Genomic DNA, 72,089 nt, shown 5'->3' with positions numbered 1-72,089 from the left:
CTCCGGCGCTGAATCCCACCACAAACGTCAGCAGCACTGATGCCACTACAGCTCCTGCAAACAACCCGTCTGAGACACCGGCCTGCTTCTCCTCTGGAGATCCAGCGCTCCTTCTGAACCTGGCCGAAGCACAGCTGCTGCCTTGCTCATATTTATCATCATTGTGGTGGTTTTGATTGTTGGAATCAACGTGGAGTTCATACTGCCACAGTGTTATCCCAGCCTTGTCCTGCAGCAGGCAGTAGTACAGTCCACTGTGGAGGATGCTGGCGTTGGGGATCACCAGGCTCCCGTCAGGCTGCATCCACACAGGGTCCAGTCTAGCATGGAAACCGGAACTCTGGAGGTCTCCAAAGGGACTGTGCCAGTACTGGACCACTCCTAAACGTGAGGAGGTACAGATGAGTAAATTCAACAACTGAATGATGCAAAATGGCATCAATATGTTTTCTGTATGTTAATATATAAGATGCATAATAAAGCATCAATGAGCTCAACTTTTATTTGTTGCTATTATTTCTCATATCTCAATCTGCTCCACAAAAATTGTACATTTAATGTTTTGGGTTTTAGTTTCCTTTTATTTTACAATATCACAATAAACATACTTTCAGATTGTCTGGAGGATACATGCAACTGGTTCAACATTGATAATGAAACTGATTTCTTTTTGCTAATAAACTAATTTTTTATTTGGTTGAGTTGCTTGTTGGAGTTTTGTTTTATTGGTTTTCATTTCTAGAAAGTTTCTGGGGAAATCATAAATGATTTAAACTGCTATTTAACATCAAAGAGAGTGAATTTTGATTTTTAAGTTCAACAATAGCTGATATTTTCCTTGAAAATTAATCTTAAGTTGAAAAACATTTTATAATAAATGAAACGGAGAGTTTTTCCAGCGTTCCCGCTGAGATATTCAGTCTCACCTGCGCTCTTTCTGTCTCCACAGTTTAAAGTTAGTTCTACCTCTGGATGTGCTTTTACTCTGCAGGCGGGGGCAAAAGTCACAGCTCCCCGGCCGGAAGCTGCCCATCCTGTAATCACTGAGCCAGCCAGAAAAGCTGTTAAAGTTAACCACCAGGTTAGCATTTTAAACCTGTAGAAGAAATAAAGTCTGCTGTGTTTTTCTGGCTCAGGTGCACTGAATGGAAAAAACTGATTACAGCAAAGAAAGAAGATCCCAAAGTGTTTTTATTGGAAGTCAATCTTTGAGCATAAATATTAGCCTCGATAACAGCATACACATAAAAAGCCAGTTGTCTGCTCAAGATGTGAGTTGCAGAGGAAATAAAAGCAAAGTGCAGCTAAATCTGACTGAAAAAACTTGGATTAATCAGGAAGTCATGCATACAACTCTGAATGTCATGAGAATTTATTTACCAACCTTTTGCTGTTTGGCTTTTCCATAAGAAAAGTAGAGATTTCTGTGTTCCGCTGAAAGGAAAATGTCAAGCTTTAAAATCTGATAAATGTGGAAAAATATCCTGTTCAAAATGACAAGAGTGTGAGAATTTCCTCTGCTGGATTTCTACTCATTGGAAACACAAACAAAAGATACTGGAAGATATCAGGAACAGAAAACAGATGAATGTGTTCAACTCGCAACAGATCACAAGGCTTCTGAAACTACAGGCCAGTATTTTAGTGCTTCTACTGCAAATTGCAAAGTTTACTGGCTCAAACTGGAGCTGATAGACAAAAAGGAGTTTAACATTTAAACATTTAATAGTACATTTTAAGTCTATGGTTTCTGTGGTAAAATAACACATGAATGTGATCTACATCTAGAATATATTGAACAAAAGAAACATATTTGATTACCTGCTTTACAGTCGGTCCTGTATACTCTGTTCTTCCAAATGCAGCTGTTTAATCCTTTTCTTCATAAACTAAAGTGATGGTTGTGTTGCTGTTGTAGTCTCCTCCAGGAAAGTGTAAAGTACATTTTCTCACATGACACTGTAGATGTCTTCCTTTCTGATGATGTTAAAGATTAATAGCAGAAATAGCAGTGTGTATAGCACGACAGATCGTGCTATACACACACACACACACACACACACATATATATATATATATATATATATATATATATATATATATATATATATATATATATATATATATATACAATCTCATATATATATATATATATAAGATATATATATACAATATATATATATATATATAAGATCTCGTATACAGGCGGCTGAAATGAGTTTCCTCCACAGGGTGGCCGGGCTCTCCCTTAGAGATAGGGTGAGGAGCTCGGTCATCCGGGAGCGGCTCAGAGTAGAGCCGCTGCTCCTCCGCATCGAGAGGAACCAGTTGAGGTGGCTCGGGCATCTGGTCAGGATGCCTCCTGGACCTCCCTGGTGAGGTGTTCCAGGCACGTCCCTTTGGGAGGAGACCCCGGGGAAGACCCAGGACACGCTGGAGGGATTATATCTCTCGGCTGGCCTGGGAACGCCTCGGGATCCCCCCCGCAGAGTTGGCAAATGTGGCTGGGGAGAGGGAAGTCTGGGATTCCCTGCTTAGGCTGCTGCCCCCGCGACCCAACCCCGGATAAGCAGCACGAAGACGAGATGAGATATATCTATCTATCTATCTATCTATCTATCTATCTATCTATCTATCTATCTATGTATCTATCTATCTATCTATCTATATATATATATATATATATATATATATATATATATATATATATATATATATATATATATATATATATACACACACACACACACACATATATATATATATATATATATATATATATATATATATATATATAGTGTGTAGTTTCTACGTCTTTTGTACTGATGCAATTACAGCTTACCATCACTAGAGAGCAGTAGCTTTTTAAATATGCTGTATTGGTTTAGTGACGTTTTCAGCTGAAAATGTTTTTAATTCTGCAGATGATTTTCTAACATATGGAAGTCGTTGTTGTGCTGTGTTAAATACTAAATATTAAATTAAAAATGCCGCTTATGTATGTTGTTAAATAGAATTTAAAAGCATGGGGCGCCTAAAATACCAAAAAGCTGACTATTCTTTCTTGTACCTCCAAATTCTTGTATGTTCCACACAACATTGATATTTTATTCCACGTTTAATTTTTCAACAGTATTTTTTTACTATCATTCATGATTTCCTCATAAAAGATAAATAAAATCCCACCCAGTCATATTTAAAATCATCATATTTTAAGATTGTATTTTAATACTTATATTCAGTGTGAACGAACGATTGTGACTGTTGTGCTGTTCGAGGTAAACATAAGAGGTAATATGAGGTAAACACAGACTAGTTTTAAAAGAAGAATAACTTTTTTAAACGTTTTACGGTCCATTGTTAATTTTTTTAATTGTACATTCATTCATTCATTTCTCTAACAGCTTTATCCAATTCAGGGTCGCGTGTTAATAAGAATGAGAATAAGAAATTTAATTTACACGGTTGTTTGGATGCTACTGTTCATATTGTACATATCTGCATGTCTACAAACGAAATTACTTTTACCTTTACTTTTATTATATATATATATATTTTTTAAAAATGTATGTATATATGTTAATTTCTCTGCATGCCCTTACCTTATTTGTAAAATAGCTGTATTTCTACTTTTATATTATTATTCAGAGTTTTTATTTATTTATTTTTATTATTCAACACTTTATCACCGAAACAAGTTCCTAGTCTGTGAATTGTTCAAAGACATTGGCAATAAAAGTCTTTCTGATTCTGAGAAACAAACTTGAGAAATTTCCGTTTATCCAAGCGGAACCTGAAGGCATCACGCCTACTGTCTCCAACCATCATGTGAAGGAGGTCTGGTTGAGCTCTCCAGTCTCACCAGTGCGGTGTTGTTAAGGCTCCGCCTGGCTGTGTCGTTTTATTTTGAGGGTCGTAAAGTAACTTAACTCCTGCAGAAGAGTTGCTTATTGGGAAAACTCCAGTTAAACGTGGTGGCATCGCAGAAACAGACGTGAAAGTCTCCAGGTAACTCAGTAAAGTTGATCTAATTCAGTCGCTCAGCTATTTTCTGTGAAAGACTCATTAATAACTTTCATCACCGCCAAGTGGAAAACAGTAAATAAGTACAGTTATAAATCTCCAGACATCTTCCTTGTCTGGTTTCGTTTCTGTCGCCTTCAACAAAGAGGAAAAACAAAGTAGGTTCTTCATAGTCTGTGTACAGTCAGCCATCACCAACAATAAGAAAGATTTCAGATTAGTTTATCAAAATGTTTCCATAAAACTGACAGGGAAATTATACCCCAGGGACTTTTGGCGTAAATGCCTCCTGAGGAAATCTATTAGTTTTGCATTTTGAGGAGTAATTTTCTCCATTTCCGCATTTATCTTTGTGGCTTCATGCTGCTGGAAATCGCTGCAAACTTTTACAAATGTTTTGGCACAGTGATAAAGGTTAGAAAAGCGTGGTGAATGATGATTTATCCCTGTTTTACCAGCTAAACTTTGCCAACATCTTTGGCCTGTTTGTTGGTGCCCACATGAAACCACACCCATAGCTGGCTTGAGTCGCTCTAAATGGTTCCTCCCCAGTCTGATCTCCCTGTTTGTTGCTGAAAACTCATTTTCCTTCAGTCATATTTCTAATGTCGTCATATCAACAAACGGTTTGACCTGGACCGAGATCATTTAGAAACACAGCTGAAGTAAATGTGGAAATCTTGCAGAGAGCGAAGATGGAGGAAAACCTGGATGGTGACTTCAGGTCCTCATGTTAGGGAGGTTGTTAAACACACAGCTGGTGAAAACCAGAAAATCCACACCTGGATTTAACTAAGCAGACAGGTAGCAGCCTCCTGTTGGATAATTACTGCATGTATAAATATCTCTCAGTTGTCAACAAGTTATTTAACCACAAGTGATGCAATGAATAGTTTCTCTGGTTTAAAGATCCGTGCTGAAAGACGTTGTCGTGGAAAGATGTTGGTCTGTTTCAGATCATTGGCATCAAGCAGAGAAAACATGAAGCAGCTTTCAGAAACTATTATAACTGTGTTCAGAAATGTCCAATGCATTATTAAAAACCAGAAGGATAGTGGGGAACCATCATCTTCCTGGAAGAAATGTGGTCGTAAAAATCCTGAACGATGGTGATCGACGATCACTTCAACGTTTGAATGCAAAGAAAAAAAACAAACAGCAGAAATCCGGACATGTTTAATAGTAAAACGTTGTTTCCATGTGAACAATGTTAAGAGAACTTGACATCTGTGTACCCGAAAGAGAACTACTAATCAGTAGGGCTGTGACGATACGCTTTTGTTCCGATCCGATTCGATTACGATTTTTTTTTTTGGTGCCGATTTGATTTAAATTGCGATTCTCACAATTCTTTGATATTGCTGATTTTTGTAGATTAAAAACAAAATAAATGTATAAAACTTATTGACTCATCATTTTTCTTGATTTCAATTAGAAAAAAACAGGACAGTAGTCAGACCACCATTCTGCTGCTATAATTCCCAAGAAGACGACTAAAAAGATAAATAAAACAATAAAAATGACAAAAATTTTACAATGGATTATTTTTTAATTGTCTGAAAAAACATGGATTTTTATTTATTTATTTATTTTTTTTTTTTACAAAAAATCAATTTTAAAATTGTGAAGCAAAAAAATCCCGATTTTTTATTTTATTTTTATTTTTCGATTCGATTGTCCTGCCCCGACTAATCAGTAACGCTAACTGGAGAAAAAGGCTTCAGTTTGCCAGGAAGCCTGAAGAATGAACTCTGGAGCTGGATGATACAGACCAGACCAGATGATGACAACACCAGGGTTCATGGGGCTCAGATTGTGAAAGATCTGTCCAGGGAACCGGACAGATCATTTTCTCTCATGGATTAAGAGTCCAGACCTGAACCCCATGGAGAATGCTTGGCTAATGTTGGAGAAGCCTTTCCACATCGGTCGGACTCTCCCACTATTAATACGCGACCTTGGCGAAAAATTAACGCAACGCTGCGCGGTAATAAATGTTGTGACATTTCAGAAGCTTATCGAAACACAGCGAATGCGTCTGTAATCGCAGCAGAAGGCAGTCAGTATCAGTGTGTGACCTTTGTTTTGGCCAGGCAGTGTGTGTTTTCAGTTCCTTCATCCACCTGTCAGAACTTCTGCTGCTGCCTGAAGTAGCATATAACAGTAAACCTGAGAAAGTGTGTGTTACTGCAGCACTAAAGTCAGGAAAATGAACATTAAAGCAGGGATTTACTTTCTCTGAAGTACCACAGCGTGATACTTCATTAAGATTTGTGAGCTTTGCTGTGCTTCTATAAAGAGAAATAAACATTGGTTTTGGCTTAAAGATGGTTTTAATAACTGCTTTCATCAGAGGAACATGTTCATAAATGTTATAAAGATAATGAAATTTACTTCATTTGAAATATTTTATGACTTTGTCATTTTTTTATGTAAAAGTAAAATCTAATCTTGCTAAATTTGTTTCTTTTATTTATTTTTTCTGTTAAGAAGCTTGAAAAATGCTAAACTTGTGATGTGATCTCCTGAACAGGGAGGCTGTAAATGTGCTCTTTACTGTGGAAGTCCAGCTTTCAGTCACAACAGATAGATCTGTGGTCACGGCATTTAGCACTGCTGTTAAAGCTTTAGGACGACTTCCTCACACACTTCTCTTGCTGTTGTTGCCTGCGGTGCTTCAGCTTTAAACAGATTCAGCAGACTGAGGATGTTTATATGTTGTTGTTTTTTCATGATGATAAAATATAAATCCAGTGGGACTCTCCTAGAAAAGATGTTCCAGCCACAGAATTAATCCCAGAAACACAAACTAATGTGATCATTTTTAAGCGCCAGGTTAAGGAACAGTTGGAGTACAAAGAAACCAACCAGCTCGACCAGGACAGGGTTTCTGGTTGTTTGTTATGAAGATTATCAAAGTTTTCAGAGTCAACTTGTTTCCTTCAGAAATGTTTTTCACAGAGGATTTTTACTCAGTCCCCATTTCTCGGTTTGCAAACCCTCCCTTTAATCTAACTTCTGTCCAAATAACACCAAGAAGCTTTTTATCATCCCTGATGCATGAACATTAACCGCTGACAGACAAAAGAAGCCAGTTAAAACACAAGTATTACCCTGCGGTTTCACGTTTTCTGTAAGATGGAGTTCAGAGACTTTCATGCTGATGGGGAAGAAGTCTGAGAACACTTCAGACCAAAGTCATGCAGTGTGTTACTCTGTGTACATGCAAGGATGTCCAACCAGATCACAGCGGCGATATGAAGCGTGTGAGATAAACAACCAATGCGGATTTAGAGAGATCCAATCTTTTTTTGGACTTCCATACATGTTTGCAGAACACAACGTAATGATAGGAGGGGAAAAGGTACCATATGGGACTAAAACATGCATGTGTTTTTCTGCACACTGTGGCTTTGACCTTTACTAAATACGCTCTGGAAAGGCTTCATGTCACAACCTTCGGCAACATTTAGCCCATGAAAACATTTTACCCCAAACAGATCGCCAGACGTGTAAAATATAATGAGATGTAATGTAATATACAGCACATATTGTTCAGGAAACACGCTGCTCTGCTCAGTATCTCTTCTGTTATTTTGCTTTTAAGTGACAGTGATATTATCACTGATGTGTCTCAGGAACTGTTTCCAAGGTGACGGCGTTCAGCTTGTCGGCGTTCTGTTTGTCGGCGTTCAGTCTAAGTGTTTATATGTTGCTGCTTATCAGGATCGCTGTTTACAGGTGATGTGGAGCATATTTGTACACAAGTACAGACATTTTTAATGCGAGTTTTGAGGTAAAGAAGTATAAAACCTGACTGCAAACAAGCAATTCTGCTATTAAACGTAGAAAGAATAAAATGTTTTTCAGTAAAACTGGTTATAAAGCCTCATACAATGGCAGTTCCTAAATACCTTCTTTTCATTAACTAAAGCTAAAAGGAAAGAGCGTGTGGATGCAGCGACCTCGAGCAAAATGTTGATTATTTTACTAAGTTTTACTTTGCACAACAACTCCCAGCAGTGTGACATGCAGTATTACCACCACTATACTCTATGATTTTATCATTTAACCACTAATTGGTTGAAGTCAGTCAGAATAGACACACAGATTCCTTAAGAGTTAATTATTCAACAACATGCTCCTGTTAAACATGTTTAATGGCTGCTTGTAATGAGTTGCTTGTAGTAATGTTGTTAGCTCAATCGTCCACAATATCTGCTTTTTGCTCCTGAAGAAGCAGCTTTTAGTACATGAAGAATATTTGTTCAGTGTTTAAATGCTGAATTGCACATTGAGTCTTTAACAAATCCCACATAAAAAAGGATCAAAGTGTGACATTTCATGGAGACGTACCTTACTGTTCTGTTAACATGTAGATCGCATTGAAAGCTTCTGAAGCCTCTCTGATCTCCTGCTAGGATTATAGGAAACACACTTCCAGTCACATACTCCTGTTTGCCTCAGGCTGCTGTTGGGACTACACACACACACACACACACACACACACACACACATAAAAGTTTAATCATGTGTTTACTTTGCTGGCGATCTTTATGCGACTGTCCTCGTTTCTGTTTGTCATCCTGCTGCATGACTAATGAAGTCATTTCTGTAATGTAAGTTTGTCCTGACTGTGTGTGTGTGTGTGTGTGTGTGTGTGTGTGTGTGTGTGTGTGGTGATTGTGCACATTGTGAGCATGTTACAAAGGGCTTCTAGAGGAGTGTATCCTTGTTATTAATCTCAGTCCGGACTCTGTAAACATGAAGTTTAAACAGCTTGAGGTGGAGCACATCCTCTCTGATTCATCGTCAGGTTTATTTCCAGACGACGTGATCTCTGAAAAGCGTTTTGATCAGAAGCTTTAGTACTAAACGTTTTTTTAATGAAAGGTGTCGTCTGTGCTGGAGCTGAGGGTGTACATGTCTCATTAGAAACCTGGATTTTGTGCCTGTGCAGCGGCGATGGTGGTCCTCTACGAAGGCCAGTCTTTCTCTGCACTGAGGAGACGATGCCAGCAGAACGGAAGTTTGTTTGAAGACCCTCTGTTCCCGCCGTCGGACCAGTCTCTGTTCTACCAGGGAAATCACATCGGCCACGTCACATGGAAAAGACCCAAGGTATGAAAATGAAATGTTTTCTTAAAGGAGAGAAAAGTTTTTAGGAAATTTCCGAATTAACTCGCTTTGCAGATTCGTAGGGAAAAGAAATAACAAAAAAAAAAAAAAAATTCCATCTACACAGAACCAACAAATTCTCTTTTTATTAAAATTAAAGTATTGAAATTTGAGGATCTATTAAAATTTAAGATACTTCAAATTATGTACAAAGTCAAAAATGGCCAATTACCCAGCAGCATCCAAAAGCTTTTCCAGTTAGGAGAGAGAATATTTGGCCTGAGAGGAACATCCATTTAAAAAAACCAGCTGTGGGAACAAATGCTAAACTCTACTGTGTTTCTACAAGAGGAGTTCAGCTCTGGAACAGCCGCAGTAAAGAAATAAAATCATGTCAATCAATAGGAAAATTTAAACAAATGATAAAAGATGAGATAATTAAAAGTTATGAGGCAAATAAGGTTATTTTTTTTTAACACAAAGTATGTTGAATTCTATGATTTATTGTGTGTATTACGACTGTATGCTGTTTAAGTTTCATTGTAATGGAATTTATTGTGTATTACTGTATTTTTCATGCTGTGAAAATGTTACTGTGTCATTGATAAGGGGGTTTTGGACTAGATCTGTGCCCAACTTCTTCCGAAACCCTTTTTTGAACTTAAGAATCTTATTTTTTTATTTGTTGTTTGTTGTAACCAATATTTGTTCTTTTAAAAGTCCTATTTTTAGTTCAAAATAAATAAATAATAAGAAGCTTCTGAGAAGTTGGTGTCAGAGATGAAGGCTCGGCTCTTCTGCACGTCAAGTCGATGTTGTCACTTAGATTCCCAGAGACGGGGACCGTAGGTGGGAAACGGGGGATGTGGTCATGAGATAAGCCTGAGTCTTAACACAGAGGAGGTTGCACGGGATTCAGCGGGAAATCCCTGGCATTCCTGGAATCTCAGCTTACTCCACTGAAATCCCGATCCAGAGGTCCTTTGTGCTGCGGTTTCATTTGTACAGATTCGTGTCTCTGGGAGTGGAGGTGGAGACTGATGGTAAACGAAACCACACCTCGCTTTCCCTGAGTGCTGCTGTTGGAGCCAAACATGTTCATCTGATCTCCTCTCTCAGATCTAAAGTTTAACAACCTGAGCGGTGCAGACACAACCCGCTCCTCATCCACTGTTTCCCCTCGCCCATCCAACTAGAAACACACATTTTATTTTAAGTTAAATAAAAAGCCAGAATTCTGCGAGCCTTTCCTGTCAGTCACTGATAACCTCAGTGGATAAATAATTAAACAGGAAACTTCAAGCACAGCACTGGATCGATATTATAGATTTGCTTTAGGAATGAAGAGATAAGGAAACATTTTAATGTTGCAGGCGGAACTTAACTTTAGTCTCTGTGCTGCTCGGACAAACTCCAGCAGGAACTTATGCTTCAGGTAAACCAGAGAAAATGTACTGATTAATATTTCAATTTAAAGGAAACATGAATCTTTGTGACATCCTGTTGATTTCATATTGACACACATGCAGGTCATGGTCGTTGTGTAATCCACATAGTTGAAGGTTTTTGATTGATCAGCATCCAGGCTGAAACCCTGAGGTGGGGAAGAAAGAGATGATAGTGTTTTCCTGCTGAGTACTTTTATCTTAATCATGATTTCAGAGTTTCAGACGAGCCAACCGAGTGTTCATGAATGTTTTTAAACCCCGACCTGTTCACAGAGGGCGGTGTTCTTTCATTCAGCTGTTCACCTGTCTTCTGAATACTGCATTTGACTAATATTTAGTTGAAGAAGGAAGAGAGAGAGACCGCGTCATGCTGTTTCTCCACACGGACCAGACACACAGTATTTCAGATTAAATGGAGAGTTATTTATAATAAACCGGTCTCTGGCCAAAGATAATCCAGTCCTCGTTCCACCACGTCTGTAGAAAATACCTAGAAGTTACGATGAGACAGGATTTCGTCTGTCTGCGGCGCATACTTTGTGGTTTTACTGGGTGTGTGCTACTGGTTTATCACTGGTCTGTCAGTTGGTTACCGTCCAAATTTCTCCTCTCTCTCTCTGCTTCTCTCTTTCTCTCTTTCTCTTATTCTCTCTCTCTCTTTCTCTTATTCTCTCTCTCTCTCTTTCTCTTATTCTCTCTCTCTCTCTTTCTCTCTTTCTCTTATTCTCTCTTTCTCTTATTCTCTCTCTCTCTTTCTCTTATTCTCTCTTTCTCTTATTCTCTCTTTCTCTTATTCTCTCTCTCTTTCTCTTATTCTCTCTCTCTCTCTCTCTCTTTCTCTTATTCTCTCTCTCTCTCTCTCTTTCTCTCTTTCTCTTATTCTCTCTCTCTCTTTCTCTTATTCTCTCTCTCTCTCTTTCTCTTATTCTCTCTCTCTCTCTCTCTCTCTCTCTCTCTCTCTTTCTCTTATTCTCTCTCTCTCTCTCTCTTTCTCTCTTTCTCTTATTCTCTCTCTCTCTGCCTGTCTCTCTCTCTCTCTCTCTCTTTCTCTTATTCTCTCTCTCTCTGCCTGTCTCTCTCTCTCTCTGCCTGTCTCTCTCTCTCTCTCTCTCTGCCTCTCTGTCTCTCTCTCTCTCTTATTCTCTCTCTCTCTCTCTCTGCCTCTCTCTCTCTCTCTTTCTCTTATTCTCTCTCTCTCTGCTTCTCTCTTTCTCTTATTCTCTCTCTCTCTCTTATTCTCTCTCTCTCTCTCTCTCTTTCTCTTATTCTCTCTCTCTCTGCCTGTCTCTCTCTCTCTCTCTCTCTGCCTCTCTGTCTCTCTCTCTCTCTTATTCTCTCTCTCTCTCTCTCTGCCTCTCTCTCTCTCTCTTTCTCTTATTCTCTCTCTCTCTCTTTCTCTTATTCTCTCTCTCTCTCTCTCTTTCTCTCTTTCTCTTATTCTCTCTCTCTCTTTCTCTTATTCTCTCTCTCTCTCTTTCTCTTATTCTCTCTCTCTCTCTCTCTCTTTCTCTTATTCTCTCTCTCTCTCTCTCTTTCTCTCTTTCTCTCTTTCTCTTATTCTCTCTCTCTCTGCCTGTCTCTCTCTCTCTGCCTGTCTCTCTCTCTCTCTCTCTCTTTCTCTTATTCTCTCTCTCTCTGCCTGTCTCTCTCTCTCTCTGCCTGTCTCTCTCTCTCTCTCTCTCTGCCTCTCTGTCTCTCTCTCTCTCTTATTCTCTCTCTCTCTCTCTCTGCCTCTCTCTCTCTCTCTTTCTCTTATTCTCTCTCTCTCTGCTTCTCTCTTTCTCTTATTCTCTCTCTCTCTCTTATTCTCTCTCTCTCTCTCTCTCTTTCTCTTATTCTCTCTCTCTCTGCCTGTCTCTCTCTCTCTCTCTCTCTGCCTCTCTGTCTCTCTCTCTCTCTTATTCTCTCTCTCTCTCTCTCTGCCTCTCTCTCTCTCTCTTTCTCTTATTCTCTCTCTCTCTGCTTCTCTCTTTCTCTTATTCTCTCTCTCTCTCTTATTCTCTCTCTCTCTGCCTGTCTCTCTCTCTGCCTCTCTCTCTCTTTCTCTTTCTCTCTCTTATTCTCTCTCTCTCTCTGCCTCTCTCTCTCTTTCTCTTTCTCTCTCTTATTCTCTCTCTGTCTCTCTCTTTCTCTTTCTCTCTTATTCTCTCTCTCTCTCTCTCTCTCTGCCTGTCTCTCTCTCTCTTTCTCTTTCTCTTATTCTCTCTCTCTCTCTGTCTCTCTGCCTCTCTCTCTCTTTCTCTTTCTCTCTCTTATTCTCTCTTTCTCTCTCTTATTCTCTCTCTTATTCTCTCTCTCTCTGCCTGTCTCTCTCTCTCTGCCTCTCTCTCTCTTTCTCTTTCTCTCTTATTCTCTCTCTCTCTCTCTGCCTGTCTCTCTCTCTCTCTCTTTCTCTTTCTCTTATTCTCTCTCTCTCTGTCTCTCTGCCTCTCTCTCTCTTTCTCTTTCTCTCTCTTATTCTCTCTCTCTGTCTCTCTGCAGTTGGTTTTACGTTGTAAACTTCAGCAGCCTCTTCGTTAGAAACCGTATTTACATCCTGATGGTCGAGCTAATTCCAACGTTCTTCTCCATATCTATCCACACCTCGTGTCTTCAGACCACGTCGTTCTGCTGCTGGTGAGACTGAAACCCAAGCAGAAGACATACGGTGGATAATTAAGAGACAGGATGATTAGTGCTCCACAGTGTCTATTCTGCAGAAATAACTTGAGCTGTAATTTGTCCTTTATATTGAAGCACGGATTGTTGTTGAAACATTACATGAATGTAAAAGATCTTTTCATGACTCATCTTCACGACTGCAACACTGACAGTAATCCTCTTCCTCTTTCTAGGAGTTAAGCAGCGACCCGCATCTGTTCGTGGATGGGCTGAGTGCTCATGACCTGCACCAAGGCCAGCTGGGGAACTGCTGGTTTGTCGCCGCTTGCTCCAGTCTGGCCTCCAGAGAAGCACTGTGGCAGAAGGTGAGACTCATCCCACATCCCAGGAAATGTTTTCAAAAACATCTTACAATACAGCAGAAAGATCCCCGCTGGGCCTCCACAGCAAGGAGGAGCTCCGTTTCTTTTGTTTATTATTATAATTCTGAACTCCGAATGATGAAAGACGGTTCAGAAAACACCTGGTCTCAGATCAGAGCTGGGGAAATTTATAATTTGTTGTTCTTTATTTCTTTCATTTACTTCAACTGACCATAGCAGGAGCGTTCAGCTCGAGACCCACAATCCTGCATCGTTTCCTCCAGCACACTGGAATCAGATGAATGACTTGTAGGGGTGGGAAAATCGCATTGAAAATGTTGAAAAAACTTTTTTTCTTTTTTTTTTTTTTTTTGTTAAAAAATTTTTTTTTTTCCAAATAAATAAAAATAATGCATCATTCATTTTTTGTCATTTTTATTGTTTTCATTGATCTTTTTACTCGTTTTCTTGGGCATTACTGCAACAGAATGATGGTCTGGCTACTGTGTTGTTTTTTTCTAATTAAAATCAAGAAAAATAACAAGCAAAAAAAGTTTTGTACATTTGGTTTTGTTTTTAAGTTTACAAAAATCTGCAATATCTAGGAATCATTAGAATCGCAATTTAAATCAAATCAGCACCCAAAAAATTGGAATCTAATCGAGTCGGGACAAAAGCGTATGGTCAAGCCTAATGGCTTGTTAAGCAGACCTCTGCAGAGCTGCATGACGTGTGCATGAGGAAATTCAGGTGTGTTGGAGAAGGGATGCAGGAACGTGGGTCTGGAGCGCGTGATTCGGACGCTTCTGGATTGTTGAGACGACGTTTATAAAGGAGAAAACACAGAGCAAACATTTAATTGTAGAATCATGGCCACTGTGTTTTTACTCTGATCTCATAATAAATATCTTCAATCCTCAATTCTGAAATGAACGGCTGAAATGGCAGGCACCTCTGAGACACACACACACACACACACACACACACACACACACACACACACACGGGGCGCCACTGTGCAGGATGCTGTCCTGAGTTCAGAAACATTTTCAGTGAAGGTCCAGAAAAACCTGTTGAGCCTCCACCTGTAGCGTAGGTTGCACGTCGATGTGTGTATTGGTGTGTCTGTGCCTTTAATAGCTGTAGGCGTAGGTGTGTGTGTGTGTAGGCAAGTCAGATTTGTGTGCCTGTTTGTGCTCTCCAGAGTTGTGTGTACTGTGACACGTTGTGTTTTCTGAGCGATTTGACCAAAAGAAGATTGTTTTTTACACACCATGTGTTTCCTCTGTCTGTGCTAGCAGGCTGTTTAGTTGTTCTGGGTTTGGTTAAAGGTCGTATACAACCACACAGTGTTTAATGTGTTGCTGCAGAGAGAAATATCAATCTTTAATAAAGCTCTACAGATAATTACATCAACTCAGTGTGAAATGATCATAATCAGACAAAAGCTGGAAACAGTTATGGACACATGATTTTATGTACGTGTGTGTTGGTGTGTGAGCATGCGTACATGTGACTTATATGTCATGTATATGTGTGTTTAATGGGTTTCTGATCTCTGGGATTTGATGGGTAATCATGTTTTATCTTTGCTTTTCCTAATGTTTTCCTAAAAGAACTTTGCACCACATTTATTATATGAAAAGTGCCTTATAAATAAAGATTGATTGATAAAAAGTCATTATTTACTGATTACTGTATTCATTGTTAAACAAGCACTCTCAAAGTCTAAAGGATTTCCTAAAAAAGCATTTATTTTTTAAAAGGTTTTCTGGTTTGTTGTTGCATCTGGATGGTTCCGTCTTTCATCCATAAGGTGGCACTGGTCAGCCAGACTGGTCCTGCTGCACAGATGACTCTGCTATGTGAGCAGGACCAGTCTGGCTTACCAGTGATTATTGGCATTATATAGAAGTTAGAAGCTCTAATGGTGAAATTATCCCCATCTCTTTATAGTAAAGAACCCTTAAAAAAAAATCCTGGATCCAGTAAAGTTCTTCCTTTTTTTTTAATCCGTTTCTGAGATTTCCTGACTTTTTCATCAGAATTCATCCTTGGAGAAAGACAAACCGACTCCAGTGAAAACACGTCCTACGTCCCACGGCAGGTGTAGTTAGTCTTCACTGTGGTTTGATTCATTTTAATCTGAGATGTTTGTTTTGTTCCCGCGACCCTTAATCTCTCTAAGCAGTTCAGGAAATGAATGAATGAATGTTTTTCTTTCATTTTAGAAAAATCTTCCCTCCAAATGATGTTTGGCCGTTTCTTCAGTCTGTGTTTAAAGTCTGAACAATTCTTCTTCTTCTTATGCCACTTGATCCCTTGTGGAACATACGGCCGCAACGGCACTCTGTTCTGTCTGGTCCTCCCCAGCTCAGTCCACGTTTTTCCAGCAGCCTTCGTCTCAGCTTCGACGTTTCTCCGCTCTGCTTTGAGCGACCCACTTTGCCTTGAGGATTCCAGTCAGTGGCCTGCCTGGTGATGTTGTGTGCCGGCTTCCGCAGAGTGTGGCCAATCCAGTTCCATTTTCCCTTTCTAATCTTGATCTCTTTTGGAGTTTGGCTTGTTCTCTCCCACAGTTGTTCATTTGGGATCTTCTCTGGCCGTCTGATGTTTAAGATGAGGCATCTGCTGATGAAGGTCTGGAGCTTGTCTTGGTCTTGGTCACTCTGCATGTTTCTGAGCCAAAGAGCGCGACCGATTTCACCTTGGTGTTGAAGATGCGGGTCTTGTTACGGGGTGAGAGGGCAGCTGATCTCCAGATAGGTGTTGAAGGCATGTCGAGCTTGGTTCAGTCTGAACTATAGATGTCAGAGTTCACCGTGCCTCCACCGGGACGTTGGACCACTGCTTTGGGAACATTGTCCTCGTCTTTGCGGTTAGAAGGCATCTTTGTCATTTCTTCGGTTCCTTTTAAAGATTATCGATGGGATTCAGGTCTGGACTCTATCTGGGCCTCTCCTAAATGTTGGCATGCTTCTCTGTGAACTGTGGCTGCATGTTTCGGATCATTGTCCTCGTGCCAGATCCACTGTTTTCATGCAGAAACTTCACATTGTCTCTTTTCCAAGTGTTGGTCAGTGTCCAAGGAGAAGTTCTGGTCCCAACATCTCAAGACAGGATGTAACACAAGCTGGTTTCCATGGATACAGGACCAAAAAAGGGACACACAAATTCCTGTAGCCTTAAAAAGTTTTCTGTGGTCAGTGACGAACACTTAATGGACACCACTCCTGTTGATGGATGAGATAAATGGTTTGTTTAGTCAGCTTTCTTATGATGGAGGAAGGAAACCTGCAGCTCCAGCACCGTCCCGACAGCCAGCTGCTGTTGTGGAAATGTTCATTAAGATTCTGGAGGAAGACGGGAAGTCACCTGCTGAAAAACGTGTCCTTAGCGTGCAATGAAACAACCAGCAGGACAATAATCTGGAGCTTTCTGCAGAAGTGTTGCAGAAATGGGAAACAGATCTCACGATAAACTTTAGGAAAGAAAGAGGATTTAAATAGTTTTGATCATTGTATTTTTCATTTAAAGAGAGAGAGATTGGAATGTTTAATTTTCACAGTATTTTTCTGTCTTTTTTCCATGTTTTTCTTACTTTAAACTCGAACAAACCTGTTGGAAGTGTGAAGTTTGGAAGTTGTCGGGACTTATCTGGACATAAGTATTCTTACAGTTGCTGATACGTTTATTGTGTGTCCTTGCCTTTTGTGCATTGTGTGTCTCATCGCTGATGCCTTATTTGTCCTGTCTGGTCTCGAAGGTCCTCTGTAGCAGTCAGTTTTCCATTAGCTGGACGGAAAGGGAATCTTTTTTCCAAGTGTCATTGTCTCTGTGGTGCAGTTGTCTCGACAACCTTCATGCTCCTGAAACAAACAGTTCTAAAACTATTGTTATGCATGTGGTGATGAAGAGTATGACATTTGCTCTAAAGGGAAGAGAACAGTACGTTACCTAAAAGACTAAACTAACAAAATAAGTTTATGTTCATATAAAACAGTGGCCTGTTACGTCCAGTAAGGAGCTTAAAATGTAGATTATTCAAGTTAAATTCTGCATTTCTTTGATTTGATTGCAGTCGCAGTGAAATCCACATTCTGCAGAAAACAATTGTTCCAGCTTCTCCAGCATTTTGAATTTATTTATTTTAACTCATGCTTAGGATCAAAATGTTAAGATATATTTCTTTATATAAAATCATTTGTAGGAAATAAAAGAAAAAGAAGATTAAAGAGGTTGGTAGTTTTAGAGCAGATAACATGGGATCTAATCTGAAATTTGACTGGAACGGCAGCAAATAAAACTGTTTTCATAGACATCATATATACGTAGACGCCTCATTTAGCACTGGAGACTGAACCAGCGTCGCCGCCATATTGGATGGGTCGCCACCATGTTGGATGGGTTTCAGTCAACGTAGTTTCCCCACATCACTGTTTTCTGAGGAACAATGCGTATATATTACACACAAACAAAACACTTTTCTACGTAATTGATTTATAAATAATGTTAACACAGTGAATAATCTACTAAATGCAAATGATACATTTTACTCCTAAGAGGTGTTTATGGAAAAATATTATATTGATGTTTCACAAAGAGAGTTTTACATGGTAGCATAATTACCTCTGACATGGAGGTCATGTTTTTACCGGCTTTATCTGTTTGTCTTTTTATGTTTAAGATAACTAAAGTTATGGACGGACTTTCATGAAATTTTCAGGACTTGTTGGAAACATGAAACTGAAGAACTGATTTAATTTTGGTGGTGATCCAGATCACCGTTTGGATCCAGGAACTTTTTAAAGACCTTGGCAGAGGTTTGCGTTCTCAGTGTTTTTCCAGGTAACTTTGTGGTTACAAGAGTGTATTGCTGTACAGTTTTCTGTGTGTGTGCTTTTATATTGTTCAGCACTTTGGAAGCAGTGTTACGGTTTGGAAATGTGCTATGTAAATAAAGTTGACCTTGACTTAACTTTTTAATTATACAATTTTGATACTTTATTTTCAGACTTTGTACAACTGTATCTCTATATTGATAAATTAATAAATGTAAAAAAGAAAGTCAACTGTAGTCAAGAGAAAGCCAGCAACTATTCCTGTATTTTTTTCAGCATACAGTTGCAATAACCAGTGAAATATTGAAAGCAGATCGCGTGGAATTAAATTTCACAAGGTTGAATAATAATTTATTTGACCAGATAAAAATAGATAAATCCAAATCTATCAATAAACATATCAAACATGTTCATATCAAATTTATTTAAATTGTAGCTACCTTATGTCTTAGTTAAAATAGCTTTATAAAAATATTTTAGCACATAGTTTTTAATGTTTTACAGTGATCTATATCATAATAATATCTCTGCTCTTTGTAATAAACCAAACTGTGAGAAAAATCAGGTAAAAATTGGTGAAATTATCGTTTTGTTTGGACCTACACCTTATAAATGAATCCATTGGAGGCGCGTGGGAGACCCATCTATGATAAGACGTCAGCTCATATCGGCAGCGAGATACAATCTATGTATATATGTCTATGGCAGATTGTCACGGAGACAGAAACAGAGACAGAAACTGTGTGAACACTTTAATAGTTCATCACTGAAGTTATTTCCATCATGCAACACGAGACCAGGTTCCACAACAGTCAGAAACAAGTTTGTAGGATGAAATCTTTTGTAATATCCATATATGAGCTACGTGCACACATGTTCCTCTCTGTGAGTTTCATCTCTGCAGCTGGAGGGATTCAGATCATTGTTCCTGAAAACTGCCATCGCCTGCTGATTGATCGTCTTCCTGCTAATGGCTCATACTCCCAAAACTTGCCTTTAGTTGCACCTCAAGGAAAAAATGGACATCACTCTCGAGAAGTGAAATGGAAACTTTATGACAGATTGTATTTGTATTCATGAATTATTTATCTCATTATTTTCTGCATCACTAAACCTCCCTCTCGTTCTTTCCATTCCTCCTGTCTGAACTGTTTTATCAAATTATCTCTTTTCACTATAAAAGCTCATATTTTACTTTAGTTTCAGCTGGTGAGACTAAAGAAAAAAACTTTGGGAAAGAAAACAAAAGATAAATATGATCAAACTGAACTGGACGTCTGCTTTAAAGTCCCAGTTCCTCCCAGTTAGAGCACAAACAGATTTTAGTGTTGCTGTTCTTGATGTAACGCCCATTGATCTCATCATCCGTCACGCTTTATGTTTACAGAAACAACAAAACCACAAACGATCAAACACAGTCACTCAGCCCATCAAACAGTATCGGGCTGATCATTAATGTTGATCATTTGACTGATAGAAGTAGAAACGGTAGAAGCAGGTGTATGTTAGCTCAGAATGGGATGTATTTATACTTCCTTTGCTTATTACTTTTCTCATCCCAGGCTTTCATGAAACGTGTATTTTGTTTAGTGAAAAATCTTTTGGCTTTTGCAGAGCTGTAAATGTGAACTGTAGCTTGTTAAAAATGGACATGATGGTGTAATTAAATGGGTTTATCTGTGACTGAGTGTGGAGGAGAGGAATGAATCTGAGAACGAAACATAAATGCTTTTCTAATGCTACAACACGACTCCGCTGGCTAGATGTGAAAGGTCATTTCTCCGGGGTAAACTCGATGGAGCAGCTTAGATTTGCTGCCTCTGCTCCATCCTTAAAAGCAAGTAGGAAGTACATGACTTTCCTCACTTTGGCCAGCTCGGCGATCCTTTCCCCGAACTCCTGCATATCCGCCTCCAAGCACTTGAGCGGCGAATCCTCCGGGTCCTCGGAGTTTCGCCAAAATGTCCCAATCGGTTCCAGAAGCTGGCGGGTCATCAGGTTGGTGAGGTCAGGGGTCCAGTGCTGGGAAATGCCGGTGACGGTGACCCGGCCGTGGCCGGAGAGAGAGAAATACCAGCGGGTGAAGTTCAGCTCCTGGGTGGGGAAGTCTAGGCGATACACAGCTTCGTAGGGAAGAAGCAGACGCTCGCCATCCTGACGCTTCTGCCCCGACCGCTGCAGAGATGACACACGAAGACGCATCATCTGCAAAGGAATCATGACATCACACAACAACACCCCCGTTAAATGGACACTTCAGGGATTGGAGCAGAAGCAGGAGAGACACTGTCAACTCATCAGATTTCAAGCTTCGCCGATGGCCGATCCGGAGCTTTAGAGATCCATGGAGAGTTTTATGTTTTTTTTCCCCAAGTATTTTTATTAATTTTCAAGTTTTATATACATACAAAGAAAACAACAACTATAACACTCCTCACATTCTCTCACACACACACACACACACACACACACAGCACGCACCTTTTATGCAGATAATATTAGGTTGTAGAGTGATGGCATCATATCTCTACCTCCAGGTTCAATAAAGTTAAAATGTCTAATGCAAAATGTAAAATAAATACCTCAATTAACATTCAAATTTAAATTCCCCAAGGAAACTAAAGTTGTCATCTCTATCTCTTCTATGAAGTTTAAGAGAGGTTAAAACCTGGTGGTAGTTAAGCTTTTACCAATGACATCACACTCAGCAGCCAAAAAAACACTCCCAAGGTCAAATAATAAAAATAAATAAATGTTTTAACAATTTACATCCGTTTCACCTATCTTCCTGATGTTAATACGGTCATATATTTTTCTAGTTTACCTTCGGAAATAAGAGTCCGTCTCTCCAGTCCAATATTTTCTGAAAGTTCTCTTTTCCATTATGTAATTGAAGGTGGCATGGAGAGTTTTATTAATGGGAAATTATAATACTGTCATCATAGTACAGTAGAATTATAGTTTAAAATGGAGTAAATGTTAAATCAACATTTTGCTGTTGCTCCTTTCACGCAGTAACTCCTCAAAAATGTCCTCTGCTTGCAGTGCCTCGTTTCTGCCGACCAAACGCAACATGCTCGCGTTGCACAATCAGTGGAGTGACAACAGTCAGTGTCTGGAGAGGTGTGATCTGTGTGTTGGCTTTTCCTCACTTACACACAACTGTCAGCTCAGAGATGCATCTGCTTTGCTCCTTCATTCCTCACCAACAGAATTCAGTGGTCTTGTGGAAACTGCGTTAAAAGCGTCGAGGCAGACGGACGCCACTTTGAGGGGACACATGTGAAAAAGGTTTTTGTGGCTGGGAACAAATATAGATATACAGAGGTACTATTAACCTCAAACTGGAGTGTTTTATGTAGGTCACTTTACTCTGAATGACCCCCCACATGGCGATGACTGTTTTTTTAGGCTGACTGCCAAACAACTGGTCGGCGTTTTAACAGAGGAGCAGACTTATTGATCTTTACAGGACATTGAAAGCAACAGAGTAATTATTGGTCTGTCATGTATCCTGAAAGTAGGATATATATCTGCTATGTCTGTTGAAACTGGCAGACATAACTCTTTTGTTTAACATGCCTGATTATAATACGTATTACGTTAGTCTTTTTAAAATGCTCACTAACCCGACTGGTGATGAATAAATTAAATAGGAAGCGATATTTTGTGTTTCCAGTGTAAGGCGCTAACTGCATCCACACACGTCAAAGGGGCTGTCGTCTCTACAAGTGAGAAGTTGTTATTTCGGAGTGAAACTCACCTCTGTCAGAGCGGTGTCTTCTTTAAATTCCAGCACCATGGATTTGGAGGGAGACGTCGCCATGTCCATGTCCTCTCGCTTGTCCTCCAGGTTAGGGAGCGGGAAGGTCTGTCTCTGTGGTGGGATGCAGTGATGGATGGAGCTCTGGACTTTCTGCTCTCACTCTCTGCCTCTCATATGCCTCCTCTTTCCCTCCTCCCCTCCCAACTGTTTCCATCAGTGTACCAGTTTGGTCCACAGTGTACGCACCCCTCCCCCTCCTGCCCACAGGGCTGTTTGGTTGGGACATATTGACTGACAGGAGAGGAAGGCGAGAGAACTGGAATATAAGATCAATGCAAAAAGCCGGTTATTCCATCAGTCATTTGTCATCCTGCGCATTCAGTCCTGCTAACATCATGTCAGGTAATATAAGGCCTGATCTACATGACATATCTGTCCCAAACCATCGCACAGATACTGAAAGTGCACCATTTAACGGACATGCTTCAGCTGTGAGGGAATATTTCTGTACATTACTGAAACCATGACAATATGAAGTTTTTCATATTCTGCAGAAGTGTGAGTGCTGCCGTGGAATTATTAATGCTCAGCAGTGCATACTACGCTAAGCACTACTGGAAACGTCTGAAGGAGGAATGCTCAGAGGTTTGGTGGTGGCATTAAGCAGGTGGGTGATGTGTGAGGGTGCTAGGCAACAGGAGACACTGATGACGTACAGGAGGGAACTCTGGGAGTTTCCTGAGGGCCACTGAGAGCTCAGCACGTCCTGGCTCGATGGATCTCATATTTATTTATATCTCTCACCTTGCTGAGGATTGTGTTTGTATTGGTTACATCACCGTCGTCCGTGGAGCTTTTGTCACAGGAAGGATGGTATTCCCTTGAAAACTTTGTAAATCCGTTGCGCTGTCAGATGCAGGAGGGGGAATAATGGTGCTGTGAAACTTTTCCTCTATATCTGGAGTTTATCTGAATGAGTATTTATAAATTTAAATGTAAGTAGAGGTGAATGAAGTGTTGCTGTTTCTCTAACGCAGACGGTTGTTTCCATTCTGCCACGATGACATCTGATTTAATGAACCAGTTGTTACAAGTCCAAATCAAAGTTTACAGAAAATGTAATTATTCATAGAGTAAGACGGAGATGCATAACGCGACAAAGAGCGTGTGATCTCACGGTTTCCTGTGCTGAGACGACAGATTGAGGAGCATCGGGACATGGAAGCTGTTTAGACATAAATAAGCAGAACAGAAGAAAACTTTAAGCGAATAATTATTTTTGTCAGTTTATTGAAAGCTGTTCAATTGATCTTTATTGACAAATTTACTTGTTGGACTGTTTTCTGTTTGCAGAATCAGTCGATTGATGTTTCTGGTGTGACTTTCATGAGGAATTGCGAGACCGAGGTCGCGGTCCAACCTGGACCTGGTTAACTTTTATCAGCCTTGACAAAAGGAAGCGGTCTTGGACCGTTCTGGTTATGACATGTTACTGTAGATAGACAAACCCTGACCTTAGTTAATTACTGCCATAACTATAATTTTAACCTAATTTCATGTGTCAACCATGACCAGTAGCACAGAAAAGACACACTGCGTCTTTAGGACCAGGATTTGGTCCCCATTAGGACCGGTTGTCCTGAAAAGGTTGACGTACCATAAAAGAAAGAAGGCTCGGGTAAGGCAGCTAAAATTAATGTGTGACAACATGTATAATATTTAACTTAGCTGTTTTTACCACAATAAACTTCCACTGTGCTTCATATTGAACTATAATTTACCCGAACTCTCCTTAACACACAAATAAGATCTGCTCATCATCTTCCCATGTGGATGGAGCTTCACCCTGCAGCCATTCAGGTTTAACCCTTTAAAATCTTGCTATTTTTTTTTACCTAAAAGGGATTTTATGGATAAAAGGCTTTGAAAAATTTAATGGGAATACTTTTACTGGATCCTTGTTGATTTAACTGGACCGTTTTGTTGTAGTATCAACAGTTGTGACGTGTGTTGGTACTTGAAAGGGAGACGGAGTAAAAGACTTATTTGTGACTTTAGACAGCGATATTAATAAATGGTTGTTTGATAACCATGTATTTGCTGTATCATATATATATAATGCTTAGAATAGAAGACAACAGGCAACTTTTGTAAAATAATGACTAAGAAGAGATAATGTTATTTATTTTGCTATCATTGGGTTGTGTGTATGTATGAGTGTGTGTATGTATTGTATGCATGTATATGCATGTGTAGTATGTGTATATATATGTGTGTGTTGTATGTGTGTCTGCATGATGGAACAGGAAAAGGAAAAATTGTTTTGTAAATGTGTCTGAATGTGTGGAAACTGCCAGACATGAAGATAAAATCATTCATATTTATTTGTCACATCCTGCCACTGGACAGTGGTTATGATATCATCAGGTAAACCGACTGGATTCCTTCTCCTGAAATCCTGCAGCTTTCTATTCATGCATTTAGGGTTACCTTTACTTGGATAACTGAGAATCTACACAGCGATGAGTAGAAACTTTTCCCTGTTTATTTCTCTTAAACACTGCCTGACGATCAGTTTTGGTGCAGCTGCTTTGCATGAGCAGAGTTTGCTGGTAACCATAGCAACATCACTCTTCTGTCTGGATGCAGCTGTTATGAACATCGTGAGACGGACAGGTCAAGCTGTTTATAAGCTAAAAAAAAGTAGCAGAAAATAAGTTAAAGTGTGTTTTAATAGCATAACTTGTAGAACTTTTACATACTTTTCTTCACATCCTGGTCATTGCTGCAGAGATTCCTGCTTCTCTGTCTGGTTTATGCCAGATGTTCTACATGTTTTGGATATTAGAAAAAATAAAGAGTGAACTGTCTGACTTTGAACAATCAAAGTGAAACATATTGATCCATCAGGCAGCTGCTCATTTCATCAAAGTAATCCACTCAAGTAAGACCACTTACATCAACAAACTTACTTTTTACCACACCAGCTGTACTAGCCAGGGTTGTGCTGCATTTCCTTTCAGGTGATTCCAGACTGGAAGGACCAGGAGTGGGATAAAGAGAAACCAGAGTCCTATGCTGGGATCTTCCACTTCCGCTTCTGGAGATTTGGTGATTGGGTGGACGTGGTGATTGATGACAGGCTTCCCACTCTGAACGGAAAGCTTGTTTACTGCCACTCCAACGACAGCAATGAGTTCTGGAGCGCGTTGGTGGAGAAGGCCTACGCCAAGTAAGGAAATAAACGTTGGTTATGTTTGTGTCTGCATGTTTGGATCACTTTGATCCAGATTGATTACATCCTGGTGACCAGAGATAGATGAGTCCACTGTTCCTGGTGCTGAACCGAAGAAACCATAGACAGGAAGAAGATGGACTGATTCACACACCATGAAGTTCCTGGAAAAGATTTTAATTAGCTTTAAAAAATTCAATCACATATTGCTAGAAAAAAATCTTTTCCAGGAACTTTTTGCTGTGTGGATCCATTTTGTCTTTTAACTTGATTTGCTCTTAATCATTTCATTAATTATGATTTAATTGTGATTTATGCTCATTGTTTCTGCTTTTTGCTACTTTTTAATACTTTCTTCGCACCATCTTTAATGCTTTTAATGTTTTATACAAAGCACCTTGAGCTGTCATGTACATAAAATGTGCTGAAGAAATGTATTTTTAAACATGTTTATACAGACAAGCTTTTCTTTTCCTGTGGTTCATTTCTAATCGTAGGAAAAAATTCTGTCACAAGTAACTTTCCAGTGAAATAGGCAACTTTTCTGTTTGTTTTCATTCAGTAAGGATAAAGGAAGTAAATATATTTGGGATTAATACAAATGTTTGGCTTGGTAAATGATGACAGAAAAGTCCTGTGAAGAAGAAAACATTGAACTTGTGTCAGTAATCGTTTGCTTGTCTGCTTAAGGGGGGAAAAAAACCTTGACACAGTAAATAATCTACTAATGCTTGAAATGAATTTTTCTGTTTGAAAGAAATGTAGAGTAGAAGAGAACAAACTTTGTCATTGCAACAAGTACAACGAAATTTAAAGTGCTATTTCAGTTGATGCCTCACTCATTAAATAAAACATAATATAAAAACATAAAGATAAATAAAATACACAAACAACACAACAGTCTACCGTCTGCTGCGGAAGCTCAATCATCTATGATCGGCAGTATTTAAAATGATGACTGGCGTTGGGTAAAAAACAGTTCTTCAATCTGTTTGTCTTTGTCTTAAATGATCTACGTGTTTTTATTATTACAGACTGTTATTCATCATGTATTAACATTTGAGAATAAAAATAAGAGACTCATAAATGTTGCTCTCTGTAAATAAATAAATGGCAGGCGATCAGCTGTCTCACTGTTTCATTTCAGCTTTAAGTGAGTAGGTTTGCTTCTGTGTCTGAGTGTACTCTGTGTGTGTGTGTGTGTGTGTGTGTGTGTGTGTTTTTTAGCTTCTGTGTCTGAGTGTACTCTGTGTGTGTGTGTGTGTGTGTGTGTGTGTTTTTTAGCTTCTGTGTCTGAGTGTACTCTGTGTGTGTGTGTGTTTTTTAGCATCTGTGTCTGAGTGTACTCTGTGTGTGTGTGTGTTTTTTAGCTTCTGTGTCTGAGTGTACTCTGTGTGTGTGTGTGTGTGTGTGTGTGTGTTTTTTAGCTTCTGTGTCTGAGTGTACTCTGTGTGTGTGTGTGTTTTTTAGCTTCTGTGTCTGAGTGTACTCTGTGTGTGTGTGTGTGTGTGTGTGTGTGTGTGTGTGTTTTAGCTTCTGTGTCTGAGTGTACTCTGTGTGTGTGTGTGTGTTTTTTAGCTTCTGTGTCTGAGTGTACTGTGTGTGTGTGTGTGTTTTTTTAGCTGCTGTGTCTGAGTGTACTCTGTGTGTGTGTGTGTGTGTGTGTGTGTGTGTGTGTGTGTGTGTGTGTGTGTGTGTGTGTGTGTGTGTTTTTTAGCTTCTGTGTCTGAGTGTACTCTGATGTGTGTGTTTTTTAGCTGCTGTGTCTGAGTGTACTCTGTGTGTGTGTGTGTTTTTTTAGCTTCTGTGTCTGAGTGTACTCTGTGTGTGTGTGTGTGTGTTTTTTAGCTTCTGTGTCTGAGTGTACTCTGTGTGTGTGTGTGTTTTTTTAGCTGCTGTGTCTGAGTGTACTCTGTGTGTGTGTGTGTGTGTGTTTTTTAGCTTCTGTGTCTGAGTGTATGCTGATGTGTGTGTTTTACAGGATGAGTGGGTGCTATGAAGCTCTGGATGGGGGGAACACGGCAGACGCTCTGGTGGATTTTACTGGAGGCGTTTCTGAGCCGATGGACCTGACCGAGAACGGATACAAAGAAGATGAAGAAAAGCAGATCGAGCTGTTTGAGAGAGTCCTGAAGGCACACAGCAGAGGAGGCCTCATCAGCTGTTCAATCCGGGTGAGGAGACAGAACGCAAACCCACACGGCCAAGTGGTCAAATGAGTTCTGCATAAATTAAAGATCTGAGATGTTGCTCCAGGCTGCCACTGCAGAAGACATGGAGGCCAGACTGGCCTGCGGCCTGGTGAAGGGACATGCATACGCCGTGACTGATGTCCGCAAGGTCAGGCTCGGCCACGGGCTGCTGGCCTTCTTCAAGTCAGACAAACTCAACATGATCCGCATGAGGAACCCCTGGGGGCAGAGAGAGTGGAACGGGCCCTGGAGCGACAGGTGAGGAAGATGAGAAATGGTAAAAAGTAGAGCAAATGAAGATAAAAGGGTTTTTCTTGAGATTAATTGGCATCAGACAGTTAAATGATGCAAGTCTAACCTAAAACAGACTTTTATCTGTCAGTCTGATCCTCTACAGGCAAAGCAGGAACAGTAAACACATCACGCACAGTAAAGCCTTCATTTACATCAGACCGTCATCCAGCAGCAGGAAATCGGCAAACACATCTGTCTCACTCTGACTTAACGATAAACCAGTGTTTGTGTGCTATTCACAGTCCAACATATCTGTTGGCTTGCTAAAGATTAGCTTTGTAACATGTTGGTTTGAGTAGCACACAACTTGGGTCAGGTCAGGCGTGTTTACACCACAGCTCTACAACAACAACCCACCCACATGATCTCCACCACGCTCTCTAAACGGGACAAACAAGCTGAAGGAAACACCAGGCGTCCCTTTCAGCAGGATCTGCAATCTGCTCGTACTGCAAACGTCACGCTTTGTGACGACTCTGTGACTGAAGCGAACATTTAAATGAAGATGACTGAACATTTCTTGCCTGTTTGCAGCTCTGAAGAGTGGAAGAAGGTCAGTAAGAGCGAGAGAGAAAGGATGGGCGTCACGGTGCAGGACGATGGAGAGTTTTGGTGAGTTTTAGTCCAACGTTGCCACCTGTTGACAAAACAAGGTGACTCACAGCCACACATAAACATGCCTCAGTGTATATCTCCCAACTCTTTCCCTCTTGCATCGTCTTTCTCTGCTCACACGTTAAGGGCCAGGTCATGGGGGCCACTTCTGTAAAAAGCCTTTGAGACCTGACATGAGTCACCTGCACCCACTGCAAACACAAAAGGAAACAATGAGCAGAGGAAGCAAGAGAATAAAAGCTTATTTTGAGGAGAGATATTTTGAACTGGGCGTTTAGTGTGACCTGATCTGCAGGAACGTCCACAAAGTCCCAGTTTATTCATGCATGAAGATGTGGAAACCACGAGTTATGTCCTCTTTCTCTCCTCTCTGCAGGATGACGTTTGATGATTTCATCGCTAACTTCACAGATCTAATCCTCTGTCGACTCATCAACACGTCCTATCTGAGTTTGCATAAGACCTGGGAGGAGGCTGTGATGCTGGGTTCCTGGCGCCGCCACGATGACCCGCTCCTCAACCGATCCGGCGGCTGCACAAACAACAAGCACACCTTCCTACAAAACCCACAGGTCTTCTTTTCTTTATGACAGATTCCTTTTTTGGACAAGTCTGTGTCTTTTCATGAGTGATACGGAGGGAAGTGTTTTTGTCTGTGATGCAGTACGTGTTTGATGTGAAGAAGCCGGAGGACGAGGTGCTGATCTGTCTGCAGCAGAGAGACCGCAGGGCCACCCTGAGAGAAGGGCGAGGAGAAAACCTGGCTATTGGCTTCGACATACACAGAGTGAGGAATTTCTATATGTGTTCAGCTGTTTGAATAAAGTTAGATTTTATTAGTTTCTGCCTAATTAACTGTCTGTCCTGGCATCTACGAATACAAGCTTAGTGGTGAAACTTGTCTTTCTGTGTGCAGGTGGAGTTAAACAGGACCTACCGTATGCATGCCACCCAGCAGAAAGTAGGAGGGAGTATCTACATTAACTCGAGGTCTGTTTTCGTGCGCATCGACCTGACAGAGGGCCGATACGTCATCATACCCACAACCTTCGATCCTGGCCTGGAAGGAGACTTTTTGCTTCGAATCTTCACCGACGTGCCCTCTGACTGCAAGTACGGGCCTGCTGCTGAAGTCTAATATGGTTTGAGAAGTGTTACTGGACAAACTGGTGTTGGTAAAGGTGTTTGATGTGCCAAACTAGAGGAGGAAGACGTGCAGTTTAAACCACTGGATATTTTACTTGGACTCTGCAGGTCTGTAGCAGGACTCTTGCTAATGGCTGGAGATAGTTTTTCATGCTTCTGACTGGATGTTTAGATTTGTTTCCCTTCTTCAGAGTGTATGCAGGACCAGTCAGAGGCCTCACTCATGGCACGGTCTGATAGAGAATAACCTATTAAAAACGGAGGGTTGTAAATGAGGAGGGAATCTATCAGCTGTTGAAATGTACGGTGGGTTACCTGCTCTTCAGACCTGCTGATTGCTGCTCTGTGGCTCTGGAGGAAAAACTGCTTGTGTCTTCACTTCGTTGTTCTCTAAATTATTGTTTAAAGACGTAGTTAGCTTCATGTCTTTTCATTCAGCGTCAAGCTGATGGTTCAGGCCATGTTTTTTAATCCATGATCCTTCTCCTGTGTGTTTGTCCTGTAGGGAGTTAACTCTTGATGAGCCTCCTAAGACCTGCTGGTCTGGGCTGTGTGGTTATCCCTCTCTAGTCACTCAGGTCCACGTCCTGCAGGCTGACGGACTTGCTGCACAGGACTCAGACGGAGGTAAATCTTCACTCTGGTTCTCCGTTCTCAGGATTCTTGGCTACCAAATCAAAGCTTAATTGTGTCAAATTTATCCTTGTTAGCATCTTTAAAAAACACATTTTATTATGTAATTAGCTAAGAAGGAGCTTTTGTATCTCCTTTAAAAAAAACTGACCTGCAGCTGCTGTTTGTGCACAAAAGTAAAATTAGTGTGTGCAGTTTGTGTGTTCTCCCGCTTACGCATGTTTCTCTCTGAGGACTCCAGCCGTCTACCACAACCCAAACACGTGCATGTTAACTAGTCATCTTATTCTAAGAAGTGACTGAGTGTAAATGGTTGTTTGTTTGTCTGTGTTGGTCCTGCAGTGGACTGGCCATCGGTCCTGGATGCACCCTGCTAATTTCTGGAAAAGGCTCCAGCTTCATCATGAGCAGAATAGAAAATCAATGAATGAGCAAATAATAATAATAAATATAATATAAATATAATAATATAAAAATAAGAGATAATTATAAATAATGATAATATGATTAACAAAGTATTTTTTCAGTTAACTTCATAATTGAATCATAAATAGTGTTTAAACCAAAGGCAGTAAGGTGGAGTTATGTCTGTTAAGTGATTGTTTGTCTTCGGTATGATCTTGTCTGGAAGTTCGTCAGAATTTTCTACATTTAGCTTTGAACACTGCAGATATTCACCTGCCTGCCTCAGACATGCACCTCATCATTTTAGTTACCGGATAAGTGCTGCTTTTTAGGATGTCTCTACATGTGTTTTGTCTGTTGTTCTCTTGCAGCTGTTTTCCAGTTTGTTTTTATAAACTGCAACTGAACCAATTCCTCCATCTTAAATAATTAGTATGAGGACATTTTAACAAGCTTCCAGAGATGTCTGTCATCGTGACATCCTCTGGAGAGATGATAAAACAATGTGTATGTCTCCAGTGTCGGATCCTTACGTGATCATTCGCTGCGAAGGAGAAAAGGTTCGCTCTGTGGTCCATAAAAACACGTGCAGCCCCGCCTTCAACACGAAAGGACTTTTCTACAGGAAGAAAGCCAACCAACCAATCTGCATCGAGGTGTGTGTGTGTACAGGTTTAAAAAGAAAAAAAGATAAAACAAACCTCTGTGTTTGTGTGTTTCTGAACTCCCCTCTCTGTCCCTCAGATCTACAACCACAACGTACTCATGGACTCCTTCCTGGGTCAGGTAACGTTGCCAGCTGATCAGGGAAAAATCCAGAAGGTGCTTCACCTGAAAGACAAGGGTGATCGCCGTGACAACGACCTATCTGGTACAATCACTCTCGCCATAGAGAGCAGCTCAGTGCTGACCAGCATCTGAGTCGGATCTACCAGACCACCACGGCTTTGTTTGCTTTTACTCAGCAGAAGACTGACCTGATGCAAGAGGAGAGGATGTCCAGCCGACCAAATAACAGCCAACTCATCAGAAACCAGAAATGTTTTACAAAGCATCTGCACTGCGCGTCTGAATCGTTTCTACTTAGTTTATTAATGTTTACACGTGTGATAATCCAGGCGCACTCTTCTTCTTCTGAGGCTGCTGGTGATGCAGAAATGTTCCTCATTTAGCTTCTTAGAAAAGCCAGCGGGTAGATAAACCACAATCTCAGTCTGGCCTGGGGTCAGATTTGTTTTTATCATCTTTCGTTATTAAATTCTCTTCATTATTATTCTTATAACATTTCTAAACTGCATGTTTTAGTTTACATTTTAATTGTAGAATATTCAGAAAATAGCTCCTTTTTTGCTCCTTTTTTTTTTTTTTTTTAATATATTTGATCAATTTTGTTCTGACAGGATTTTTATTAGGACCATCATGAAATCCTGCAAACAAGAAAAGGTTAAAATGTTTACATCAAATATTACGGATAAGATAATCCCTAATAATAAAATAATCTCCGTAACGTTAGCTGTGGTATGATTGTTGGTGACAAACAGGATATTTCTGCAGCCATTTTTACACCAGTCCAACATTTAATCAGGAGAATAAAAATGTCAGTAAAAGCAGCTTTGATGGCTGAAATGATGACCATGGTTTAAATGCTACAACGCGGCCGAGTTGTTGGCCAGACTTTACCTTTACTGGTGGAACTTTTTAGCAGGATAATAATGTACTTTGTCACAAACCGAAGGATTCAAGTGAGTCCAGTGGATTTAAAATGTTTCCAACATTATATGAAGACGAGAAAACACCACGTTCATTCCCTGATAGGATGCCCAGCAGGTTCAGTACCAGTAAAACCAGTCTGTTCTCCACCAGCAGATGGTGACGTGTTCATTTCATTACAAATGACCCGTCAGTCTTCTGGTCTTATGTGAAGCACTTTGTTGCCTTGTCATTGTTTACACGTAAAGTTGCCTGCTCGCATGATGCCATATGTAAACGCCGCCACAGTCATTCAGCAGAGGTGACTGCGGTCTTTCCTGATGCCATGGCAACGCCGGTGGACTGCCAACCAAACCGTGCCATGTGTCCATGTCAGTGTTCAATCTGTGGTTGAGCTGTGGAGTAAAACCTGGAAGGAACCAACGTGCTTAGACCACAGGTTTAGTCCACTCTTTATCCGATGTTTTGGATGTAACTAAGAGCAAACTACAGTTTTGTTCTGGTTGACGTCACAGTGAAATTAAACTCAACTTCTGCTCCATCAAGACGCTCAGAGTTTTCTCTGGGATTTTATGTCATATTGTTTTAAAGTAACAGTCTTACAGCATTTTAATGTGTTTACAGAGTTTCTTCCAACATGTCCACCACTGAACATTTTTCCATTCCTTTTGTTTAATCTGACAAATAAAGTTCACTTTCTTGAGAAATCTTAAAGTCCTCCTTTATTTTCATGCCTTAAGTTTCTTGCAGAGAACGCAGAAACAAAATAAACCTTCATATTCACATTAAAAAGCATGGAAACCCAGAACAATAAAATTCACACACAACCATGCTCAGGGGTGTTAAACTGCCGTCCTCGAGGGCAAAACCTGCAGGTGTGAGAGGTTTCCCTGCTCCAGCTCGCCCAGTACAGATCAAACAGCTTGTTGCCCAGTTCTGCTCAATCTGAGTCGGGCGTGTTGAAGTTGGGAAACAATGTAGAAAAATGAGCTGCAGGTCGACGTCCCTGATCTACAGTCTGCTTAATTTACTGCACCACACACACACACACTATACTGCTGAAGGTATTCACACAGCCATCCATAGAATTGAATTCAGGTGTTCTGATCCCATCCAAGGCTACAGGTGTATAAAATCCAGCACCGTGGATCCGTGATGCCGCCTGGGCAACAAGCCAGTGGTGAAATCTCCTCTCCACAGTCAGCGCTTTTATAACGAAGCTGAAGCAACTGGGAAAGCAGCAGCTCAGCCATGTAGAAAGACAGCGGGTTCAGCCGGTGCTGAGGTGCAAGCTTCCAGTTAGGACAGACCTCCAGACTTCATGTGGTCTTCAGATGAGCTCCACAGTTCCCAGACAGATTGGTGGGTTTCCATGGCTGAGCTGCTGCATCCGAGCCGTGCATCACTGCAAAGCGCTGGATGCAGTGGTGTGAAACCCTCCGCCACTGCTTCCGATGCTGCGTCAAGTGTGATGGAGGAGGGATTATAGTGTGGGGTTGGTTATAGTTAATATTTTGCACAATAAAATTAAACTATTTGAACGAAAAAACATATTTAACCTAAAAAATGAGTACTTTTGGGATACTTCTGCAGGAGTATTTGTTTAGGATTTACTCTGCATATTAAACTGATTTCTTTAGAGCGAAGATGTCAAACTCCAGTCCTTTAGGGCTGATATCCTGCAGGTTTTTGTTGTCTCCATGCTCCAACACACCTGAAGGAAATTAATAGTTTGACAAGACGTTTCTGGATCCGTTTGATTGGAATCAGCTGTGTTGGTGGAGGGAAACAAAACCTGCCAGATACCAGGACTGGAGTTTGGCCTTCCTGCTTTAGAAGAACATTTCCTTGTGAAAAACTTAACTTTCATTAGTTATGCAGGTCAAATTTCTCATTTTCCAACACTCATCGTCTCAGCAGTAGTGAGAGGTGGACAGTGGGAGCTGCTTCGTTCCTTCCAACACTTTGTGGGTCAAATATTTAAATAAAAGAGTCAGGTACTGAGAAAATAGTTCCTCCTTGACTCCGTAGTTAGCCTGAAATCATCCTTATCTATAGCAGTAATCCTTCTTGAAGTCACACCAACGTCACCATGAAGAAAAACAAGACGAAGAGCAGTGTGTTCTGAGGAGATGCCCGGATGTTGGTTTTAATAACTTAGAAAACATTTATGTTACAGCAGAACTACAGTAACAGTACAACAGAGAAATGAAAGGAGCTGCATTCACATCCATCGTACATTTTAAAACCAACATTTTGTGCCACAGCAGCGAACACGGAGCACAGTGGACTGACTGGCATGATGCTGGACGTGTGGCGTGAACCCACAGGAATCTGCTCTCACTGGTAAACAGATGTGGACCTTTAACATATCAGATCATTTCATCAGGTCAGACGTTGATACAAGCAACAATAAATCCTGTCAGTTTCAGAAAGTAAAGCAGTCACATTGCTGATGTTTACTGGAACGTTTTTATGATGAGCAACAGGTGACATTCCTTTAGAAAAATACTTCCTTCCACATACTTCTGTATGTGGAAGAGTAAACACTTGTAAGCAAATAACTTTTCTTCTTTAATAGTTGGGTTTTTATGTTAAAAAAAAAAATCTGGCTGCTGCTGTCATGAATGCTAACACACATCTGTTGCACGTGTTGGATGTAGGTTTATATTTGGACAAAAGAGACTCAGACCGGTGTTAATCAGCAGAAAGATGAACTCAGACCACATCTGAAGGCTCATCGGGACCAAATCTGTCAAACTGCAGGATATAAAAATGAAGATTGTCAACCTTCAGGATAAAAAAAACCTCTTATTAGGTTTCTGTCATTTGATTTTGAAATGCTCCTGAAACTAAAAGAAAAACTGATTTTTATTAGTAGTGGTTCAGAAACTAAGACTAAATGTCACAATGAGTAAAGAGGAATAATCTTTGTCTCGACTTTGAACTAGAACGACTCAGTTTGACTCTGCTTCATACGAACTGCAGCAGCTTGTCCACATTAGTTCATCGTTAGTGGACATTCGGATATTTTCACACAGTTCTACTATGTTGCAGGAACTCCAATTACACATGATCACGTATGTGGAAGTAAGCTGCTCTTATTCTGAACTCCTTCATTCATCACTGAGCTGCTTCTTATATTTTTGGTAATATTTTGTTTTGATACACATGGGGTCAAAGTTTCATCCAGAAAACAAAACTCTGCTAGTTTGAGTCCAGGAATTATTAAAACCAAGTAGAACTTCATCAGGACCAGAAGCAGCTCTCAGCATTTTAGACAGTGATGTGACTGGATGGAGTAAAAGGGAGAGTTGTCCAGAAGCTGAGAAAATGAACTAACTAGTTGTCTTACTGGTGATCAGTGTTCATTGTCCTACCCTGAGCCTCAGTCAAAAATATAAAGCTTTGTTCTTTCCGTCAAGATACCAAAAACCTTTTAAAAACCTGTAAAGACACAGGGCTGAGCGCGAGCGACAAGCTCCGCCCCCACAGCAGATTCTCAAACAAACCAAGCAAACCGCTGATGGACTCAATCTTCATCACCTGCAGCAGCATCTCTCCACCTCCTCATCTTCATATAGAAAATATAACACTATATTTTACAAGAGAACTAAGAGAACAGAACATCTATTATCTTACAAGGAACAGCGTACAGGCCAAGTATGTACAGCAAACGTGAAGCCTCCAGCTCAAGGGTTGGTGATCAGTCTGAAAGCGAACACTTTGGATCAATACCGCCGTCAGCTGAAGCTCCATGTCGCGGCGAAAGAGAAGACATTTTATCAAAGTCTTGAGGATTTTGTGAATTTCGGCCTGTTAAGTTTTGTAGGACTGAATATTGACTTCACGTGTTTATTAAGATGGATTGGAATTATTTATGATCCATCAGCTGATTTTTTTTTTTTTTTAACCATTTAGCCACTAAAAGTTCCACATTTTCGTAACAACTAACTTAATTGTTAATTTATGAAATGATATTAGGAGAAAGCCAGCCGTTTCAGATGCAAAGTGCTCGGTCTGACACCGACACCCTCCTTGCAGCCGGCCTTTAAGTGCTATGACGATGATGAAGTGCTTTAGGATAAGGTTCACTACAAACTACCTGCATCCCACCTGATCAAGCTCAACTGGGATGAAGCTACTGGTATCTGGTGGCGTGGAGCCGTCAGGGACGAGTCTGTAACTCTGAATCTGTCCAGGATGTGCTGCCAGTCCTGCGTTCAGGAGGCTTTTGGTCCGTCTGGCTGGCTGCTGTTCTGTCTGGATGAAACGGTGATTAGCACTCTACCACAATACAACAGCGAGGAAGAGGAGCAAGACGGGGACGTGAAAGGAATATCCAGTTTCAAAGATGGTCTGTGGGTAAAAGAAATGAACTGAAACAAAAAAGCGAGTGTTCTTCGCACAAACAGCATCATGAGTGCGGACTGTTCTGGACAGAGTACACAGAGTCTGACCGGACCGATCCCTCTTCTTCCTCGCTGCCTTGATGCAGGGGGGGATTGTTCCTGCCCTGCCTGCCTGAGCAGGCACTGTCCCTGGGCACGGGGGGGCTTTCAGCCCCTGGCTTCGCTGAGCCTCTGGAGGTCCAATGCCTGTTTGACGGAGACATGCTACAGCCCCTCCCCTTTTCCTGAGCATCGTTGGCATTTTTGTAATCAGCCGTCATTTCCGCCGCAGAGGCTTTTTTGGTTGTCATCTTCTGTCTTTCTTCCTCTTCCTCATCATCATCATCGTCGTCATCCTCTTCGTCATCGGAGTCGATGCGATTGAGTCTTTTCCGGATGGGACGATCCTCCTCTGATGACGATTCAGAGTCCTCAGACTCGTCCTCGTCCTCCTCGTCTGTGGAAGGTCGCCGTTTCTTCAGCATCTGAGCGAGCCGCCTGCGCCGCTGCTGCGACAGGATCTCTCTCCTCCTTCCCCGACCCATCTTCTCCAGATTCTCCTCGTCCCCGTCCATCCTCGTCTCTCTCCTCCTCTTGTCTTTATTAGCCGCCTTCTCCAGCTGTCTCCTCTTCAGCCGCCTGCCTCGTTCTTCCTCGTCCTCCTCATCTTCGTATCTGCTCCGCTTTTCTCTCATTCTGCTCCTCCGGAGGTATTCCTCCGCTCTTCTCCTCCTGTTCACTCTCCTCCTCCGCTCATCTTCCTCCTCATCTTCATAGTATTCCTCCTCGTCCGAGTCTCTGGAGGAAGGTGACACTGAAAAGAGAGCAGGAGGAGTGAAGTTAACTCGTGGTTCGGTAATCAGATTACTTCTGGCGGTGAGGAGCGACACTAACCGTCACTGTAGTCACTGGAGAGATGCTCCTTGCGTGGTCTGCCGCGGGGTTTCACCTTGTCCTTGTTGGTGGAGGTCCTGGAGTTGTCGGAAGACTCCGATGTCTCGCGGTAGTTGACCTGCTGGCGCTGACCCCGCCGCAGACCACGCCTTTTTTTGTCAGAGTCGCTGTCGGTCATGTCGCTGAACTGATCGGAGTCTGGCGAACACAAAAGCAGCAACTATAAGTTACTGTGAAGGGAATTCCTTTGGTAACGTGTTCGTATGAAAACCGCTGCACATCAACAGGCTTCCCTCTCTGTCCACTCACCCATCTCTTCCTCACTGTCCTCCTCCTCCTCTTCCTCAGTGGAGCATCTCCGCCTCCGTTTCCTGCCCCTGCGCTGGCTTCGCCTCTGTTTGTACTTGGACACTTCTCTCAACGTCTGTCTGGGACGGGTCCCTCTGTCCCAGCTGCCCCCATCGCTGGCCACATCTTCCTCCTCGTCATCATCTCCCCCTGAAGCTCGGAAATCTTCATCCTCTGAGCTGTGAGGAGGAGAGGTGGAGAAGAAATGAGACAACCAGCAGAGAGAAGACGGTGGAGCAGTCGGAGGGAAAACTGGACCTGTTGCTGAGCATGAACTCGTCTTCGCTCTCAGCTGCCGTGCTGTCGCTCTCCAAGTCATTCAGCCGCCGTTTCTTCCTGTTTCTGGCAGCTCGAGACTGGTCTCTGATTGGCCGCTGGCTCTCCTTCGCCCCCTCTGACAGGACTGAGCTGATGTCTTTACCCTTCCCTCCCCCTGTATCGCAACCAAATCAGAGCACAACACTTAAATGAAACTGACTGCTCTTTTCAAAGTGCAACAAATCAGGAATAAAAGATTTTATTCTAAATATCCAAAACATTTAAAAAAAACAAAAACAAAAGATAAAACATTTCCTTGACATCATGACTATACTTTTAAGGTTTAAATGTGCCACTAACCATCACAGAGGTCCCTGAAGTCCTCCTCAATCGCCTCATCAATGGCATCATCAAAGTCATCAAACCTGCAACAGATCAGGCGACTCATTTAGTTTCTTCTGTTTGAACATCGTCTGCTGACGTTGGAAATGATAGAGGTCAGACAGACTGCGGTAGGAAAGGGAAAATGTCCTGACCTGTCAAAGTCCTGCATGTGGAGACGCTCTTGTTACGCCATCCAGTCACTCACCTGTAGCTGATGTGCTTCCTGGTTCTGGTTGATCTTCTCCCGAGATTTTTACTCTTTTTGGGATCTTTCTTCTTTGCAGACTTCTCCTCTTCCTCTTCATCTCCCTCCTAAGAAAGCCGTGACAATGGTTTACAACAAACAACACTTGTTTTTTATTTATCCCAGATTGAGTAAACGGTTTCATCTGAAGCCTAAAATGAGATTTCCACCTTCTGGACAACGTGTTATTTTATCAGCTGGCAGCTGTAAACATGACTGTTTACTCTCAAAGTGACTCACTGCGACTCTAAAACTTAACCAAACCAGATTATTTCTCCTTTCTGTGTACAAATAATATATCATTATAACCCAACCGTCAGCATGGTAACAGGAAGGTTTCCTTACAGGGATGATGTTCTCCACGCTGATCCCGACGTACACCAATCGCTCCCTCCTGGAAGGACAGAAGAGTTTATCTGTAGACTTCTGTTATTTTTCTCTAAAAGCCGATCGGGGTGTTTACCTTCTCTCTGCTCGCTCTTTTTTCTTCAGAGCGCTGTCCAGATTCTGTAGCTGCTCCTCCAGTTTCTCACACAGCAGCTTCTGAAAAACAAAACATCCATCACAATCAGATGGATCATTTATATACTAATACAGTAACCTGATTTTTTTATTATAAGTGTTTACGTTTGGATAAAAACAGATAAGTGAGTCATACTTTGTGCTGAATCTTGTGCAAATATGACGTTAAAAAGGAAATATGTCCCTTTGGTGATGATGAAATCAAAACTTGCACTCTTTCTACATCAGTAATTTTTTTATGGGATATATTCTACATAAACAATCTGTTGTTCCTGCACACACACAACCAGCTTACATGCTGACAGGGCGGACAAAACCACTCTCCATCTGGGATCAGCATGAGCGGCGGTCGCAGACAGGCCGTGTGGTAGCCACTGTCGCAGGAGTCACACAGCAGGATCTGAGGATAAACACACACATGCATACGTACACAGTGAAACAACACGAGTAAGTAAACATCCACATCCTAGCTGGGTTTCCATCCAGTTGCACATTTGAAACTTTAACATTGTGGGTTTGGTCTCATCATCAAAACAAACGCAATTTCATGATGGTGAGTAATGTAGACACTAAAAAATACCATCAGGAGCTGCAGAACTTCAAAAGGGATCTCTTTAAGCCTACGAAGCTCAAACGTGTTTCGTAAGTAGTCCAGCAGGGTCACATCCTGCATAAATCCCCCAATCATCAATCTGCTGCTTTAAAGATCAGCGGCCATTTCTGAGAGAAATCTATTGACAGAGTACAACAACATGACATCTAGGAGATGTTTTAATTGGTGTAGAATCATGTGAAAAGTAGAATCACTGGGATTTTATCAACTCAGAACAAGTTATGTAAATAAAAAACACAGCAACTTCTCCTCCTTGCTGCTCCACTGTGCTGCTACAGAAGCCCACAATGTACAAACTTCATGTGATCCGACTCGCTGGTGGCTGCAAAGCTGCTTAAAAAGTTTAACCTTCCTCATCTTCCCATAAAAAGGGGGAAGGAGTTGAAGCACGGCTGATCCGTCTCGTCTAACGGAGCATTTTTGTTGCACAGAAGCAGCATCGTGGAGAAACAGAATGGAGTCAGAGCGCTCGCGCAGTTAAAAGGTTGATGGTTTAATTCCCTGCTCCTTCACACTCCTCCTGATGTGTAGCAACGTGTCGTTGTCTGGGAGCCACAACATAAACTCACCAGTTCGGGGTGGTTGGGCAGGCCGCAGTGACTGCAGGCATCCTCACTGGGAATCTCCTCCGATTTACAAGATTCCTCCTCCGAGTCGCTCCCTCCATCCCCCTCTTCCTCCCCTTGCTTCCTGTCCTCCCCCTCTTCTCCCTCGTTCAGTTTGCGTCTCTTTGTGCGAATGTTGGACCAGCGGGGACGTCCGTGTCTCCGTTTACCCTTCAAGACAAGAAATAAAAACAATAAGAACTCGGAAAGCATTTCCGTCCACTGTCCAGTAAATCTTCAGAAACTCCTCACCCTTCTTTTCCTCATTTTCCCAGTTGATTCAGCTTTTCCGTCCGTCTTCCCCGTCGAGCTTAGCTCTTCCTCTTCCTCCTCTTTCTCCTCCTCTGCCTCCGCTTCCCTCGTTCTGGAAGGGAGCGCCGGTTTTCTTTGCGCTTGCTTCTTCTGGCTCTCGGCGGCCTTCGAGCTTGGCCTGCAGGTTGGCAAAGCAGATGATCTTCAAGAAGAAAAAAAAAAAGATGCAGATGGGGATGAATTCATGGTCGGAATCAAACCAGATGTAGCAGAGAATGAAGAATGTATTTTAGTTTTATGTTACAAACACACCTGCAGATCCTTGCAGACCTCCTCAGAGTCCTCCCTTCTTCTTGCACCTCCTGCTCCTTCTCCTTCTCCTCCACTTTTCCTCCTTTTCCCCTCAGCTTGTTTCGACGGTGGGGAGGAATCTTGATCTTCAGCCGGATTCCTTCTTTCTGGAGCTCAGAGGAAGCTTCCTCTAAGGGGCCCTGCTTCTCCTCTGATCCACACCCAGCGCCCTCCCCCGTTACCTGGCCCCCCGTCCCGCCATTCACCCCTTCCTCCCAGTGGTCCCTCTTATTCCGCCGACTTATTTTGAGGGGTGAAACAGTGTTGTTCGATTCTTCGTCCGTTTTCCCCGAAGTGCTTTGACTTTTTCCTGGATCCTTTTTATTTAACTCCGAATCCTGTTTTTTCATCTCTTTCAGATCATCGTCCTGCTGATGACGATGAGGATGCTTGCTATTCTTGTCAAACTCCTCTCCTGCTGTTTTCTCATCCTGGTCATCCACCAACGGCCGGCTGTGCTCCTCTGGCGCCAGAGACGACCCTGCAGAATCCGCCTTTCTCTCTGTAACTTCATCAGGCTTTGAAGTTGAATTTCGCAGCGTCTGAGTCTCAATCACTGAACGGGGAGTGGCTGCCGCCTCCCCTTCAGGAACTCCCTTCCTCACCAGCACAGACTGCCGGCTGACCTCCTTCTCTTCCCCTCCAGCCCCGCTGAGCTCTGAGCTCGGCCCGTTTTGGTCCTGCTGCTCAGGCCCGGGGGTTCTGAGACGCTCGGATGGACTGCGAATAACCCCAACATGGCCCACAACGCCAACTTGACCGATGACCCCTATGATGCCATTCTGACCTTCTTTGTGTGTCAGAAGGAGAGGCGATCTCCCATTGGGGGATTCTTGCCTCGACGCCGTGACCACCAGCTGCTGCTGTGAAACAGCTGGACCTCCAGTCGGCGTTAATGAGTTGAGTAGCTTCCCGTCTCTTCCTCGCTCGTCTTTGCTCTGGATCACTGAGGGGTTGCAAACGATGATGCTGCTGCTGTTACTGTTGCTCAGGTGGTTGCTGTGAAAACTGTCTGCAAGCTTAAGATCCCTCTTCTTCAGGGGGATCTTGGCCTGTTGGTTGCTCCTGACAACGGCACGCTCCGCTTCTTCTTCCTTGTTCACGTTTGTCAAAGTCACTTTTGGTGGCATGACGACAGACACGGCGTTTTGGGGCGCACCGGCTTCCCTCGGTTCTGGTTTGATTGCAGTGATGGTGCTGACGCGGTTATCGAAGGCAGACAGTTTCTGGTCCGTTTTTTCTTCATTCACCTCCGATTCACTGTTTTCCTGTTTGAAGGGCGGCGTCTGCTCCTGCTTCACCGCTGCAAAACAAACAGGACCGAATAATCACACTTCCACGAACAAGAAATGCACAAGCAGGTTCAAATCTTACTGACGCCGTCTGTTTTCTGCTTACTGTCAAAATAAATGAAGTATATGTTCATAACGTTCATCTCAAATAAAGCTGAGGGGGGATTACTACAGAAGTGTCAGAAGCAGCAAGTGTTACCGTGTCAGAGGGAATTAAGCTTGAACACAGTAGAAAATGTAAACGATTGTCTGCTTCTAAAAGAACACGTTACATTTAGTGAAAAGCAGAAGACGGCGGCCTGGTGGTGATGATGATGATGATGATGGACACATCAATCAATAGTCAGTCTGGAGAATCCAGCACTGACACCACGTTCACCAGAAACACCACGAGGATCCAGTAAGACGTCAACTCCAAGAAAACTCATGATAGGAAAACTAAACATTTCCCGATGAAAACCACCGTCTCCATGGAAACTAGCAGGACCCTCATGATTCATTTCAGAGTCAAAGGAGAAACATTAACCAATTTTTTTTAAATTTTTTTTTTTAACAGATGAAGTTAAACTTTTCACCACAAATCTGCAAAAGAAAGAACTTTTTTTCTTTTGTTTCTCTTTGGCTGGTAGCTTCCAGTGTTTGTGTCCCAAAGGATGAGACGTCTCGTCCCTATGGACAAAAACGCTTCGTCCCACAGACGTCTCGTCCTTGCGGATACAGGCGTCTCGTCCCTGCGCGTACAGGCGTCTCGTCCCTGCGCGTACAGGCGTCTCGTCCCTGCGCGTACAGGCGTCTCGTCCCTGCGCGTACAGGCGTCTCGTCCCTGCGCGTACAGACGTCTCGTCCCTGCGCGTACAGACGTCTCGTCCCTGCGCCCCTGCGCGTACAGACGTCTCGTCCCTGCGGGTACAGACGTCTCGTCCATGCGGGTACAGACGTCTCGTCCCTGCGCGTACAGACGTCTCGTCCCTGCGCGTACAGACGTCTCGTCCCTGCGCGTACAGACGTCTCGTCCCTGCGCGTACAGACGTCTCGTCCCTGCGCGTACAGACGTCTCGTCCATGCGGATACAGACGTCTCGTCCATGCGGATACAGACGTCTCGTCCTTGCGCGTACAGACGTCTCGTCCTTGCGCGTACAGACGTCTCGTCCTTGCGCGTACAGGCGTCTCGTCCCTGCGCGTACAGGCGTCTCGTCCCTGCGCGTACAGGCGTCTCGTCCCTGCGCGTACAGGCGTCTCGTCCCTGCGCGTACAGGCGTCTCGTCCCTGCGCGTACAGGCGTCTCGTCCCTGCGCGTACAGGCGTCTCGTCCCTGCGCGTACAGACGTCTCGTCCTTGCGCGTACAGACGTCTCGTCCTTGCGCGTACAGACGTCTCGTCCCTGCGCGTACAGACGTCTCGTCCCTGCGCGTACAGACGTCTCGTCCCTGCGCGTACAGACGTCTCGTCCCTGCGCGTACAGACGTCTCGTCCCTGCGCGTACAGACGTCTCGTCCCTGCGCGTACAGACGTCTCGTCCCTGCGCGTACAGACGTCTCGTCCCTGTGGGGGACGGTACATTAGCAGCTAGTTTGTGTGTTTTGCTGGAAGAGGAGAAATTAGCAGAAGTTCTGAGTGGACATTCCCAGTTACATTCCCATGTAACCGTTTGGTGTGTGAACTGTGTTTCTTTTGGATATCAGTTCCTGTCAGAGTCTGTCAGCCGAGTTTCTCCTTGTGACTTTGATCTGCATGTTAGGGTTGCTGCTTGATCTTCTCAGAGGGAAACATTCAGACTGAAACATTGTGTGTTTGGGGGTTTAAGGAACTAATCATCAAGCATGAGATCTGTCATCTGAGTATGGATGAGGATCCTGCTGTTCCTTCCTCTGAGTTCCCGTCAGACTTCCACTGCTGACTGATCAGCAGATCAATCTGACAGATTTTTGTTCTTTAAATGTAAAAAAATCACAAATACCTTGTTTTATGTGCGTGTCTTCCTCAACAGGGTCCGGTTTTTCACTGTCAGCTTCATCCTCTGTAGTTTTACACAGTTTGGTGTTGCTGGTTCCAGTAACCGCCTTGCCTGTAAGTTCAAACCAAAACACAAGTCAATTTAAACCAAAATTTCAATTTAGTCCTTTCCACACAAGCAATCTCGCCATTTCAAGTGTCCATCATGAAAAAAACTCTGTTTTGAGTAAAACTTTGTGGTTTTGTGGGATTTAAGTTTTCTTCTAGGAAAAACAGTTTCACAACTTTCCCCGGATGCAGAAACCAGAGCAGCGTCTGTTCATCTGGCCTGCATACCTGTGTCTTTTCCTGCAGGGCTTGCACTCCTGGATCCAGCCTGGTCCTGGTCCTGGTCCTTCTGGTTGGGTTCAACCTGAGCCTTCAGCAGCTCCAGAGCCTCAGCCAGGTCATTACGAGTCCTGAGAAGACCAAGTTTGACAAGACGATGAGAACTGCAGAAGTTTACAGCTCAAAATGTCTTGCAGGAGCAGCTGAGGCACGAGTACCTGCAGCTGCTTACCTGCAGTGAGACTGGAGCGCTACCTGACGATGCACTTCCAGGTGGATCCATCCAGGTCATCCTGCTCCTCCGTGTACAGCCGAATGTTCTGCTCCTGGTCCAGTTGGAACCAGTATATCAGCCCCTGCCGGTCCCGACCAATAGGCTGCAGACGCATCTTCTCTGGATCTTCGTCATTTACCACCATTTTGAACTTGAGGTTGTCATCAAACTGACACTCACAGAGATACTGAAGAGGAGACAACAGAAGCGTGCAGGAGGAGGAAGGTAAATGTATATTACTGCATGGGCTGCAGATGGTTCATAGTTCAGAATGGCGTCTCATACTTTCAGGATGCTTGACTTGCACTCCATTGACATCTCCTGGTAACCTTTCTGTTCGAGCTCCCATGCCCACGTACTGTTCAGCTCCTGGCAAACCTGCAGGACAAAAACAGGATGAAGTCAAAAGGTCATGAGTCTCTTAACAACTAAATGACACCTCCTCTCTCCTGAACAGGTAAATAATACAGCTGCAGGACAACGTGACAGATCAACACCTGAGCACAAAACGTCGCATAACGAGCTCATTCCACTTTACTCAGGTCTGATGCAGGAACAAGCAAAACTCCTCACCTTAGCCAGGTATTTTTCCCAGCGGTCAGTGGTTACAGACCTCCCCAGTTTTCTCAGCAGCTTCACATGGAGCTCCACGAGAGGTTTAGGGACTAGAAAACACACACAGGAATAAGAAATGTTAACTTCCAGACGTTGCAGTCGCTCCAGCGAAGAGCACTTTAACTAAGTGAACTAAGGAAGTTTCAAAGCTCTTTGCATTGGTGGTTTTCCTACAGATGGGCATGTCTTTCACTCCTCCTTTTAACAGACTGAAGAGGTTATTTCAGTTCCTGCTGACGGTGGAAAAGCACATGGATAAGATTTGCATTTTTCTAAGGTATATTGTTTAATCTCTTTAATAAATCAACCCCACTAAGGAGGTTTGTACTGTAGGTTTGATGGTACGAATACTCAAAAGGTTACGGTTACAGATGTGCTCAGAAATGTTGCAGAAGAAAACAGCTTAGAATATCTACTTAGGAAAAACAGATTAAATAAGGTGTTAAACTGGCTGTTAGGGTTAATATAATAGATTACTATTTTAAGAAAAAGAAAGTGATGGCATCTTTTCCTACAGAAAATAAAAAAAACAAACAAACAAAAAAAAAAACATGTCTTTAGCAAAAATAAAACCATATTCAAGAGTGTGAAGACCAGCTGTTCAGTGCGTTTTCTCCGCCTCAAGATGAACTAATATTGGGAGTGTGTTGATAAAGTTATTGTTTTTATTGATCTTCTCACTTGTCCCCTTGGCCATTATAGCAGCAGAATGATGGTCTGGTTACTGTGTTGTTTTTTTCCTTAATTGAAATCAAGAAAAATGATTTTATACATTTATTTTGTTTTTTATCTACAAAAATCAACAATATTAAAGAATTGTGAGAATTGCCATTTAAATCGAATCCATACCCCAAAAAATCCAAATCGAATCGAATCGAGACAAAAGCATATCATCACAGCCCTAATACAGAGTATTTCTATGATTGAAATATGATATTATTTTATAAATATATTTATAGAACACATAATATGAATGAAATACATAGAAAGAAAAATATTTTAAATTTTTTTAAAAAGCAGCACTGTAATGATTATACAATGCAATTATTGTAGAACCATGTAGCACTTTCCTTTAAAGAAGGCATTCATATTTTATTCTTACCCTTTAAAAATACAATATATTGTCACTTTATACTGCATTTGGCAGCCTGATCAGTCACCTTTACATGATATAAATAGTCGGGACTGTACATTTGTGGAATTGGTAATACTGCTAAACGTGTGTGTAATGCCCCCCATAAAATGTGCCAAAATCCTCTGTACCATTTGGATGTTGGCTTTGACTCTTGTTTTGAGATTCAAGGTGTGTGTCACTCACAGATGTGTGACTCCCACCTGATTGGTATCTACTGATGGACAGACTTTTTAGAATAAGATTCGACAGCCAGCTGGTAATTTACTGATTTAACAACACTTCACATTGCACATGTATTTAATGGTAAATGGATGCTTATGTCAGCTCTGAAAACTGGGAGCCAGTTTCTTCCTCAGAAGAGTTATTCCCTTTCTAACGTTACATTAACTGTTAACATCAGAAATAAGATCCAGTTTCCAGTGGTGACACGCAACTAAGTAAATTTACCAAAGTGCTTCATTTTTCTGCTCTGCTACACCTCAGACAGAAACATTTTTCAGTTTTAATTAGTTTATCTGACCACAGTAGTTCTGAGCTACGTTTTACTGCGACACTCTTGAACAAAATAAATGACGAAACTATAAAATCTGAGATTATAAATTACTCCAAACTAGACAAATGCAGACAGGGGTGGAGCAGGAAAGCTATAAAAAAAAGCTTATTTGTCTGAATATTTATCTGTTGGCAGACAGACCACATTGTGTACCCATTTTATTCATTGTACTAATGTATAAAAATCATAAAAGTTTGTATTTACATTGTAACAAAGTTATGGAGTCGTTTAACTATAACTTAAAAAAAAAAAAAAAAAGGAAAAAAGTGTTGAAAGCCTGGAAAACAAACTAATAAACCGTGTTTAAAGTGCTGTATGGGTGGTCTAATGTGAGGCCATTAGGGACCTTCTGAATCTGCAGGAAATTCCAGCTTCAACATTGGTGCTAAACTAAAAAATATACATTCTCACTTTATCAACACACTCCCAGAATCTAAAACTTTGTTAATTACTCCTTACAAACTGTCTGTGGATCACCATGCCGACATGACCATCATTAAACACAGTAGTTTTTATATTTAATCTTATTCTGAGAGCTTATTATGAACGATGGGTGCCAAATTATAAACACTTTAGCTCGCTAAGTGGCAAAACATCCCGAATATTTTTTCAAGATCTGGATAAAACTCAATAGCCGCTTAACATTTTTTTTTTTTTTTTTTTTTTTTTTTTTTAAAGTAAAAACACAAGTTTTACATCTTTTAGACCAAACTTGACGGAATCTTAGCGCTAGCTGGTTAGCCAGCCGCTATCAGAAGCCGCACTGCGCATGCGCATGCCTGGCTGCCTCTACCCCTGCCAATAAATAACATCCAGCGTTTCGAGCGAACATCTCCTGCACGGTTTTGACAGCTGTGCGAAACACAGACTGGGGTGACAATTTCATTCCCGTGACCATCCATGGAACAAGCGTAACACCAACAACACTCCAGCACGGCTGCCTGCGAGGCAAGGCCGGTGAAAAATTACACCTGACAACACTCCGGAGCTAACCGGTTGGCTGTGTGTGGTCGCCCAGCAGCGCTGCATCATGGCTCCCACGTCAAGTTTAACAGATCAATACCAGCCCTGGTGGCCTGATCGATGTTTTCTCACTTCATACAAACTGTGAAAGCGGGAAAGGTTATGTTATACTCATGTCTGTTTAAATAAACCTTAACACAACAGAGCCTGAAGAGAGCTAGCTTCGTGTTAGCAAGCCTTTCCATCACCCAGAGGCTTCATCGGGAACTTGGGACGTAAACTGGTTTCACTGGTTCAGGAGAACTGGGCTTTAATCAGACCAGACCAGAGAAATAACGTCTCAGAACCGAGCCTGGAGCTGCGCTGCTACATCACACACAAACAGTATTTTTCATCGCGGTTGTGGTGGCTGCGTCGCCGCTTCACCTGTCGTCGTGTCCCGCAGAAACCTTTCCATCTGCGGGAAAGTCATCTCGGGAAGATCCAGCGCAGCTCCGTACCGCTCCAAGAAGGAGCAGACCTCCGCGAAGCTCGGGCACAGCGGCGGGCCGGAGACTCTCAACACCGCCGGAGCAGCCATCTTTCCAGGCGGAGAGAAATCGGAGGGGAGGGCGGCTCGCTGCTCGGATGCGACGGTGCGCGAATGAAATGAATGGAGGCAGCGAGGGAGCTGCCGGTGTCAAGCTGGCAATGGGACAGCGGAGGTCTTCCGGTATGGATTTTCAAAATTAGAGTGAAAAATTTCAATTTAAAAGCTGTTTTCTGGTAAATAATTTGGGTGTGGGTTTTATATTTAGGCAAGGCAAGTTTATTTGTATAGCACTTTTCTTGTACAAGACAATTCAAGGTGCTTTACATGAAACATTAAAAGCGTTACAGAAAAAAAAAGTACAAATTGCAAAATCACAATAAAATCATAAATTATATTAAAATAATTAAAAGCAGAATAATTCAAACTTACTGTGCAGATGTCGTGCATAGGCACTTGAGAAAAGAAATGGTTTCAACCTGGATTTAAAAGTCTCTACATTTGGTGAGAGTTTAATCTCCACTGGCAGATTATTCCACTTGTTTGCAGCATAACAGCTAAATGCCGCTTCTCCATGTTTAGTCTGGATTCTGGTCTGGATTCTGGTCTGGACTCTGGTCTGGTCTCTGGTCTGGACTAGTTGACCCGAGTCTTTGGATCGAAGAACTCTGCTTGGTTTATATTCTCTGACAGATGCATTCTGGTCCAGAACCATTCTGGGATTTGTAAACTATCAGCAGGGTTTTGAAATCTATCCTGTGATTGACTGGAAACCAGTGTAAAGAGTTTAAAACTGGTGTGATGTGTTCAGACCTCTTAGTTCTAGTTAAAGCTCTGGCAGCAGCATTCTGGATGAGTTGCAGATGTTTAATGCTCTTTTTAGGAAGTCCTGTTAAAAGACCGTTACAGTAATCCAGTCTGCTGGAGATGAATGCATGGAGGAGTTTCTCTGGATCTTTCTGGGAGACTAAACTTTTAATTTAGACTTTGTATTTAGAAATTATCCTTTACATTAGGGAGCAATCTAATACACTGCCACTCAATGTAAAAGAAATTAATATATTGTATTTAAAGCTTACATACTTTGTAATTACAAAGTTTGAATCAGTGAACTGGAAAATAAATTAATACAGCTGTATTTTATACAGAGTAGGAATGGGAAAATCAAACCGAAAATTCAAAAATCAGGATTTTTTTTTTTTTTTTTGCTTCACAATTTTAAAATCGTTTTTTTTGTTTAAAAAAATCTTTTTTTTTCAAATAAATAAAAATAATTCATTGTAAAATTTTTGTCATTTTTATTGTTTTTATTTATCCTTTCACTTGTCCTCTTGGCCATTATAGCAGCAGAATGATGGTCTGGTTACTGTGTTGTTTTTTCCTTAATTGAAATCAAGAAAAATGATGAGCAGAAAAAAAGTTTTATACATTTATTTTGTTTTTTTATCTACAAAAATCAACAATATTAAAGAATTGTGAGAATTGCCATTTAAATCGAATCCATACCCCAAAAAATCCAAATCGAATCGAATCGAGACAAAAGCATATCATCACAGCCCTAATACAGAGTATTTCTATGATTGAAATATGATATTATTTTATAAATATATTTATAGAACACATAATATGAATGAAATACATAGAAAGAAAAATATTTTAAATTTTTTTAAAAAGCAGCACTGTAATGATTATACAATGCAATTATTGTAAAACCATGTAGCACTTTCCTTTAAAGAAGGCATTCATATTTTATTCTTACCCTTTAAAAATACAATATATTGTCACTTTATACTGCATTTGGCAGCCTGATCAGTCACCTTTACATGATATAAATAGTCGGGACTGTACATTTGTGGAATTGGTAATACTGCTAAATGTGTGTGTAATGCCCCCCATAAAATGTGCCAAAATCCTCTGTACCATTTGGATGTTGGCTCTGACTCTTGTTTTGAGATTCAAGGTGTGTGTCACTCACAGATGTGTGACTCCCACCTGATTGGTATCTACTGATGGACAGACTTTTTAGAATAAGATTCGACAGCCAGTTGCATCGCGTAGCTCCAGTATCGGGTCCTAACTCCATCATCCAGGATGACAACGCTCCCCCACACAGACAGGATCATCTCAGAATACCTCCAGAATTTGGAGCGAAGAGGACGAAATTACCTGCTGTGACTCCAAACTGCAACCCAAATTAACACTTATGGGATCAGAAGATACTGATATTGAACACACATCCTTTAGGTTGTAGGACTAAGTGGTTAAAAACTGGATGAGTGGATCCCTCAGGTTTTCATTTCCATGAATGTGTTTTGTTAAATAAGTTTTACGACTTTATTTGTTAATATAATGATATTTCCGGCGCGCTTGTGTTGGTGTATTTAACTTGATGCAGCTGAGAGAAGTTTGGGAGGACCACAGAGGGCAGAGCAAGAATGCCCAGAATTCATTGCGACAAACCAACATCCACAACAATTCAGTTTGGTTTTGGTTTTTATTTTGCAGATGTTTTCTCTGCAAACCGAGTGACTTCAGATTCACACACGTCGTATGTTATAACGAAATTAAAAAAAAAAAAAAAAAAAAAAAAAGGTTTTAATACATGTGGACAAACTGACATTTACACCGACCTCATCCCTGTTTAGTTTTAAAATGAGATTGTGAAACAGACTAATTAGCGGTGCTTGGAAAGATGATGCCTTTGAGGACAGTCGGAGAAGTTAGTTGAATAAGAATAATACTCTTAAATTGCATTAAATCAGCTGTTATGTGCCCAGTAAATGGAAATAATATTCCACTCTTATTTGTGCATCAGGATTAATATAAATTATGTCACATGGAGCACATGTGACATATAAACCAACATTATAACAAAGTGTAGTCATCCACTTTTGCTTTCCCAAATAAATATTTAAAAATACACAATCTATAAATGGGTTTAGTTTTTATGTTATTGATGATTTTATGTTTCTGATTTTTTTTCTTTACAGTTTCAATGTCACAACAGAGTTAGCTTTTAGCATTGGCCACAAAGTAGTTGATTAAAAGCTAAAAAATATAATGAGAAGAAATTGAACTGAAAAAGAATCGATTTAATCTAAAAATGCTAAATTAAAATATATCATATTAAAAACTAAACAAGGCAAACAAATGCTCATCTATGTTCTCCTTTGGTTGAGCTAAATAACAAGGCGCACATGAAGGCAGCAGCATGTGTTTAATTTAATTGAAGCTGTTGGGAAGTCCCTGAACGCACCACCAGGTTAAGAAGGGCGGAAGGAGTTTTGTGTCTTACAGGAAGAGGATCTTCTCCGAAAGTTGTTTTTGTTCCATTTCTCCATCATCTTCGCTGCTAAATTGTTGACCTGCAGTTCTGGGAATCACTTAAATCTTTATATTAATCCAAACAACTGCTGTAAATCACAACTATGATCGGTTAATGAATTAATTCTTCTTGGCGCGAGCAGGTCTGTAGGTAAGTTTCACCTTTTTATCCGCGTGCAGTAGACGTGTCATATAACATTGTTATGAATGATCTAGCTGTGGTTTCTGAGTCTTCAGGCTGTTGATCCAAAAGAGAAAAGTTTTAATGTGAAATCCGCCTCTTCAATCCCAAACAACTGAAATAAAACCTGTTTATCATCCGCATGTCTCTGTTTAAGCGAGTTGTTAGTTAAAAATGAATATAGTAAATATTTATAGCTGACAATAGTTTCTTAAAAACTCACTGAGAAATAAATGTCACGATAAAGATGTAAACAAAGAGCCTGTTGATGTTGCAGATGTTCCTGTCACGAGTTGTTTTCAGGCTGGATTCATGTTTCACCTCCTCATTTTGTTTTTACCACTTAGCCAGAGAAATGTTGAGGATTCATGTCTGCTTACTGATGATTCACAGGGTCAGGTTTTCCCCTGAAGCCCCCTCCTCCCCTCTGTTATACTAAATAAAGCTCAAGTCTACAAACTACAGCTGTTGACTTTGGTTAAATTGAAGTGGGTTGATGTTTGCAGCTCCAGACAGTGATGACAGGAAACATTTCAGAGGGATCATTTACTCTGCAGCTGCCTCCGTTCACAGTGAAGTTTTATCAGATGAACATCGAGTTTTCTTGCATTTCAAAGTGTGAAAGCCTCTAAGATCACAGGCAAGTTCATGAGATCAGTTTTATCTAGAAATAACAGAAGAATATCAGAAATATCCATCAGAACGTGGTAAAATCAGGCCTGTTATGCTTCTTACTTTGTCTATTTTCTTATAAACAGCTGGAATAAACCACAAAAAGTGTCCGATTTTCATTTTTTTCTTAATTTTTCCTTATTCATGTGTTAGATTAGCTGCTGTAATGTTGTTAAAACCAGATAAATTTCATACCAAATACCTTTGTGGAATCTGAGACACCATTATTCCCAATTCCAGAGGCCATCAGCCTCCAGAACAAGACCTCCTCATATTAATTATTACCTACTACAATATTGGGGATTAATAAAGTATTTTTCATTTCATTCATTTAAACAATATACAGCCCAGTAATTCATCCCAGTAACTCTGAATATTTGCACGACATTAATTATCAGTTAAAATATCATGATCGGTCTGAAGTCATAAAGAGATGCACACAGTCAGAAGTCTGCTGGCGTGAAAGACAGACTGATGCTGATCTGGAGACTCATCAGATCCACGTCTTTCATGTGTTCAGAGATGTGAGGCAGGTGCAGCTTTGGTTTGTTTCTTTCCTGGAGCTCCCTGTGGTCCGCTGTTGTGAGTCTGAAGGTCTCCTCTCCTCTGCTCAGCTCAGCTATCTGTTGATTTCTGTGCAGGTCAGAGCAGCGCTTAGAGATGGCCATCGCCCACGTGGCTACAGAGTACGTGTTCAGCGACTTTCTGCTGAAGGAGCCAAACCAGGCTCGGTACCGCAGCGTGAGAACGGAGCTGGCTGTGGATAAGATGGTGACCTGTGTGGCAGTGGGGCTGCCCCTCCTCCTCATCTCACTGGCCTTCGCTCAAGAAGTCTCAGTTGGTGAGTTCAGTCGACATGAAGAGGCTCGCTGATCAACAAACACATCTGCTTGTTATGTTACATGCTGATGTTGTTTGTTGTTATTTTTCAGGTACTCAGATCAGCTGTTTTTCTCCCACAAACTTCTCCTGGAAACAAGGTGGCTATGTGGATTCCTACTGCTGGGCCGCTGTTCACACACACAATCTGCCTCTGTGGCTGCATAAGGTAAAAAACACACACTCACACACGCATACAGAGGCTGATGAAACCTCTCAAACGTGGAACTAAACGTTAGTTTGATGGTTAAAAGCTTTACTTTCTCTGAGCAGCAAGCCTGCTGAGAGATGCTGGAAATATGAACGACTTGCTGAGACCAATAAACAAATACATGTCAGAGTTTGTTACTGAAGATAACAGAGTTTCATAATAGTTTTATTAAATAATAAAGATGTTTCCTGGGTGTTGTACAATCTGTTTCTGTCTGCACTTATGAGAGGTGACGGTGTCAGCTCCGCATTAGCAGCTTTAGTTATGTGATTTTCAGGCGTGATAGAAAACATATTTTGTAACTTTGGGTGTGACTCTTTACCTTCCTAATTACAGTTTTCACAAAGTTGTGACATTTAAAGTGGAAATAAAACTTGAATACAGATATTAAAGCTTTGGAAATGTGGATTTTATCAAAAGTATTTCAGACAACATGAGACTTTAAAGAGAAAAAGGATTTTTTTTATATGATGGAAAAGAAAAATGATTTAAAAACAACTTCTTACTCAAATAGAAAAGAAATAGAAAGAAAAAGATGGAATAAAATAAACTCTGACAGAGTCAAGCAGTTCAGAACTGAGGAAAGTGAAAATGATTCCTGGATTTCAGACTCTGGGACGACGGCGGTCGCACACGGGTCTGAGGATTATTAATGTTTAACACACAGAATGTGGTTTATTATTGTCTGAAACAAGCGAGGTCCTGCGATGGACTGGCGAGCTGTCCAGGGTGTACCCTGCCTTTCACCCAAAGACTACTGGATAGGCTCCAGCTTCCCCGTGACCCTGAATTGGACTAAGTGGTTAGGATGATGAATGAATGAATGAATGAATGAAATAAGTAAGACCTTCCCTGAAGAACAACAACAGAGATGGAAGCATATCGTTGCTCCGACGCCTGGAAACATCAGGGAACATTAATGGGATCTTTTCTCCTTTTTCCAGAGATTTTCTGTTTTTTGTTTGATGTCAGAATGAAACTAAAATCCCCCTAAAACCTGGACACGCGCAGCTGATCCACGTCTCTATTTATTACACAACATGCTGTTCTCTAACAGGACAATTATCCACAACAACAACAAGAAAAACATCTGGACTGTGAATCTACCACAAACGTTGACGACGCTTCACACATGACGAGTTACTGACACGTTGTGTTTTACGTTGTAGCACACACCACTGCTTTTGTTGCTTTAAATCGTTTCAGATGAAGGTACATCTTCCCATTATTCTACTTAAATGTCCTACAGTCATGATATAATCCAGATTACAGAGCTGCTCTTGGTTCCACGTCTGTGCAGCAGCATCCATGCAAATCATTTTCTCCCACGATATCGATGACATGAATCGTTTCACCGGCATGAAAATGTGTCGGGTCGCCGTTGGCTTTTGCTCATTCAGCAGTTAAAGTTGCTTCAGAAATAAAAATGGATGTGTGATATTTTATCTAACAGCAACTTCCGTGCTTTGATGGAAACTCTGACTGTTCAACGTTTAATCTGTAAAGTTGCTAAGAACTTGTTGATCGGTGCGCTCTGTCCTCCTCAGTTCTTTCCCTACATCCTGCTGTTGGTGGCGGTGCTGATGTACACCCCGGCGTTGTTCTGGAGATTTTCTGCAGCTCCTCTCCTGCAGTCGGATCTGGGTTTCATCATGGAAGAGTTGGACCGGTGTTATAACCGCGCTGTCACTCTGGCCAAACGCATGACTGCCTCGGGACTGCTCACCTCAGACAGGTACGTCCGCCCGCTGTCATGTCTGCAACAGAATCAGGCTTTAAACGTCATTTAATCTCTTTTCTATCTGTACGACGAACCACCTGGTAAACTGGTGATTGGTGACTTTATCCCAGTCATCCTGCTTCCTGCTTTTCATTCACACCATCCAGCTTTTTTCCTGCTTTGCAAATCCACAACAAAATCATCTCTAGGTGCTTCACAGACATCTTCCAGTCCAACCAGTCACAGTCCAGTTATAATCCATCATATGATCCACGTCAGCGACTGGGTTCATACAAACAACCAGCAGATTGCAGAGAATTCTCTTTTTGATCCAGAGCATGCTGGAAAAACCTCCAGCAGAAGCAGAAAGATGACCATCTGCCTCGACCAGTGGGGGGGTGAAGAGGACAGGACAGAGGGGTCAACAGCACCATGACTCTGAGCCAGGAACACCTGCTGAGAAAGAAAAACTACACAAACTGATGACAGTAATAATATCATGTATTTCTACATGGAGGGGAAAAAGAAGTGGGAAGTGGAGGGAAGAGCGCATTGCATCATGGGATATGTCCCACAAACCCGAGCCTTCAGGAGAACATCTAACAAGATGGCTGAGGGTCACCTGAGCCAGCCGTCAGCATACAATCTGACCGAAACGGAAAGTTTTGAGCCTAGAAAGGGTTTCCGCTTCCTGGACACAAACTGGGAGATGAGCCTGATAACTGGAGGATTCCAGTTCTAGACTTTATGTCTACATATCCCAGCAAGATCTGCTTCCTCCGCCTGCACACAGAGAACACTTCTACTGATGTTCAGCAAACTTTCTGCCATTTAAACCTGTTCTGCTCGCAGACACATCAAAGTATCAGATGTGAAAATCAACACCTATCATCATCAGTTCAGACGTCAACTCGGATTCCTCCAAGTCCAAAAGGATGACTTGGTGACTGATGATGGAGAACGCGTTTATTTGTGCGTGATTTGGTCCACCATGAAACACTGCGATTCATCTGGAAGCCCTTTCATGCTTCTGCACTTTTTGTCAGGTTTTTCACTCTGTATCGGCAGATTTTTATAAGAATAAACAAAGCACTGTTTCCATCCTGGGAGAGGAGGTGGAGGTGGTGGAGGAATACAAGTATCTTAAAGTCCAGCTGGACAACAAACTGGACTGGAAATGCAACACTGACTACATCTACAAGAAAGGTCAGAGCAGACTGTACTTCTTAAGGAAGCTGAGATGGTTTAACGTCTGCAGCAATATGTTGCATATCTTCTATAAGTCTGTTGTGGAGAGTCCAGTCAGCTTTGCAGCATCTGCTGGGGTAGTAGCATCAGAACCAGAGACTTAAAGAGAATCAACAAACTGATCCAGAAAGCTGCTTCTGTGCTTGGAGTAACTCTGGAGCCGCTGGAGCTGATTGTCCAAAGAAGAATGCTGCACAAGCTGATGAAGATGATGGAGGATTCTTCACACCCTCTCCACAACACAGTGATGAAACAACAAAGTGTGTTCAGTGAGAGGCTTCTTCAGGTCCGATGCAAGACTGAAAGATACAGAAGATCATTCCTGCCAGCAGCAATCAGCCTCTGGAACAAGACCTCCTCAAATTAATTATAGACTACAATATTGAATTTCCCTTTGAGAATTAATGAAGTTTTTTTCATTCATTTAGTTCATTTTTAAGTTCTGATTCTGCTCCAGACATATTTACTGAGTCCTACAGGAAGTTCTGACTTCATCTCAGCTCCTTTCGGCTCTTTCTCATGATGACTCGGAGATCTTCATCTTCAGCCGCTTATCCCGGGTCGGGTCGCGGGGGCAGCAGGCTAAGCAGGGAAGCCCAGACTTCCCTCTCCCCAGCCACATTTGCCAACTCTGCGGGGGGGATCCCAAGGTGTTCAGGCCAGCCGAGAGATATAATCCCTCCAGCGTGTCCTGGGTCTTCCCCGCGGTCTCTTCCCAGAGGGACGTGCCTGGAACACCTCACCAGGGAGGTCCAGGAGGCATCCTAACCAGATGCCCGAGCCACCTCATCTGGTTCCTCTCGATTTGGAGGAGCAGCGGCTCTACTCTGATCTCCTCCCAGATGACCGAGCTCCTCACCCTATCTCTATGGGAGAGCCTGGCCACCCTGCGGAGGAAACTCATTTCAGCCGCCTGGATGCGAGATCTCATTCTTTCGGTCACGACCCACTCGACCGACTCGGAGATAAAGGCGTTAAATCTGCTGCCTGCGAACAATCAGAACCAGATTTTACAGTAAAACTCTGAGCTGCTGTTAAAACTACTGGTTGATGTTAAACGTTATGGTTGCTGCGCTCGCTCTGTGTGGCCTGTATGGATTGAGAAGAGCAGTTCCTGGGATTTTTAGTGGCGAAAGCTTTTCATGTTTAGAGTGACAGTAAAAAATAAAACGATGGGTTCTTCCTCTGTCTGTGGCCAGCGACCCCACTGAGGGCTGTTTCAACTATCCGCTAGTGGAGAAGTTTCTGATGACCAAGCGCTGCTCCAGGATGCTGCTGTTGTACTACCTGCTGTGCCGCAGCCTGACTCTGGTCACCCTGCTGTGTGCCTGCATCTACCTGGGCTACTACCTCCGCCTGGCGTCCGTCACGGACGAGTTCGCCTGCCCGCTGCGGGTCGGCCTGCTCAAATTTGACGTCAGCATCCCAGAAAACGTGCAGTGCAAGCTCATCGCTGTGGGAGTCTTCTCGCTGCTGAGGTATCTTTACAAAACACACTGGGAGAGGGGTTCGGTGTGGGACATGTAAATGACATCAGAATTTATTAAAATAATAATATTAAGACAATACAAGCGCCATAAAAGAATCACGTATGAGGTCGTTTCTGCATTTCTCTTCCCAGTCTTGTCAACTTGGTTGTGTTCGTTGGACTGATCCCAGTGGTCATCTATGCCAGCCTGCGCCCCTTCGTCTGCCGTGGATACGCCCGCTTCCTGGAAACCTACCAGTCGCTGCCCACTGTGAGCGTCCTGCCCTCTCCCAGCGGCCAATGGGATGATCTCTCCCTGTACCTGCTCTTCCTGGAGGAGAACATCAGCGAGCTGAAGTCCTACAAATACATCAAGGTTTGTTTAGTGTTTGTTGTTGACATGAATATAAAATCAGGTCTTTACTCCAGTGTACATGAAATATATTGTTGGCATAAAACTCATCATGGTGGCCGGCTGCACCTGAAGCTTTCCTCCACCCGATGGGAACAGAGTGTTTACTGTGTGTCCATCAAAGCCACAAACCAAACAGCATAGCCCCCCTACTTCATTTCCCAGTTTGGATATCCTCCATTTCAGCTCCACAAAAAGAAATGAGCAAAAGAGCGAACGTTTAACAGACTGAGACGGGCTTCAGCCTCATTTTAAACCGACGGAAATGAAAGATGAAGTGCGTCACCGTAACCATTGTTTTTCTGCTGCTGTGCTTTTATTGTTTCTAAGAGATGATGTTTGTTAAAGTGTGTTTAAGTTTACTTCACCAGGTGAGCCTCCGCTAGCCGTGCTCGCCTCCGCTAGCCGTGCTCGCCTCCTACAGCAGTTCACAAATTTTTAACATTTAAAGCGGCTCTATGATGCTATTTCTAATTTTCTGAGCTTTCCACAGTGTTATAGTGTGGAGTACTCATCGGACATGTGAGTGGTCCCGTTTTTCTATCACCTAAACACAACGTTTGATTTTTCCAGCACACTCTACGTTTGGTTTCCATGGTGACGGAAAAACGATTGGGTTTTAGAGAGTTTTTTCTACTTAGAAATTTTAGTGACGTCCCGGGAGAGAGACTCGGTGATTGGTCATCTTCTCTAGGTTGTGTACGTTCACGAGAAGAAAGCCACGCCCACTTTCACTGCTCGGTATAACTACTCCTAGCAGTGGACCAATCAGACGCAGCCTGCAGGACATGGGGCGGGCCTTTCTCTGTTCGCTTGTTTCTGCAGAAGCTGATCTGAGATCAATACAAAATAAATTAAGGGGTTTGTGAAAAATGCTTAATTTTTTTCTCACCCTTCTGGACTTAAAAATAAAATAAATTAGACTGAAATGTGCATCATAGAGACACTTTAAATCTTTGCTAGATAGCCGGCGCCTCCGTGTGTCATCACTTGTCAACAATCTCAGGAATGCTCGTGTGTAACTGGGAGGTAAATTGTGATCAATAATTTACCTCCTAGGTGATCTTTGTAAGTTTAATAATCCACAGAATGTAGAGTTTATTTAGAGACTCTGTGATAAACAAGATCGCTGGATGCAAACAGACGTCTGTTTTGACCTATAAATGATGACAAAGCCACTTCCAGTCAAACTTTCGACCAATCAGGGATCTTAAATCGATGGTAGCGTTCAATTAGGAGCAGCCAAAGATCAACAAGTGAAGAGAAAGTTCTCTGTCTGAACAAAACACATATGATGTTCCTCTGTGAGTTGCTTCTGTGAGGAGAGGCTGAATCAAAGCATTAAACCAGTTTAGAAGGATGTAACCAGTTTCTGTTGTGTGTTTGCTTCAATGTCAGTATTTTTTTTCTCCTAAGAGAGTGATCTGCAGATGAGAAAAGACCCGGTTACCCGGCGTTACTGAGAAATAAATTCTGTATGCTGGCTGAGATTACATGCAGTAAAGACGGTTGTGTTTTCAGGGTTAAAGCTCTGCTGCTGGACTTTGGAGCCTGCTGACCATGGCTCAATGTTGACTTTTATCTTCTCTCTTGCTGCCACTTTCTCTTTCTTTCCCTCTCTGACTCTGATCATGTCTTCCTGTGTTTCTTTGCTGCTTCAGCCACGGCGTGCATGTTGACATCCAGCTGCAGGCGTAACGCGGTGCCGTAAAGCAGAATGTTGCTGCAACTGATGCTCTGAGCTGGAAAAAGCCATGTGAAGTGTGTTTTCTCAGCTTCAGGATGCTGCCGAGCAACAATGACTCCAGGAATGTGCATAATAAACGTCATTGGATCATCAAAATGAATCGGAAAGACCGATTTCATGGTTCATAGTGTTGCTTTAAACATCCATCGAAAATATTTTGCTGGAATCCGTTTGAAGGAGGAGACGAGCTTCATGAGCTTCAGATGGAAACCAAGCAATTAAAACAAGCATAGATGGATTCTGCCTTTAGTGACTCCCTCTTTCCAACCTTCCTCTCCCTTTTTCCAACCATCCTCTTCCTGTCAGTAACTCTGCCTGTTGTCTGCCGGCAGGTGTTGGAGCTGTTGAGGAGACGAGGCGAATGCTCTGAAGAAAACTTTGACGCCATGGGTCTGCTGCAGACTCTCTGCCTGGTGAAGATGGACGGCGTGGATGGGACTAAAGTCACGGCCGCTGAGGGGAAGCCGGATCAAGTGATAATGAACGTTGACGCAGCAGCCAATGAGGGAGCAGATAAGAACGGCGTCAAACGGCCAAACTCTGCTACCCGAAATGAAACGAAGGTGGAAGTAGAGATGAAAGGTGAGAAATGGATCTAAAGCGTCTCTGTTGTTTTAAGATGTTTTGTAGATATTCGTGTCAGAGCATCGAGTCTTTGTGCGCTTCAGGAGCGACAGCAGAAGAGCCTGAAGTTGTGAAATCAGAAACATTTTTAGATAAAAGGTGCACAAGTGTGACAAGGCCACCTCGTCACAGTGATGGGTACAGGAGGGTCACTTACCTGAGTGTCGATCATGTCTGCTGGGAATGAACGAGTAAACGGGATCAATGGGTGTGCGATGTCTAAATAGCCACGAAATGCGCAGTGACGTCACCATCCGGTGCCCCACTGAACGTGGCAAGGCGCCAGAATATTATGCTTTGTGTTCTGTATGTTTCAATTGTGGGAAAGGTACGGGGTTTACCAATGTATCTAGATTTTGGTGTGTATGTATTAATGTGGGGAGTTAGGAGAAACCTGTACTTTGTGATAGTTAGGGAGTTCCTGGTGGGCAGGGCTTGGGATTCATAAGACGCGCATTTTGGAGTTGTCTGTGTGGAGAGTGAGGAGTCGAGATTGGAGAGTAGCAAGTCGTGTGTTATTGGAGCTGGAGAGGTTTACTAGTGGAATCGGTGTAAATAGTTGTACATAGTGTACATATTGGTCACTGTATATATTACTGCATGTTGGTGGATCGTCCGGGAACGAATAAAAAACACCTCAAACGAAGTCACGACTGCGCCATCTTATTGGGAACAGCAGAGGACCCCGTGACAACAAGTAAATGAAAAGATTAATGTTTTGCACATTGTTCATTAAAATTCAACATATTAAATATATATATTTAGATGAGGAGCAGCAGATTTGACCACACTGGAAAGAAGCATCCTGAATGAAACCATCCGGCTTACCTCCACAAACCTCCACATCGAATCTTTTTAGCTTGTAAACTTATTTTCAGGTAATAACGATTAATATAACGCCTTTTTTTTCAGAGCTCAGTCCGCTGCTGCCGGGAAGCAGCGAAGCTAAAGGCAGCAGAGCCTCAGAGGGCGGGGCTCTTCGGCAGCGAGCGATGTGATTGGCTGCAGTGGAGCCAAACTTCGTCCCCTCCGCGACCAGATGGATGTCTTGCTTTGTCTTGTGTTGTGGATTCATCCACATCAGACTGACTCTTGTTTGTGAGTTGACGAGGACGCGAGCATTGGATGATGGAAGGATGATGCATTGCAGGTTTTTATGAACATTAAAATGCATAAAAAGGTAAAAGATGTAGCAGTTCGGCTGTCTGAATCCTGGAAGAAATAAGGACGTTTCTTCAGACGAACTGAAGAAAATAACAAATCATCTCAGCGTTGTGATGTGAAATGCGTTTACACAGCTGTCAGGGGTCCGTGTTTTGTCTTTTCTCTTGTCAGGGATCGGACTGGACCCCTGCTGCCTTCTGATCCATGACAGCAGCTGGTGTTCAGGTCTGGACCAGCTGTAATATAAATGAAATGGAGAAACTCTGAAAGTCTACACACTGCCTGTGAGGTCGACTGCGTCAGTCGTTCTGTCCAGCTGTAATTCACTTATCTGCTGTCTGTCTCGACTCCTGCGAGGAGTAAAATCCGCTGCATAAAAACTTAACACATAAAGAAACACACAACAGTTAAACTCTTCTTTATGACTCAGGGGCAAAATTAGCAAAAGAACGCGATAAGACACTAATTGTTCTGTTATTAAAGTTCTGTTTATTCCAGGCCTGATTACACTTTGGGGGATATTTGTGAGACAACTTGCTTGCTGCCGAAACCAGATAAATACTTGGGGTGGAGAGATTGAAGCATGAGCAGGGGGTTGCTGCAGAATAATCATACCTGCGAATTAAGGAAGAGAAAAGCTGAAATTGACAATAAAACCTGACGATTTTAATGTTAGATTCAATTTGTGGTGTGAAAATGCAGTCATGTAGTTTTTGCACATTTTTTGTGGGAGATTGTATTATTCATGAGGTTGTCAGTCACATTTCAGCACGACGCCACTCCAGTCATGATGCGGTTTGGTAGTAAAACCACGAGCAGATGAAGGTTCCTGCGTCAGCTTGGGTATTCGGTACTTGATGTTCTCACATTATTTTAACCATTATTTTGAGAAATAACAGAGAAAACTGACTTTCATGCTGTGTTTTTCCTGTGTAGATCAGTTGTTTGTTTATAGTTAGTGATGCATGTAGATAGTTGTTTCCTTTATTCTCAGTGCAACTTTTCTCTGTTTTAAAAAGAAATTTTTTATGATTTTCAATTCCTAATGTTTTACAAACGTATGTGTTTGCCAACAAGTTTTATCTGGACATGCAAAGGGCTAACGACTGCGTAGATGCGTAGATGACAACCAGCTGGTGCCTTCAGCTTTTGTGAATATTTTTGGATTGTTTTCATTTCTCAGAACTTGATTCTTGATGAATCTCAGGGAACCATCAGAAAAACTATTTGCAGCATTTACACTGAGATTTCAGTGGCACAGTCTTCTCTTTGTGCTGCATCAGTGTCTTTTAGGAAAGTGTTTGTTGTATCATTTATTTCATACGGCATGCACATTCTTATTTGGTGTCCTTTTGTGCAGCTTGTAAAGACATTTGCAGTGGTGCTTAGTTTCATGTTTGCTGGCTGCCTGTTTTTGTAAAAATAAAGATGTTGGGTGTACAGTTACGTCATGTCTTGTGTGTGTTTGTAGAGATGGATGGACGGCCAAAACTTTGTTTCACTATCAAGCTCAAGAAATGAGAAGCAGATTTTTTTTAAAGACTGAATCACATAAATGCAGTTTTCACACATTACAGCATTCATGTAGGACTAAATCTACTTTGGCCTGAACGCATGTTTACTAAACTCCAGATTCATTTAGCACAGACTGGTACAAACTGAAAATAAATGTTACACATGCATATATTTGCAGTCTGTATTTATTGTATGTGGAAATGAACACTTTTTTGGTTTAATTTACATTTGTAATGTGTAAGCTGGCTGCCACACTTGGACAATTAAATGTTGTGTGAAAGTTTTTGTATTTTTAACTACAAAAAATGAACACAATTTAATTTAAATCAGGCTCTGCAACTTCTATTATACCTCATATGCATCAAAATTGTGCTGTCACGGTTTATTGTTGTCAGTGTTCTTTAGACTTTAGCTTTTTGCACATCACTATTATTTGTACAATATTTATCAAAAGTTTTCTTACTTTGCTGTTGGTTCCACAAGGAGGAAATAAGTCACTGAGTGTTGTTCTTCCTCCGCAACGAAAGGGGGCAGTAGCAGTCTGAGGACGTTGTTTCACTCCAACTGTAAAAGAAGAAACCGGACGCGATTTTTACCGTGAGCGGGAAAAATTATTAATTTGTTTTTTTTTTTGTTCTTTTCTTCAAATGTATAAACAACAACAACAAACTGTTGTTCGCATGATTTATGTAGCTTTTTTTTTGAGTAACTCGATGTTTAGGTTTTGTGTTTTTTTTTAGGGATTAAAAAAGGTTTCTTTTCCGTTTGCTCCTCTGATATGTAAACAGCATTGCATGATGGGAAACGGAGGTGATGTATCATAGACCTATATAAACGGTCTATGGTATTTATTTATTATTACTATTTATTGTGTTTTTGTTTACTTAAAAGCAGTTTCTGTCTAAATATACTTCTGTTCCGAAATCACGTGTAATAAGCTGTAGCCTCCTGTTTATTTAGTTTATAGACAATTAACACCATGACATAACAAGGTATGTGGGTGATTGATATACAATTTTTCTTTATACTTTCCTGGCGGGGGTGATACTATGCTCATGAAGGTGGCTCTCCCAAGGCGAGGCTCAGTCATTACACCTGGGCTGTTCTGATCTTTGCAAATTCCCCCAAATGTGGGAATCTTAACTGCATAATATCTGATGATGGGGGACTGTGCGCGCTTGGAAAATATCTGAATGTCTTAGACAATGGCCACATTCATAAAACATGACCTTGTCACAGTAATGACGGTGACACTGTCATTGTCCTTTGGGGGAGGTGGTTCCTCATCCTGATAGTAGTCTGTACATTTTGTAATCATGAATAATAAGAACCATAGTTAGACCCTTCAGTTTACTGTAAATCTATAAAACTCTGACCAATCAAAACATTCGGGCCGAACTGAACATGTTCATTTCTTATATTTCCTAAGTTTCTTCTCCCGGCTCCCCTCCTCCCCCTCCCGCAGCGCATACCTCATAGCCACACATAAGGAGAAAAACCAGAGGGGTGGGAGCCAAGACAGGAGGCCACTTTCACATCTTGCCAGCTCCCCAACATTACCAACCCAAGGCTTTAACTTTTAATCTGAATTGTAAATAATACGCACTACTTCTCTTAATGCTGTCTGACATTTTGAGTAAATCTCATTTTATTAAATGTCTAATGAAGGCTATTCTATTCTACAGTCATTTAGCGGATGCTTTTATCCAAAGCGACTTACATACATGCTAATACCACGACAGGCACATCGGGGGGCAACTTAGGGTTCAGTGTCTTGCCCAAGGACACTTCGGCACATAGTCAGGGGAAGCCTGGAATCGAACTCCCAACTTCCCAGTTACAAGCCGAAGACTAGCTTGGTTTGTCCCAGACATCATTCACCTAGTTCATACTTGATATACATATACATTTAAAACAATGATTTACAAAGCAAAAAGCATCAGAAAAACTCATGATAACCAGTAGGACAGAGTGCATAGGGTGATTAAATGTATGCATAAGACCAAATAGTCATCATAAAATTATCCCTTGAACAGAATAGCAGGCATTGAATAGAGCAGGGGATCCTAAACATTTTCTGCACAATAATAATGTCAAGTTCCACCATCCCACTAACACATGAAGCCCCACATATGCGAAGAATTGCCCTCCAAAACAGTCTTGTTTGGCAGAGAAATAGTCCTTAGTTTATTGGCTGCTACTTACAATTAAAACCTTATCACTAGATGAGGAAGTAATTACTCTGCTGTACTGACATGTAAGTTGTCCTCCAATAATACTTTCCAGGACAGATGGACAGAAACTTGTGGAAAACCTGAATTATTCTCATCTGATTGAACTTTAGTTTAAATACCATGCGCTCCATGTGTGTCACAGTCCCGCACTGTTGTCTTTGGGTTTTTCATCCCCTGAGTGTCGTGAGGAGTGCTGAGAGGTGTGGACCCAAACGGAGAGCAGCCAGAGCCGGAGATGCAGAATTAAACAGGTTTTTATTTGTAAATGCAGGAACACAGGAGACCTGGGACACAGAGGGCAAACTAAACACAATGAACCTGCACAGGAAAACAGAAAACTAAGGGTATGAACACACAGGGACAAAACAAGACACAGGTGAGGTGAATGAACTAATGAGACCAGATGAATCTAATGAACATGAACAAAGGCTAAACAAGAAACAAGGAAGGACCAGGACACACATCATGACACTGAGTCTAGGTTGGGAAGGGCAGACTGGGTGATCATCCTGGGATGAAGTCTGGGTTTGAGCTGTCCAGGCACCCCAGCTGATACTGCAGAGTCTCATCAGAGTTCCTTTTAATCTCCAGCTTGGTGCTCCCAGTGTCCATCACATTCTCTGCTGCTTCTGTGTGGAAACCAGGCTATTTCATGCAGCCTCTGGTTGAAGGTTTTTCATCTGAGTAACAGGACTGTTTCTGTGTTTATCCAGTGTCCCTCGTGTTCAAGACGGACTCATTCATCTGGATTCAGACTGGCCTCCTTCACATGACCCAACTTCAGCCGGTATCCACTGTAGAACAGAAACCTTAGACATCCGCCCGGCCTGCACCTTCTACACCTCCTGTTGAGGACAACCAGTGGCCCCTCCATCACTACCATTATATGCAAGTCTCATCTCTCCAGGCAAACTCCTGAACAGTTCATGTCCAGATCAATCAAAACAACTGGATGATTTACCAGTTTGTTGCCTTCATGGACCCATCCTGTTTGTCTTAATAAATTGTTAAATAAACCCTCCTTTTACTTGAGAGTCCACTGTGTTTATATATTCATCTGGTTGTGACAGTATGAGTAGTTGTTAATCTGCTGCAGAGTTTTGCAGCCAAAATAAATAGTTGGTTTTAATGTTCGAGATTAGTATAGATAATGAAACAAACATTTCTGACTTCAGCTGGAATTAAATGAGCTGATCATCACATGAAGAATCTGCAGGATGTTCACTTAACTCTAAACATAATGTTTATTTGTTTACAAAGCACAATACAAGTTTAATGTAAATAATAGTCATTCTGCATCGTACAGTTTCATCAGTGCTTTGAGAGTTTAGCAAGAAAATCCAAAATATTTTAAATCTCTGAATTTCTGCAGCATGAATGAATCTTGGCAGCCATTGGAGGAGGAAATAACATATCCTGTAAGAATCAGGTTTTATTCATGTAGGATGCATTTATTACATCAAGTAACACCAAGGTTGAGACAAAGAGCTGAAGGATGCATTTTATTTGTTTTGGCTGCTCAGTCTTTCATCTTCTGAGATGGAGTCTGAGGCATTTGATGTTCATAACAACAAGGACGACAATGTTATCCATCGTGTTACGCGCAGCATCATGGACATCTAACATAGAGTCCATTTCCTGCTGCAGAAGAGCTGGAGGTGATTGGTGAAGGTTTGTTCACCTGGCTGATAATGCCACAAAGGTTATTGAATAAAATCTATCAATATAAAGAATGTTTGTTTTATAAACTAAAAGGCAACTCGACATAAAAGGCATTCATATATTTACAGGGTAAAATGTCATGATTCAAGTCTTTTTACCTTCTTAACTCAAATGCATTCTTTCTAAATTATAATTCACTTTCACAGATCCCACTCCGTTGAGTTAAAAGGTTTTATTGACTAAAAATCAACAAATCCTCACACAAAACACCACAAGAGAACCAAATAGAGATGTTTAACTTGGTAAGGTGTAGAAAAACAAGGTGAAATGCTCCTCAGAACAGATTGATGTAAATCCAGAATTAATGTCCCCCCCACCCTTTTTCTATCTTTGTTCCCGAATATTTTTTCTATGTTCCAGTAAACTATTCGTTCTGTGTTTTAAATGCATGTAGGAGTGATGTGTTGCTGCAGGGGCTGCAGACGACAACTAATTGAAAGCATGAAGTCTCCATACTAGGGCACGATGCTGCCTGGGAGAAACCAACCATTGTGGGTAAACGTTAAGGGGGACATTAGTGCATCTATGTAATTTTTATTCGTTAACAGATGAGATACATTCGTTTTATATTCCAACACAACAAAAAGCAAAAGGAGATTGTTGCTACTAGCTTCTTTCATCCTGGTATAAAGCAGCAGCATTAATCACTTTAATGTCTACAGGGTAAAAACTAAAACCCATACAGATGTTTTATTACGTATCAAAGGTACTTTATTTTGTTTTTTGTTTTTTTATTTTGTTTTTTTTTGGTGCAGTTTCACATTTTTGTCCAACGAACTAAAAGTTGGATTTAATGTTGAAGTGTCGCGCGATGAAACGCGCGTGGTCAGGCGTTCCCTCTCCTTCCTCTGACAGGAGGACCGAGCTGCGGACAACACTCTCTAGTGAGTACATTTGGAATAAAAAATAATGGAAGCGGTATCTTATAAATATAAACAGTTAATTTCGATACAAATAGAATGGTTCTGACGTTTTATATCCTGTAAAGTTAAATTTGTGCTGCAGACGGATAATTACGCTGCTAGCATGCTGGGATTCTTGCTACAATATTCAGTTTAGAAGTAAACTGAGGTGTTTTCACTCCAGGAAATGTTGTCAGGTTGTCTCAGAAATATTGTATGCTTTGTAAGTGTTATTTCAGCAGTGTTATATCCTCTGGCTTCTATTAGAAGTATTCATCAGATGTAGAAGTGGAGTAATGGAGGTGCGCTGGCTCCGACGTTAGACTTACGTCTTTAGTGTTCCTGTCGTCTGTGGCACTCATAATACATTTATTTCTACTTATCTAAAGAACAAACTATATAGAAAAAGTTATGTATGTTATTATTCCTCTTTTAAATGTTAATGACTTGTAATGATTGACAATTGGGTGGACCGTCTGCTCTAACCAGAAACAGTATGGCGCTTGCGCAGTTCGCCATTAGAGACCGCTGCAGCCGCGTTTATTGTAGGTTGCGAGTGTTGGAACATTACTTTTACATTTTCACAACTTACTTTCACTTATTGGAGTCCAAGAGAAACCATGATTTAAGTTTTTATCAAGGTGACACATCTTTAAACCATAGTTTTAAACAATTATGAGAATAAAATGTGTTTTTTCTCCTTTGCCTGTAATTGGACGAAAGCGTGTCACGTGTCCAGGAAGTAAGGCGAAGCATTTTGTTGTCTCGCAGTGAATTTAAATTTGTGTCGCAGAATAAGCTCATGGTTTTAAGAACTAGATTGTCCATCGGTAGTGGAGTTATTCTGGGTTTAGCTGTCTGGCTTGTTTATTTATTTCCCCCGTAAACCATGAGTCAGAAAGGTGTTGCGGAGAAAGACTCTTGTGCCTCTGTCAGTAATGTGTTATCGCTTCTCGGCCTTTTGGCTAAGATCAAGTGTAGTATCTGTTCTTATCAGTTTAATATCTGATACGTCCCCTACCCGGGGACCATATATTAAATTGATTTTTGGAACAGGGAGATGGAATAGGGGCTTGCTCCGTCCACTCCACGCATCGACCTGGTATTGCAGTACTTCCAGGAACGGTGCACCCCCTCCTTTCCACTGTAGAAAATAAAGTAATATAGATTAAATGACAACTATTTAGTATAAAGTGAAAACTTGAAATAGTGTGCCCTTCTTTATGGTAATTTACAAAGTGTAGGACGTGACAATTTCTATCAAGTATCTTTCCTTTGTAATATTTTCTCTAAATGTAAAAGTCATGTTTGTAAATTCTCTTATAATGTCCTTCTGCAGTCAGTGAAAGACTCCTTAATAGATAAAACCAAAAAAAGTGAGATTTTTTTATTGTGTTCTGTATAAAGATTGTTGACAGAAGTTTATATTTTTAGTTCTACCTTTAAATGTGAATGTATTAATCACATTGTTCCTGTAAACGTAGAACTGATTAATTCTGAAAGGGTTTAGCAGTTGTTAACGGTAACTAACTGCAACTCACGGTAACTAACGGCAACTAATGGTAACTAACTGCAACTAACGGTAACTAACTGTGACTAACGGTAACTAACTGCAACTAACGGTGACTAACTGTAACTGACGGTAACTAATGTAACTAACTGCAACTAACGGTAACTAACGGTAACAGTCGAATGTGGCAACAAGGTGCATTAAGTCATTATATTCTGTCATATGAGAAATCAGAAATGTGTATGTAACTAAAGTTTAAGGCTATATGTTAATGTATGTAACTGAAGTTATGTCAGAAATGTAACATTTATTTTGTTTGTGCTTGTGTCGTTGAGCTCTTATTGGTTTATGATGGTTTAACAGCTGAACAAATAAAAACTACTCCGGACCATCAGTAAAGACTGTTTATTCGGCTGGGAGCTACATTCTGTATGAAATGATAGTATTATATGTAGATTATTGTTCTGTTATTTGTATTATTAGAAGAAGGAGGGACTGAATGTGTCGAGCTTTGCCTGACTGAGGTAAAACATTTGTCACGGTGTCAGATGCAGTTACGTCTGTTCGCCACTAGATGGCGACAGAACGCCATCAGCTGTTTTACAGCCTGAAGAAACTTTTAATTACTTTATTTTTATTGATCACTTGATCAGGTAAATTACATTTATGCTAAACTATAAACACCAAGTTGCGGTTTTCATGTAGATTTTCTGAATGCAGGATGAGATGGTGCCTTCAGAGAAGTTTGTCATATCAGTCACAGTTGAAATTTTTGTTAAATTTGGCCTGTTTTTTTTTTTCCTTACGAGCAGATCAGTGTTTGGGAAAGTTCTGGAGACATAATTCAAACGATTTAATATACATTAACCAATATTTGCAACAGCTAAACTTTTTGTTTTCCCTTTGTCACCCCAGAAAGACTAAAATCCTCCTGGAAGTTTTGTGTGGAGACATAAAAGGTGAGTTAACCTTTACTAAGTGAGTCTTGCAGACATTTTCTTTTACATGCATGTTGCCACTTGCTTCCCAGACCACCTCATGCAAAAGATAATATCACATCTCTGTAGTCTCATCTGACTGCAGTCTCAGAAAATGCTCGTATGGATTCCTGATAATGCACATAAAAGTTATTGTGACAGTTTAATGGTGAAAATGAAAATGTTGTTCTTCTTGGCTGGATGAAAATGGGATTATGTTTTAATCAGAGATTGTAATTTATCAAAGTGACCCGTAAACTTAAATTTAAACAGCTTTTTTTTTTCTTACGAGTAAATGACTGTGTATGACAGTTCTGCAGACATGATTATGATTATTTAAAGGACTCATCAATCAGAAATGACATTTTCCTTGTTAAAACATTTGCTCGTGTTGGACCTCAGTCCTCATAAAATGCAAGAATTGATTTAAAGAGAATTTAAGGAGGACTGAATAAGTGAAAACACCAGGTGACAACGCTGGATTGGGTCCTGCCTAGAGGAGCCAATCCATGTACTCGATCCCTAGCGTCATTCAGGAGCCGCCGCGTCGCACGCATTATACGTCACTACCTCATGTATGCTGCTCAGTCATGCAACCAAAATATGGAGCGAGCAAAGGGATCAGCTGTGTGGAGATTTTATACACTTGCTTCACAAACTAGTCAGGCAGCATCATGTAACATAT

General features: G+C 41.5%; 4 protein-coding genes across 4 annotated transcripts; 2 read left to right on the top strand and 2 right to left on the bottom strand.

Annotated features, from left to right (window-relative positions):
* Positions 1 to 3,953: 3,953 nt before the first annotated feature.
* On the top strand, positions 3,954 to 31,600 carry capn5a (calpain 5a; the record flags this gene model as incomplete). Its single annotated transcript, XM_079246801.1, has 13 exons — positions 3,954 to 4,008; positions 8,984 to 9,144; positions 13,424 to 13,555; positions 25,183 to 25,391; positions 27,376 to 27,568; positions 27,651 to 27,844; positions 28,415 to 28,492; positions 28,872 to 29,067; positions 29,160 to 29,282; positions 29,412 to 29,608; positions 30,147 to 30,268; positions 31,199 to 31,335; positions 31,424 to 31,600. Exons 2-13 carry the CDS (start codon positions 8,989 to 8,991, stop codon positions 31,598 to 31,600), a joined length of 1,914 nt encoding a protein of 637 aa, XP_079102927.1. The 5' UTR covers positions 3,954 to 4,008; positions 8,984 to 8,988.
* ompa (olfactory marker protein a) lies at positions 20,167 to 22,225 on the bottom strand (the record flags this gene model as incomplete). The annotated part of the gene is made up of 2 exons (XM_079246802.1): positions 20,167 to 20,598; positions 22,157 to 22,225. 2 exons carry the CDS (start codon positions 22,223 to 22,225, stop codon positions 20,167 to 20,169), a joined length of 501 nt encoding a protein of 166 aa, XP_079102928.1.
* A 2,974-nt stretch (positions 31,601 to 34,574) lies between the features above and the next one.
* rsf1a (remodeling and spacing factor 1a) lies at positions 34,575 to 48,945 on the bottom strand (the record flags this gene model as incomplete). Its single annotated transcript, XM_079246068.1, has 18 exons — positions 34,575 to 37,594; positions 37,675 to 37,872; positions 37,984 to 38,201; positions 38,281 to 38,455; positions 38,641 to 38,705; positions 38,870 to 38,976; positions 39,254 to 39,302; positions 39,372 to 39,451; positions 39,726 to 39,830; positions 40,613 to 40,819; positions 40,901 to 41,102; positions 41,213 to 42,554; positions 44,503 to 44,610; positions 44,835 to 44,956; positions 45,081 to 45,286; positions 45,385 to 45,477; positions 45,673 to 45,764; positions 48,792 to 48,945. The coding sequence occupies 18 exons, from the start codon at positions 48,943 to 48,945 to the stop codon at positions 36,807 to 36,809; spliced, it is 4,311 nt and encodes a 1,436-aa protein (XP_079102194.1). The 3' UTR covers positions 34,575 to 36,806.
* Positions 48,946 to 52,268: 3,323 nt separating this feature from the next.
* LOC306760267 (pannexin-1-like) lies at positions 52,269 to 61,273 on the top strand (the record flags this gene model as incomplete). The annotated part of the gene is made up of 8 exons (XM_079246067.1): positions 52,269 to 52,369; positions 53,713 to 53,912; positions 54,004 to 54,119; positions 55,709 to 55,896; positions 58,329 to 58,607; positions 58,751 to 58,973; positions 61,089 to 61,219; positions 61,270 to 61,273. Exons 2-8 carry the CDS (start codon positions 53,732 to 53,734, stop codon positions 61,271 to 61,273), a joined length of 1,122 nt encoding a protein of 373 aa, XP_079102193.1. The 5' UTR covers positions 52,269 to 52,369; positions 53,713 to 53,731.
* Positions 61,274 to 72,089: the final 10,816 nt, after the last annotated feature.

This window comes from Telmatherina bonti (assembly GCF_933228915.1).
Source record: "Telmatherina bonti genome assembly, chromosome: 9".
NCBI lineage: Eukaryota > Metazoa > Chordata > Actinopteri > Atheriniformes > Telmatherinidae > Telmatherina > Telmatherina bonti.
This window is presented reverse-complemented; position numbering and strand designations above follow the sequence as displayed.